The following is a 60,948-nucleotide window of genomic DNA, read 5'->3' as shown; positions in this document are numbered from 1 at the left end:
TTCTCAATTCTTTTTAAAGATCAAGAGTGCTTGTTCTGAAATTTCTCTTTTCGATTTGGAAGAACCCATTTCGGAGGCTCGAATGAAGTGGCACATCATTCGTGGTTTAAAGAGGGAGTACATTCCTTATATTATTTCTATTCAAGGGTGGGCTAGGTACTTGGTAGAGTTTGAGAATCTTCTTACTTAACAAGAATCGTTAAACCGCCAAATGGCCAAATTTCCAATTTCGGGAAATGATGGAGATAATCATGTATGTGTGGTCTCCTTTCTAGAAAATCAATTTAAGAGGGAGTATTAAAATTTTTAAAGTGTATTTTCTAGAAACCATAGTAGTTTTTATGTTATTTTATAATGAGTGATGTAGTGAGATTATAATTTGTAGTTTTGTGTAATAAGAAGTTATGAAACTACTAGGTAGTTTTAGTAGTTATTGTTGTGAGAAATTAGGTCCATGTTTTAACGTTAATCTTGGGTGTCAAGATTATAATGCCTTTGTAAACCTCATTTTCATCTTTGAATAAAAGATAAGTTTTTCTTCCACTTTGTCTTAGTTCTTCTTCTTCTCTCTATTTGCTTATGTGTCTTGGGCTAGGTGACATTGTCACACTGATTGAGAAGCAGATTGTTTCGATGTTGTGGAATCCGTCTCTCTCTACATCAGTTCCACTTGCACATTTTGCCAATTATGAGACCTTGTTACCTCAGCACATGTTCTTTCTTGCTACTATTAATTTATTCTAAACCCCAAACTTACAATGAAGCTACAAGTCAATTTGTGTGGAAACATGCAACACAACATGAGTTAAATCCTCTAAATCAAATACATCCTTGGGATCTTGTCCCTCTATCAAAAGGGAATCTAACTCTTGGATGCCAATGGATATATATAATCAAAACCAAAGCAAATGGCAATATTGAACGCTATAAAGCTCATTGTGCTCAAACCTTTACACCATTAACCCATATAACTATTCTCTGGACATTTGTGACATCTATCAAACAATGGCCTTTTGTATTAGTTAGATGTTAAAAATCAATTTCCCAATGGTGACCTTGATGAGAAAGTATAAGTGAAGTTACCTCTAGGAGTTATAGATCCTCAAAACAAGGTGTGTGAACTTCGAGAAGCTTTATATGGACTCAAACAAGCACCTCGTGCTTGGTTTGAGAAATTTCACAGCGTATTTGTACCTATAGGATTTCAACAATGCCATCACGATCCAATGGTCAGTGTCTGAAACTCCTAAGGGACAAGCTCTTTTGTTACTTCATGAGCATGATATGATAATAGCTGGTCATGATATGGCACTATACGTAAGATCACACAAAAACTCAATCAAATATTTGAAATGAAAGACTTGGGATTCTTACGTTATTTTTTTGGATTAGAAGTTGTTTATTCCCCTCATGGCTATCTGCTATCTCCGCTCAAGTATGCTTCAAAAATTATTTCACAAGCTCGACTAATAGATGATACTAAGAAGGTTGATACCCCTACTGAGTTGAATGTTAAACTTCGGGCTACATATGGTGAAACCTTTTATAGACAAATGGTTGGAAAGCTAATATATCTCATAATTTCACGAACAAATATTGCAAGTGCAATGTATCTAGTTAGTCAATTTCTAAGTGCTCCTCGATTTGTCTTACATATAATCCGTCATGTTAAGAATACTCTTCATTTTTCTCACTTGAGCTTCGGGCACATGCATACTCAAATTTTGCAAAGAATCTAAGTGATTGAAAATCTATTATAAGGTTCTATATTTTTTTAGATGATTCTCTTCTATCTTGGAAAAGCGAGAAAAAAAAATATTGCCAATTCTATAACTGAAGTTGAATATATGGCCAGACACAAACCAGCACTAAAGTTGTTTGGTTTTATTAGTTACTCACATACATGAGTGTCACATTGCCATTCCCACGCCACTCTATTGTGATAACAAGAGTGTCATTTATATTTCAAAGAATTCAAATTTTTATGAACGCACGAAACATATTGAAGTTAATTGCCACTTTGTACGACAAGCATACCTGGTAGACACAATTTCTCTTCCCTATATACCCTCTTCTGCAAAAATTGTTGGCTTCTTCACCAAAACTTATTCTTCTAATGTAATGAGATCTGAGAAATACAGTACAGTCAAGTTTCTCTCTCATAAAGCTTTATTGTTGATTTCTTTTTGTGGTTTCCTTATTCCATCTTCACTTTTCTCCCAATTTTATAGAACATCATTGCTTTCCTTATTCCATCTTCACTGTTCTCCTAATTTTATAGGACACCATTACGTATTCTTCTTGAGTTATCCGTGGGGTTTGAGTGTGCAACATATATTCTACACCTTAATTCTCTAAGTTTATGTCAATATATATTTTTCTTAGAATTTATTTCATTGGCCTATCTCTATCTAGTTTAACATATATATATATATATATATACTTATTATTTTATGGAGGGAAAATACACTTGCATATCTTATATTGTATACTCAAATCCTATTTTTTTAGATTACAAGATGAATTTTAAAATTATTTTCATTTTATATATTAATTTAGGCTCAAATTCAGGGCATTCATACTTCTCTCTCGCATTTGTAAGAAATACCAAAAATATTTTTAAATAAATAAAATGACTAACATACCTCTAACATTTTAAAATTTGTAAGGTTAGTTTAGTCATACTTATTTAGATTAATTAAATTTTTAATATTTTTACAAGGTACGTCATGATGAGAAGTATGGATGCCCAAAATTTGAGCCTAATAGGATATATAGAAAAAAGAATAAAATTAAATATAATATTCATTATACAAAAGGAAAAAGTTTACATAAGGATGCAACCTTATAATGTAGAACTACGGATGCACCTCAAAAATTCATCGGAAAAGGTAGTTTTATGTTGAAAAACCTTTTGATTGATCATCTCGACATTGAGATGTATGACCATGAAAAATAAAAACATTTTAAGTCTCAGAAATAGTGCATTTTACAACATATTATCTACACCGTCCATTTTTAAGATTTTCATATGTGTATAGATATACTTGATTTTAACCATTTTTTAAATTTAAAATTTTATAGTTAGATATAAAAATAGATTTTGAGATAATCCTAAAAACATCTTACATCAATATTATATGCCATGATAAAATTTGAAGGTGCACCTTACCTCTACAGCTACGGATGCATCCGCATGCCAATTGCACCCTTATTAAAAATAAAAAATAAAAAGGTAAGATTTATGTGTAAAATATAAAAGATATAGGACTATTATTAACCATATATAGAAAAAAAAAAGTGAGACTTACGTGTAAAATATAAAAGATATAGGACTATTTTTAACCATATATAGAAAGGTTTTTTTGCTTTTTTAATTCGCCTTTTATACATAACGATAAGTCATACCAAAAAAGTCATATTTATCTTCACTTGAAAATCTCGTACTTTTTTTCTTCAAATCCAAGTTTTGAACATATAAACTAAAGAGAAAAAAGAACGTAACCAATAAAGTCGAAACTTAAAAAGGGCGTTAAATTAAAGAATCTTTTTTAACATATGGACTAGATAGAAAACTAACTGGGCACGCAAATAAAATGGAAACTAAAAAAACGGTGTGGTTTCTATAAGGCCGAGGATCTAAACCATCAAAGTAGGGCATGCCTTCAAATTATGTCACAAGAAGTTTCAATATTGGAAATCTTTGTGATGACTTGAAAATTTATTTTCATATCTAATTATAAAATTTAAAAATTTAAAAATAGCATAGATTAAGCAGATTTATGGATATTCGAAAATCTTTATTTACCCAAAAAAACCACTTGAAAATTGACGGTCCAAAATACATTACATGATTCATCATTTCCAAGACTTGAAATCCATTTTTTTTGTTATATCCGTACATCTTGAGGTTGAGATGATCAATTTGAAGAATTTTGGGCATTGAAACAACCTCTTCTAATAAATTTTCGAGGTGCATCCTAATTTTATTGTTTACAGCCTCACACTTACATAAACTTTTTACTGTCTTAAATACACACTAACAAATAAATAGGAGTGTCCTCAAAACTTAAAAGGAAAAAGATTATATAAGGTTGGAACATTAAAATGTAGAATTAAAGGTGCACCTCAAAAATCCATCATAAAAGGTTGTTTGGATATTGGAAGACCATCGAATTGATCATCTCAACATCGAGAAATATGAATATGAAAAGAAAAAAATATTTCGAGTCTACGAAATAGTGTATCTTGCAACACATTATCTACACTGTTCATTTTCAAGATTTTCTTGTGTTTTTAGATCTAGTTGATTTGAACCATTTTTAAAGTTTAAGATTTTATAATTAAAATAAAAATAGATTCTCAAGCCATTCTAAGAAATTTTTATACCAAACTTACATTTATGAAAAAATTTAAAGATGAACCTTAATTGGATTGTTTAAAGCTACAACATTACGTAATCTACACCCAATATATATATATATATATATATATATATATATATATATATATATATATATATATATATATATATATATAACACTACGCACCGCTTATAAACGAAAATGAACAATGATTTCTCTTACCCCCATCACCGACCAAAGTTCATCACGCAGCCACAATTGTCTGGTAGTGTTTCATTTTTCATTTTTTTTCTACAAATCAGACTGACCTGAAATTTAGAACGTGTATTCATAAAAAATAAAGGAATCTTCAAAAATTATAAAAAAAATATTTTACATGAAAAAATTAATCAAAATACCCCTAAAAAGTTTCGAGAGTATTTTGGTCAATTTATTTTTCGCCGATAATTTTTTATATATATTTATTAAATACACCTCAGTAAGATGTACATACCTTCCAAATTTTAAGTCATTCTGATTTGTAAAAAAAAAATAAAAAATAAAACACTAACGAACAATCGTGACCACGCAATGAAATTTAAACGGTAGTAAAGGTAGACGAAAACATTATTTATTTTCACCTAGTTGGAAAGACTTTTTTTCTATATATATATATAAAAGTAAAAAAAGTTGGTTGCATTAAATAGTCAGCCAACGTAGTCATGAATCCTAATGAATCCTAGAAGTAAATGGAATATAACTTGAATGATAATGATGATAGATATATGGTCAGTTCAGAACTTGAGGTTTGACCCATGTGTCTGGAACTTCAAGTCCCTAACCATATAAATAACCAAGTAAAGATCCAGGCCTTATGGTAGGGAGCACACTATGCACCTGTGGGAGCGAATTGTAAACTTAAGCCTTCAAAATGACATACTTAAAGCATATAATTTCCAAAATAATCATCCAGAAGTGTAAAGGGGATCTCAAGCTTTCTTGAAAAAAAAAAAAAGGTCAAAAGAACAAACGTTTTACCTGCAGGAAGAAATAAACAATGTGCACATGAAAGAGCACACTTTAATGGGAAAAGTTATCCAAAAAACAGAAGACAAGGTCATCATTTAATGGAAATGCTAAACCCTCTTGTTTTAATATTTTTTTCATGCAGCACAAAAAGGAATATTCAAGTTGATTTCTTTTCCTCGTTTTTAGATTTAGGATTTTAAATTATTTAAACTGTTACAAATTCTATCACTCTAAAATTTGAATAAGTTATTCTTTTTGGAATTCACATTTCCCTTCGATAATGTCATTCATTAATATCGGCCGATGCCTCAACATAACGTCCCACCCTCCATTCACACCGTTAACATATCACCAAACAAAAAAGGTAAATGACATTTCTGTGTTCCTCTCCAAAGATTCGAGAGGGGTCATACAAGTCCGCAAGGTTCGAAACCATACAAGCATCACTGAGCACCATAGGATAGTCATTGCTGCAAATTCTTATTGATACACTCATGCGCAGTACAGCTCCACATAAAGCATCGTCCAGCATGAATTAAGCATAGTTTCTCAAAAGCAATCCATGTACTGAAAGCAAATCAAGCCACACAGAACTACTTAACTATAAATAATAATTGAAAAGATAAGAGAAACCAGATTGGCCTTCTCTTGTCCCCAAAGCTAAACGGGACGCAAAGCTGGATCCCTATATTTGGTTTTTCTTGATATGCAAATAAACTAGGGATATCTTCCAGATCCAGATCCAGACCTCCATGAATTTGCTGCCATAGTTCACCGCATGTTCAGTAGCAAAATTGCTTTGTGGCCAGCTTCACAAGGGCTTTATTCGATGCCAAAGTCAGCAGACCAAAACAGCAGGTCCCCAATTAATTCAACACGAAATTTGTAACCGATGGCAAGCGTTTATCTACAATGGTAACAACACCAACACTTCAGCCAAAAGAAAATGTGCAATCCAAAAGTTTAGCTTAAAATACAATGCACTGTGCTCCTATAGTAACACATGCCAGCCGGCATGTGATATATGGTACGCAACCAGGGCATCTACTGACCATTCTCAATGATAAGAGGGTGGAGATTAATTATAAATTTAATCACCTATGTCCACTCTAGATAATGATTTATGGATGACACTTGCAGCAAATTATTAATGATTTATCAAAAACCAGAACCAAAAATAATAAGTCATGAAAACCCCGGTAGTTTCTCAGTTGGTGATTACAGTAAAAGAAGGATTTACTAGGAAATTTGATTTCCTAAGAGAAAGGGAGCCATTATGTCATTTGCTTTTGGTAGGCCTACTGATACTAATAATCATCTCTTTGGAGTCGCAAGAAGATCGTTAGATCAGGAAGGTTGGTAATGAACTTCTTTAAAGATCAGCATTTTTCTTTTTTGAGAGTTATTTTCTAAGTTAGCCATCCAGTACACAAGCCAAAGAGATCTAGCAAAATCTCTTAAAGGCAGCTGCCCACATTTACTTGTACAACTTCCAACTTGTATGGTACCGAATGCCCCCCAAAGGAGTATGGGGTATATATAGCTCCGTGTAGGCCTCACACAGGTGACCAATCAGGCACCCACTACAGCTACAACCTGCACGTTCTCACAGCCACATAGCCTGACACATGCCAAATCAAGCATGCGCACTAAAGGCGTATGTCACAGGAATATTCTAGACATTAAAAGGAGTTTCTAACATGTCAGGTCCACTACCAAGGCACTAATGCCTCATGCATGGTTGCCCAAAGCCCGTTTCGTCATAGACGAGCATTATACGTGATTCTGGCCACACCAGGCCAATAGCTTGGTCTTGCCATGTGGGGCTATTACCATCGCACAGGAATGTTATAAATCAATGCCACACGAGGCCGAGCCGTGGGCCCAACATCTAAGCATCCAACCCCACATAAGTACCAAAGTAAAACTCTGATGGCTATGGAGGAGGCAGGTTGAGACGGTTATGGCACAAGGCACCCCTGCGCTAGATGATGTAGCAACCACAGGATAAGGCCCATGGATTATTACCTAATAACGACCTTGAGTGGCCAGATAATAGTAATCAACCTGTGATCTGCCATTTTAAATCACCACTAGGATGGTGCATTCTAGAATATCGTGTGCACGCGCACATGCACACTTATCTATTATACACATTAAGCGAGAAGGTGACCCCCTTTATTCTTGCCACATGTATCTTTTCTATTCCCAATTTTCCCTTCTTGATATTTACAATATACCAATTTCACCCACTACAAAGTTAAATAATCATATCATATCCTTTATAGAAGTTCATATGGTAGATTGTATCAATCCCAATCTTTATATGATTAAATCATACCCTACATATCACAATCCTCATCATGCGGTTCTCATTCTATTTTAATTTTGCGCTTTTCCTACTTTCTAAGAAATTTTGTTTTGATATTCTACTATTTTTTAGGAAACAAGCACACAAACGTTTTTGACATAGTTGAGGGTTATATGGCATTTATAACGGAAGACATGATAGAGTCCCCAGATATTCTTAGAGATGAAAATTAGATTCACGGTTCTTATCCCAAATCTTGATGGTGAAATTTCTTGAGGCATGCCTCTCTTGCTCCCTCCAAGTTTCTTGAGGGTCTCTCTCTCTCTCTCTCTCTCTCTCTCTCTCTCTCTCTCTCAAATCTATATTACTCGACAATGAATTTTGATATAATCACAAATTTCTCCTCCTATCTAGGAGAACGAGACACACGTATGGTTACTAATACTTTTTCGCTTTCCTTAAATCTCTCTCCTAAAATATCTCTACCTCTCCTTATTTTCATCTCCATAGTTCTAGGAGGACCCCACCTACACAGCCATCTCTCTCTCTCTCTCTCTCTCTCTCTCTCTCTCTCTCTCTCTCTCTCTCTCTCTAAATCTATATTACTAAGTAAGAATAAATTTCAATTTTGGGTGTTGTTCTGAGCTTCTTACTATGCTTTTTTCTTTTATGCGTTCTTTTCTTTCATCTTTCTTTGAATTTTTATAGGATTGTTCAATAGGCTCATACCAGGCAGTAGTACTGCACGCATTGAGGACACAGAAATTATTCTTATGTATTTAATATAAAAAACATGGGGCTGGGAAACAAGATAGTGAGGAAATAGACTGGACATGTTCTGATTCAAAGCCACTATATAAAGACAGTGCTCAAAAGATTTGATCATTTTGAATGTAAGCCAATTTTGACCCCTTATGATGCTCATATTAAACTCAGAAAAACTGTGAAGCGAGAATGTATATCATATGTAATGTCATGTACTAGACCAAATATTGCCTCTGTTATGAGTAAGCTTAGTAGATACACCAACAACCAGAATAAAAGCATTGGAATGCAGTCAATAGGGTCTCGAGGTATCTCAAATGACTCATACACTATGGCCTACATTACATTGGCAAGCCCACGGTATTGGAAGTATGCAATAATACAAACAGGATTACAGATTATGATAAATTGATGTCTACCAGTAGATGGATCTTTACTTATGGTGAGAGTGCTATTTCTTGGGGTTTCAAGAAGCAAACCTGCATCCTTTGATCCAACTTCCAAGATGGAATCAGAGTTAATTGCCTCGTAAGCCTCTAGTAAAGAAGCTCAGTGGCAAACAAATTAGTGCATGAAGTACCACTTGTTCAAGGGCCCGTGCCTATAGTCTCAATACATTAAATGGGAAGCCACAACACACCGAGCAAAGTGTGGGATTTATTTTGGAAAATTGAGACATCTTCAATTGGGGCACAAGCAATTGAGACTATTGCTTGAAGATGGACTGCTATCAGTATTTCACATCCGAGCCAGCCTTAATACGGTGGATCTATTAACAAAACGCTTTGCGAGGTACCATGTCTGGAAGACAGCTAGAAGGATGGGATTAAAGCCCACTTGAGACTTATGCCACAAAGTGACAAGAACCCCACCTAAGGACAAGGAAATCCCAAGTCATAGGTTCAACGGGAAAAACAAGTCACTTATGTGATATTTGATGTATGTATCTACCATGATATCATTTACAATGAATTTTTGTGCATTCTTGCCCAATCACGGGCTATGTAGTACATGACAGCTAGAGGGATGGGATTAAAACCCACTTGAGATTTATGCCACAAAGTGAAAGGAGTGTAAGGACAAGGAAATCCCAAGTCATTGGTTAAAAGGGAAAAACAAGTCACTTATATGATGTCTGATGTATGTATCTACCACGATATCATTACAATAAATTTGTGAATTTTTGCCCAATCACAGGCTATGTGGTACAGTTTACTGCAATGAATAAAAATGCTGAGTTATGCTCTTAATATGTCCATTTGCCTAGATAATGTAAATCCTAGGCTACAGTGACGCTTTTCAGGGCATCCTCCACGGATTCATCTATATGGGTATGAAAGTAGAGGCCGCGTCCTATGAGAATTGACATTCTCTAGGGCACTGGTGAAAACCAGGAATGAGTGCAAGGCCATTAATGTGGAAGCCTTCTAGAAAATCACAGCTATTTGAAGGGTAATGTACAGTATGTGGGAGGCTTGTCAACAATGGACATAGTTCAAGGTCTGTCCAACCACTATCATGGTACGCATTTCATGTAACATGGTGGTTCAAATCTAAGAGAGAGCTTCATTTATGCAGTATCTTTCCCTATTGTTGGAGAGAGAGAAAGTTGTTACGGTATTTGAAAAGGCGGTAGCTTGGCTGCCTAGGAAGCTAAGCAACCTTACGGCACTAAACCCCCCTAAGCATGGTGCCTAGGTACTTGAGGGCCCACCTAGACGGCACCTCGTGGCCTTTGGCACGAGGGCTTAAAATTGCCCTCTGTCGAGGATAGTAACATAATTTTTCCTTTTCCTGAGGGATTTTCGGGGCATTCCAACCCCCCAAAAACCATTTTATTCATTTGGAGTGAGAAAACAAATTCAAAATTTGAAGTTTTTTTTATTTTTTTGGTTTTTTGGATTGAATTTTTTTCCCAAACTATTCAATTTCATTCAACGTTCACCGATCCAACAAGATCTATAGCATTTTGAAAGGTTGTATATTTAAATTTTTTCGTTTGGGGTTTGTTGATTTATATGAATGTTAGATTTGTGGCCTCCATATTCAAGAGTGGGTTTTGCTTCGTGTTTAATGCCAATTTGTAAAGATCTCAATGAACTTATTCTCTCAAAAACAAATCTCAATGAACTTATCCCAAATAGATTTTTTCTAGTTTATTGGTGTTAAATTTTTCTCTTGATTGAAAAGGAAAAATAATGTGATTTTTCTTTCTTGTTTGGTTTTTGTTCTTGTAATTTCTTTTTTCAAGTTTAAGGTTGGATTTTCGGCTCATATTCAAGAGTGGATTTTGGTTTGTGTTTAATGGCATTTTGTTAAGATTGAGTAACCCCTATCTAAGGAAAATCTTATTAAACACATTGAGGGTCTGCTTTTGATAGCATTCCCTCACTCGATGGTCGCCTCCACATATGAAACAGTCTGAGAAGGCCTTCCTAGGTGCCCCTTTCTCTTAGACTACCCCCTTCTCAGGTCTAGTTCCATATCCGCGCACCACCCTCTCGCTATTTGCCCATGATGGCACACCCTCGTGGTTTGAGTCCACAGCCCCACGAAGGTCAAGGTCTGCTAGGCCCTCAGCTGTCGCCATAGCAGTGGGCAAGCCCTGCACGCCTTGCTCCTCAACTCAGCCTACGCCCAACCTTGTAGCCCAGACACGAAGTTGAACAATCGATCGTCCTCGTTCATGGCTCGTATGTCCAGCATCGGCAATGCAAACCTATTCACATAGTCGCGCACCGAACCTGTTTGGCGAAGCTTGCTCAAAGCCTCGCAACCCACCCAAGCCGCATTTCCTAGCAAGAACTGCTCCCTCAGTTCTTGTTTCAGGGCCTCCCAAGTATTCACCTTGGGCCTTGAAGTATCCGCAACCCTCATCACCTGCTAGAGATTCGCATCTTCGGCGAGGTACATGGCACAAATACCAACTCTATCCTTCTCATGGGCATGAGCAGCCTCGAAATACTACTCCATGTCCCATAAGAAGTTCTCCAACACCTTGGAGTCCTGCTGGCCTTCGAACACACGTGGCTCTAGCACCCTCACAGCTCGAGAGTCCAGTCAGCCAGTGATGCTACCCAAGGCCCTCTTGACAAGTGCCATGTCATCTTGTATGGGTCATGAGGTTCGCCTTGAAGGTTTCAGTGAAGGCCCTAAGGTCGCCCATGAGTCCCTATACGAGTAACATAGGTGCCACAGTGCCCCTCCACTCCTCCAAAGCACCAAACTGGGCCAAGGTTCTCCCCTATCCTGCCATACTGGGCACCTTGGGTGAGTTGTTCCAACTGCATCTCAAGGTGTACCACACAATCACGCAGACCAGCCATACCATCAGCCATGGTCGCACGGTGCCGACCTTAAGCTCTGATACCAACTGTCATGGGGGTAGATCTCTCACTACACCCATGTGTTGCGCCAAGCCTCAGTCCTCGCTCAACTAATGCCAGGCCAGCCTTCCCACACCATGCACAAGAAAGAGTTCGTGTCAATCACACATACAAGGGAACACAGAAAGCAACGAATAGCCAAGGGCCATAGCCCAACATGTTCCACTATACAATTGCTAGTGTCTACAGCCACGATCCCTCACTCTGGGTGGGTAACGGGTACTTATAGCCCCCAAGGTGACATTTGAATTTCAAATGCTACACTGCACATAAAAGTCACGCCACCACCATGACCTGCTGCATGGAGGCCACCTAGCCACCACACACTCTGGATCAGCCAGTTGGCTGCACACCACTTGGATCGGTTACACCCGAACTTCCCATATCCCACGTTTTGTGCTAGCAAAGCGTAAGTGCCCTCATGGTGGCCATTACGCCCATCTTCCCCATTCCTTCAATCCATGCCCTTTGGTTCTTCAGTGAAGGGGGGCGGTTACGCCTAGTCATCCCACTACAATAGGGATTGACTAGCCATGTACCCGCATGGAACGATTGTAGGGGTCCATACACACACATGCACTACGACTCACACATGAGGCTTATGGCAATTACATAAGCCCATGTCTAGGCAATTACACAGTTTGAACACATATAGCCATCGTCATTACACACCTGCCCAACCAGGTGTATGGCTTCCCTCTTACACACAGTCCTCTTAACCGTGTCATATCAGGTCAAGCCATCTTCTTAGCCATCAACCCACATTGTCCTTAGCCCAAGGCCTCCCACCAACGGTCTTTAGCCACCAACAGTTTGTGCGTGCACCATGCTCCTAATGCTGCACACCATGGCCTCTCGCACGGGTTAAGGGAGAGGGACACACACCCTACTCAACTATGGTTGTAGGCATAAAGAACTAGACCTTCGTAAGTTGTAGCTCTGCTCTGCCAAAGTGGCATATGTGCTGCATGATGCACCAAGGGATTACTTGACCCTTAGCCATCAAGGCACAACACGCACCACTTGGCCTACACCACATGCATCATGTTGTTAGCCGGCTTGCTCCACGTACTAGTCGCACCATCTAGCTGCATCACATTCATCAAGCTACCTACGCCAATCGCACTAGGTTGCCTTACACCGCACGCACTAGCTGCCCACACATCAGGCACCAGGCTGCATGTGGCTTAGGGAAAAGGAGCCTAACAGTAAGCTTATTGATTTTTAGGCTGACAAGTGGCTCTCAGAGAGATCTATATGGGAGCAATATGGTATGAACATACACAAAGACCAAGGGCCAAATATAAAGTGTCTGATTATCTAGAAGGTTCACTCCAAAGTTAGACCCTACCACCCCACTTCTAGTCCCCTTATTCACGCATGGGAGGAGCTGCAGTCCCATGTGCTCCCCATTTGCCCCATTACGGATCAGCTAGTCTGAATACATTTTATCGATGGTGCTTTCGCAGTTGGGAGTGTGTGGGATCAGATTCGTGGATCTGCCCCTATACAATCAGCTTTTAAAGTCCTTTAGTCAACACTGTCAATACCCAGAGCAAAGAGGTTCACCTAGCGTTCTGTTTATTCCCAATTACCTACCACTACGTTGCTCCAATCACGAGGCCTGCCCATGGAGTCTAGATGCCCTTTTTGCCTCCAAGAGGAGACTACTAACCATATTATTATGCAATGTTCTTTTTTGCAAGTTCTTTGGCGGTTTGATCTTTGGAGATTTGGCAAAAATATTATGATCAAGCAGTCAACAGCTATGATGTTCCCAAATGGATCAAGTTCCGCTTTAAACTCCTGGTATGAAAAATGTTTGGATATCTATTTTCTCCATCACTATCTGGTGTCTTTGACAGAATGCAACTTTCGCAAGCATGGAGGAAAGACATCCAAGGAAAATCCATTGAGGCAAATAATCCATTTCGTTGGCTCGCTTGCTAAAGGGGAAGGGCCGGGCCTTTCATGATTCGGAGCGCTGCATTACCAACAACCTCAAGTTACGTTGGCAGGCTAGGCCTTCTCCCAGTATACAAGTGGCGTGGACGTTCCCCCCAATTGGCCACTTCAAGCTTAACATAGATGGTTCTTCCTTCCATAATCCTGGAGCTACTGGTTGCAGGGGTATCATTATGAATGATAAAGGTGGTTTCATAGCTGCCTTTGCAGTTTCCCTGGGTCTCAATTCAAAAGATGATGCTGAATTCCATGCTTTGAAACTAGGTGTCTCTCTTGTGGAATCCTTGAGACAAAAATGTAAGCCCCCATGGAAGTTGTGTGTTGTCTCAGCTAACTGCAGCACGAGTCTTTTCACCTTTGCAAATCACCAGTGGCATATTATTCATATATAAGGAGGCCAATATTGTTGCTGACTATCTAGCAAAGAGGGCAGTATCCATGACAAAAGCAACAGTGTGGTGTGCTCACCCACCAGATATCCTCTATTATTATATGATGTTGCTAATATCCCCCTTCCATGGGGTCTAAAATGACTTGTAAATGTGTTTACCTTTCATTGTTTCATCAATAAACCGGTAGGGGACCGTCATCCCCACTAATTCACCCCCAAAAAACAAATCACACATGAATTAGCACAACAGAGTGAACCACCGTTGAGAACACAACGATAATTATCACAAAGATAAACATAGAATAAATTAACAGTAAGGATATCTGATTATGATGGCAAAAATAAAGAAATCTACAATAAAAAGCCCTAAAAATTTTTGAAGTTCCTTTCGCATCTATGATGTTTCGAAATTTTGTGTTAATTCTTAACTTTTTCCTACATAGCAAAAGTTGATAGTTCTTGATTTCTTTTCTAGCTCCAAATATTTACAACTTTGTTCACCATTAGAACTTAGACAATTCCATTTGGGCAAAAACGCAAATACATCAAACCAACATTTTGCAACTCTGCAAGTCCAACTCAGACTAGTGAGTAACTTAGTCTCAGTAGAGTGCCGAGCCTGGAACATCCCCTCCACACACAATGCCAAAATTTCCCCTCAACAAAAATAAATAAAATAAATAAAAACATAAAAAATCAGGGGCATAGATAATTGAATTATTACTAATTATACTCGATTTATAAATGATTTAAACCTTGACCAAATCAATTATGAATTTATGATCGACTTGTAATAAGTTTTTATATATCTTTTATTGTTTTATAGTTTTTAATATTTCTCCTATTTTTCTCATTTTTCTGAGAAAATGATTTTTAACCAGTTCTCTAATTCTTTATTCTTTCAAAACTTTTTTCTCATCTTTTATATACCTTTTTTTTATTGTTTATCTTCTTTCCCCCCCTATTTTACCAATTTTCCCCTTTTTTTGGCTCTATGGGTGGCTCAGCACAGACTGGGGCAAGTCAACTCAGACTCACCAGAGTAACTCGGCCAGGGTAGGAGGCGTGTTCCTCCACCTAGCGAATTATAAAAGCATTACATGAAACAAGACCCATGTATCACTATGCATAACTCAAGGAAATATTGCTATTAAAAGAAATAGCACCCATCTTACAAAAAAAACCATTGGCAGCGAAACGTATTTGATACAATAATAATATGAACAATGATCATGATCTATAAAGCAAAACCATCAAAAGATAAAAATCACTGACAGCAGTTTTATGGACTAGCAATAGCTGGAAGAAAATAAACATGTTCAATCTAAACCTTAGCTACATGCTCAACAAATACCATCATTTGATTAGTAGCTCATTAGAATAAAAATTCAATTGGGCAGATAGAAAAACCCAAAAAAAAAAAAAAGTACTGTAAACACAAATGGGCCTTTATATTACCGTTTCTGGCTCATTGGAGTACTTGAAGCCATAGGCATTACTAGAAATGGAAGACTGCTGCAGCTCTTAACTTCAAAGACATGTTGGAAAATTACATGGTTCTTCAGAAGATGCACCCATAGCCAACTGAAAGACAAAGCAAAATGATTAGAATTTTGCAGCCTAAATGTTAAACTGCACATGCGAATCAACGGGAATTTCATATAGCTCCATAGGTTGGAAGAATGCCTAACTGTCTTGACGGATATCTGCCATCCGTGATGGTAATAAATCCATTCGAAGCTAAAAACTGGCCTCAAACTAGAACTTTCTGTTAAAAGAAATATGTACAATATTAGTAATCATGCTTATGATTGCAGCTATCAAGTAAGCCAGTGATTGAAAAATAGGACTTGGGCATGGAACTGCACAAGACCAGAGCCCAAGTCAGCCTGTCTGAGTCAACTGAGTCTCAACAAGACTCAGACGAGTCAATGAAATATTAATACAACAACCTTGGGGACCAGTAAAACAAGGCCGGTTCCCAAGGTTTTCTAACAGGACCTGGCACTCTGCCAGGTTGGAATTAACTTGGGCAAGTACGAGAAGGCCTCGCTGAGTTTTCAAAAACTGGAGTAAGCAAATACATTATCAAGAAACATAATTCAAAACATTAAGAACCCTGCTACAAACTTGACATGTTAATCAACTCATATGTTCAATAAAATCCAATAGCAGCAGTCCACATTTTTCAAAAGGGGACTCCTAACCAGTAGAATCATTTCTAAATGAGTATCATTAACAAAAGATCACAACAATTCACATGAAATTGTGGTGAAATTCCATGAAATAAGAGGATATATAGTCTTTATGTGTCTCAAGAGATATGTTTCTTCTTTTCCATTTTATATTTTTAATGCAATTTATATGAAAAAGTAGAAAGAACTAAAATAAAGTGTGTTGGGTATCAAGGAGATATTAAAGTGACAACACAACAATGCTAAAAAATAGAACTGGGCCCTCTTTGTCATTGTCCCCAGTTCAGTGGGGTTCCAATTCCAATTCTCCAAGTCCAACTCGGAAATCCCCAAGTGGGAACCACAACTACAAAGAAATTAAAAAGAAAAATTAGAAACCGGAAATTGAGCAATTCTAGCGATTTTCCTTCCAGAATCATCCACCATCAAGTTCTGGTCCAACACGGTAAATTCCGAGCTGGGTCACCAATTTTTCAATCACTGGTAATTAGGAAATTCCCAGTGGATATGTTTCTTCATGTGACAAATACAAACAGGTATTGGCTTGTCCAGCCAAGAGCATGTTCACTTCCTGAACACCAAGGCTCATCTACCACGTGCCCCGTAGAATTGAATCCCATACAAAATCTGCTCCCTAGAGGTACAGTACAACAGCATAGAGACCATCAGAAGTCCAGGAAAAATATCAGTCAGTAATTTTAAACATATGAGAAGGAAAACCTACCCATATAAACAGCAATACCCTTACTGCAACAGAGCCTCAAATCACCTGGAGTCCCCTAGCACTAGCAGTACCCTAGGCATCTAGTTGCCCTGTTCAAAATACCTCCAAAGTGCTTACCCAGAGAGCCAGCTCTGTTGCTTTAAAAAATGAAAACTTCGTTCCAAAAAAACTTTATACATCTCAGATGGGCATCATCATGTCTAAGGCATTCAGAACCCTAGATTTCAGAAAAGTCAAATTCAATGGAACGACCATGTTGGCAAACACTCTATCTGTTAATAACTTCATTTTTTTAAGATAGTTGGTCAGCTGTCAGCATGGGATTCAAACCTTGGACATCTGATTGAAACCGTCAACATTGAAACAAATTAGGTCGATGAAAAGCCAATAAATGAGCATCACAGGTAAATGAGTGAACTTCAAGACCTTCATCCTTTATAAGCATTACAAATATATGAAAATACTGGAAGTCGTATCCTCTTCCATTCTGGCCTAAAATACCAATATGCCCCTTGCTTTCACATTAGTCAATGTTCCCAGCCCCAATGGGTACCATTTAACACTTATCATGACTTCTCCAATCAATCCAAAGACATGCCAAAGTCCTCCTTTGTCCATTCCATTGTTTCTCCATCCCATTTGGAAATCAAATCTAATTGAAGATTCCTACCCACTCCACAATTTGGCTCCAGTCATTCAAGCAAAAATGGGCTTCTGTCCGGTAAACCTCCCGCAACAGACAACAATTTGCTTTAGCCCATTAAGTTTTTTATTTCTAAGAAATTATTCAGTTATTTTATTGGCATGCCTAACATAATCTACAATCTCTACTTCTAATAAATGAAGCTTAGAGAAGTATTTCTTGTAGAAATATTCTGAACTGCATCTGTTTCATGGCATTCTCATCAATCACAATCACTTTTTTTTTGACAAGGTTACATAGGAATGGAACTTAAGACGTTGTGCTTTGAAACCTAGCCTCTACCGTCTTGACCCAAGCCTGATTCCTACAGTAATTCCAATGTGTTGCAATGGCATCAGTAAAACGGAAGTGCAAAGGAGAAGGTACGTGCATACAAAGCTTAGAGATTTGTTTCTTCTAGAAATTTTCTGAACTGCATCTGTTTCATGGCATTCTCCTCATTCACAATCATAACTAACAGTATACTTAGCACATCTATCATTGGACATTGTAGACTGTCTTAAATAAATTCCAAAGCAAGGAATTCTATATTTAAGTTATTCCAATCATTGTTATAATGGCATTAGCTAATGAAGCGCAGAGGAGAAGGTAAGTAAATACATAGCTGATAATCAATCTTACCACCATTGAAGACAATGCCACGTTAACTTCAAGGAACAGAATAGGCAAAAATGCTACCTGCATCGTGAACATACAATGAGGACCTAATATCCATTAGAAAAAGACGATGTGCTATAATCTTCCAAAAAAATAAAAGATTTATGTGCTAGAAAGGAAAAAGAAAATGGAGAACCAAGTGTTCCTTCTCGAGGAAAACAATGCCCTGGAAAGATGATGATATCTAAGAGTAAATAAAACATAACTCCTGGCAGTTTATCCAAAATAGAAAACAAAATTCTTGGGTTCAAGCAAGAAATCATGAAACAAGCATTGCAACTATGATCCTCCATTACAATTCTACAAGGCTACATAACATAGGATCCACCTTGGCCAAGAACCAGTGTTGCATTTCCAGTGAGAGGAACAATCTCCTGAACTTTTTCACTCGTGAATATTGCCTGAATAGCTATCAATGAAAACATGTCAGAAAATCTACTAAGCAAAGCTTCTTGCAACAGACTAATACATCTTCTAGAGTGCTAAAACATCTTCTAGAGTACTAAACATAAACAGAACTTCAGAAAAACACATGTGAGCATATAAGCATATAATTCCATCTGATTTGGTGTCTCCAATGGATACAGTAATTGCATGAAGCAAACCATAGATGTCTTGACTGCAGCATATTTTTTACTACTGGTAGATAGAAAAGATAAAACTTCATAGAACGTAAATCCAAATATGAAACATAAGTTTAGGCAAAACAAGAAAAGAAACTGGCAAAATCACATGCTAGTGCGACAACTTAGTCCAGGAAGTTCTATAATTTCAGTCAGCGCACTTTGACATCTGCTATAATTAAATGATTTCATTCTTTGTTCATGTTTACCTGACAGGTTCCAAGCACAGCAAGCTAGTTTACTTGCAGGCATTCTTATAACCAATGGAGTACCTTATATGGTGCTCCAAAGGGACTCCACAATTTGCTAATGATGGATAATGGAGAATAAATGCGTTTGGAACCCATCAGGAAGGACATTCACCTACGTACAGCTAGCATCCAACATGCATCACATGAACAGATTGTGGTTGGCTAGAGTGACGTACTGTATAACATGCTCCATTAGATTGTGGTACATTTTCCCTACAAATAAAGCATATTAAAAGATCTGATGCCAAATGTCCCAAATACAGAAGAACAGAATGATCCTGACTCTATAAAGCAGGCATCAGTCACAAGATATTCTACCTGAATCTTCTCAGAAACAGTCCTAGCAACCTTTTTAAGTGCTTCCAAGGAAGCAGGGAGGTTCCATGTAACTATGCTATCATCTTCTTGTCTGATCATTACCTGAGAGCTGAAAAATATTCTCCTTGCTAGCAACTTCCCCAAGCTCAGTACTAGAGGCCTCAATCTCATTCTCAATTAATGCCATCACGTGCAATGAGTGGCATCCATCTGATATCCAGATTGTCCGAGGTCCTGCAAAGAAAAGGGGAGTTAAGAAAACCGAACCATGCAAATTTGGCGGAAGGCAAAGTAAACTACCAACTGATGGACTAAGGAAAACTGCAAACCACCATCCAATGAAAGGAACGATGGTAATTGAGAGAGAGAGAAGGATCCACCAGAGCAGGAAATGAGCTCAGTAGTGGGTCTGACTCTCTCTCTCTCGCTTTCCATCACCATTCACCATTTCATTTGATCGTGATGACCAAATATTGTTATCCATCATCAATTGGATTGTGTAGACTTTCCCCTGGCAGAAATCCAATTCCAAGATAGGTAAAACATACTAGCAGAGACATCAGAAAAAGCTCCAAACATCTGCACATTCATAGAACAGTCCATGCGCTTCATAAAACTCTGGTTAGAAGCAACGTCAATGGTTTCTGACCCAGAGGGATTGCCATGTAGGTTCAAAAGGTGCAAATCTCCAAAGGAGTCGAGGATCAGAAATCTTTTATGTGCCAAAGCATGGATCGAAATGACCCTTAGAGATGCCGATGAAGGGTTGTTGCATTTTGAACCATGGCAATCAGAACCCTTGAAACTCACAAAATAGGAACCATGCTCGCCCGAGTCCTGCCTTAATTTCAATGTTGTCCTGATTTCCACTGCATTAAAAAAGAAGAGAAATAATCCAGGTCAACTCCAGATGCCACTACCAATTTGGTCAGTCATCAATGAAATTTCAGACGCAAAGAGAAGAAAGAAATAATTGGTATACTGGACCTTCTTTTTTAAAAAAATTTCTTCTTTTTGACACATAATGATATATGGAATATAGTTTCTTCTTTTTGACTCGTAATGGTATATGGAATATAGCTCAAAGTTGCTGGAATCTTTTGTCTCAATTGCAACAAAGCCATGACAACATGCATACTTATTTCAAATAAATTTTCACGATTTAAAACATTTCAGGCTTGCAACAACCCTCCTGGAGCAGGTGCTATGGTAAGCAAGTTTCATTCACCTCTTACCGTACAAAGATTTACATAAAGAATTATCAAGAAGCAGGAAAGACAGAAAAAGAAAGTCATTATTAAAGTCATAAATGTCAACTTGAACCTAGTTAACAGTTTGATCTAATGAAAAAAACAATCAAATAACTAAAATGAACTTCCTCTTTTTGATGTAAAGCCAGCACATATGTTTTCAGAGCCTGAAACCGAAAGTTTGAGCATATTTGTTTGCTGAAGATATTTGGACCGTTAGTTTCCATCGTTTTTAGATGGAACACCTACTTGCATACATCTTTAAGATGGATGCTTTACACTCTTTGGACCACATATGTAGTCATGCGGTCCAGCCTCCATGAAACAATTTTCCATAAAAGAGAAGCCAATTTTCCAGGATAGGATTAGCATGAGGAAGGGGGGAGGAGGAGAGCTCGCCTGAACAATTCTAGTAAGAAAATATTTGGACCGTTAGTTTCCATTGTCATCTTAAAGATGGATGCATCTTTTCCGGTATGAAGTTACAAATACGAATCATTATAAAACAATGTGAACTTAAGCTCAAACCACGCACTCCACTAGTGTTTTTAGTAAAGTCTTGAAGTGTATGGTGACCTCTAAAAAGTGAACATACACCAGGACTATTTGTTGACACGCCTTTCTAAAGGTTTTTAGTAAAGCTTTGAGGCCATCATCAGATTGAGCTTTTAGCAAGTCCTTCAATGTCCCTTTATTCTGAACATGTTGGAACTTCTCCTTGAACCACATGAGTGAGTTTGGTGGCCTATCCCTTGGAAGAGGTTTACCCAATGACTTTTCAACTTATATACAAGCTTCCCAAGGTTCAAGTCATAACAAGTGTGAAATTTGACTGTTTTTGCAGGTTACCATTTGTACTTTCAGCAATATGATTTTACTTTCAGCAATATGATTTTAAGCAAAAATCGTTTTCATAGTATTCAACAAACGGGGTGATGCAGAAGCAAGCACTCCAAGGGAGAGAGAGAGAGAAGAGTTGTGGATTTTTTCTTTTTTTTCTTTTCTTTGGGGGTTGGGGGAGTTGAGGGGTCTGGGTCGTGGGGTGTTTAAAAATAAAATGGTTTAATCAATATACGAAGAATTTATAGAACTTCACCGAGAAGAAATAGTAACCTACAAACTTTCTCAAAAAAAAAAAAAGACATGGTAACCTACTATTAAAGGGCGCATATAGCATGCTCCCGAAAGAGCATCCTATACACGTATTCCCTGAAAATGACCATCGTTGGAGAATTTTTTTTTAATGAAAATTTGGGATTCATTTTAGAATCTAGATGAGTATTTTCAAGGAAAAAAAATTTAGATTTTGAGTTTTTGAACGCTTAGATCTGAATATCCAAAAAAATGCAGAGTCATTGTTCAGAACCAGGACATCATCTCTTTTTTAGTACGAATTGGGTGCATATGGATTTTTTGGTTGACGTGGCTGTGCGGTTGTGAAGGTTACATTCCAAAAAAATTTGGTCCTAAAAGTACTCCTACATGTGGTTTTATCCGAGGGAGTGCATTAACAATAAACATATAATCATTAGGTGTTATAATTCTAAGGTGTCCAATATTTAAAGAAATTTAAAAATTATATTATATATTGGAATAATCCAACCTTAACAAATTTTCAAAACACAAAGGCTAAGGTTATTAGTTGTGATAGGTGGATTTACCAAACAGGTGGTTTCTTACAAAAAGTTGTTTATTATGGTGACTTGGTTATTAAGTACTGGTATAGGTGTAATTGTCACTAAAAGAAAATTGGTACTTTTGTGATCTTTATAAAGGAACAGCTGAAAATCTCACTAAAGGACAAGGATATTTTACTAATAAAGTTACAAGACACTTCTAAATGCCATTGTGCTTTTGTGAAACCAAATATATCCTTTGTGATTAAGTTACCTACAAAGAATTACTTTTTGTTAAAAATGATGAATTTTTTAGTAAAAATACCCATCCGAAACTATTCTAACTTTTTAACCTTTGTATTTTGACGGGTTATAAACACACAAACACACGTGTGTGGGGAGAGAGAGAGAGAGAGAGAGAGAGAGAGAGAGAGAGGATTATTTTCATTTGCCTTATTTTGATTGTTATCATAGGCTCTATAAGATTGGCGAGAGAGAGAGAGATCACCAATTGGATATTGAATGACAGAGAATTTAGAAGAAGAGCAAATTTTTGCAAATTGGTCACAAACAAAAGGTTACTTAAGGAGATAGAGTAAGATATCTAACTAAAAAGAGTAGATCTACATATTCTTAGTGGATGCTATGTAAAATTGCAAATGGCAAGGTTGTATTAGGATTCTCCATTACCACAAATAGGAATAGAACTTGGTGCTTTCTTTAAAAGTTAACATGTGTAAAAACCCTGCAGATGGATACATATCCTTAAGAGACTTATTACAATAACTTAGTGCACTAGGAATAAAGAGTAGATAGAACTAGACTACCAGTTCTAAAACATCTTGTTTAAATACTAAGAGATTTATGTCGTGTGCTTTCAGATATATTTAACAACTTGTTCCCATACTGGCGTACAAAAGTAAATTTCCCTTTGGTCCATGGAGATGCGGTTCTCCCATTAGCCACTGCCACACCTAGAGCCTTCAATTTTCCCTAGGTTCCTCTCGCTACACACGGATAAGAACCCAATGTTGCAGTTGCAAGCACAATGGATATATGTTTCAAAATCAGCAGAAAACCTTCAAATTGAACAACATGATCACATCCTACAACAATAAAACCTTCTCGATAAGGGTCCTTCTAAAGCTGGCCGCCATTGTCCCAATATTGTTTTCTTTTTCTAGACATGTTAAGGGAAAGGATTGGAAATCTTGATGTCACAATTTGCTGCACTACCCTAACAAACATGCCACTCCCCCAATCATTGTTTAAAAGGCAAACCACCCAACGCCTAGGCGGTCCAAAGGGCCTGAGTGAAGGCGGCCAAAGTAAGCGATCTGCCCCTAGGCGGTAGGGCACCTGCCTAGGCAGGCGCTTAGTGCCTAGCCCTGGGTGGCCCCCAAGGCCTGCGCCCCGCTCAGAGGCGGAAATTACCCTTCTTCAAGGGCATTTTTGGGTTTTCTTTTTTAAGAAAAAAGATTTAGAGATGGGTTTTAAATTCATTTGAAACCCAAACCCCATTAAAGTCCATTTTAGAGAGAGAGAAACCTCAAAAAACTAGATTTTATGATTTTTATAGGATCAAAAGGTTTATCAAAGTTACAAAAAATGGATCCAAACATCATCCATTGAGATTAGATTTAGTTTTGGAGTTTTTTTATTAGAGGGTGTTTTTTAAGATTCTAGCACTAAAAAACATCTCAAAGGTGGAAGTTTGGAGATCGAGCAATCAAAGTAAGTTCAATATTTTATTTTTTAGATTGCTTGTATTATTTTGAGATGTCTTCTTCAAGATTTAGTCGAAGTGGTAATCTGGATTGGAAATATGGCTATAACCCAAATCTTTTGGATAAAATTGCATAAGATGCAATTATTGTGAAAATGATACAAAATGGGATATAAACCGGTTTAAGAAAATCTTGCCGATAGTAAGGGGATGTTGTCCTTTGTAAAATGTTCCTGAAGCTATCAGAGAGGAGATTAAGCAATATATGAGTCTAAGTAAAACACAAACAGGAACAAAATCCTTGTCATTTGGGTCTATATCTGGTTTTGCTAGAAGAGGTGATCCGGGTTGGAAGTATGGTTATAACCCGAAACCAAACGCTAAAAATTGTATGATCTCAAAAAAAAAACGATAAAAATTGTATTATGTATAATTTTTATGAAAAAAATACAAATAAGGGGTATTAAGCGATTCAAGAAACACCTAACCGATATTAAAGAGAATGTTGCTTCTTGTAAAAAGGTTCCTGAAGCTATTACGGATGAGATTGGATAATATTTGAATTTAGTCGAACCAGAAAATGAGGAAAATGAATCTTGTTTAATAGAAACATCTTCTCCAGGTTCTTCTAGAAGGGGTGATCGGGGTTGGAAGTATGGTCATAACCCGAATCCGAATGACAAAAATCGTATTAGGTGTAATTATTGTGGAAAGGATACCTATGGGGGTATTTACTGGTTCAAGAAACACCTTGCCGGTATTAAGAAGGATTATGCTCTGTGCAAAAATGTTCTTAAGGCTACCAGGGTGGAGATTATACAATATTTGAGTTCAGTGAAGCACAAAAAGCAAGAAAATGGTGAAGAGGCACCAGGTAGAGCAGTCAAGACTCCTTGGCCTCATATGCTCAGAGTAAGAGGGAGGGTAGAAGAAGATGAGGACGAGGCAGATTCATAAGAAACATAGGAAGATAAGCGTTATACTGAAGAGGGAGATGACTCTGATGATGAGAGCCTCGAATCTGATGCATATGACGAGGACTACCCTACTCCTTCTGATGATGATGATGACTGAAGAATGAAGACGCTTGACACTTGGTGTTGATTCTTAGATTCTATATTTTTTTTTTCTAGTTTCTATTATCTAACTCTTGTGTGTATGCTTTTATGGTTCTAGCATTGCATGGAAATATGGATTATGGACTATATATGTTCTCCACATTCACTTATCCACTTATTTTCTTATTTTTCTACCGCCTAGTCCTAGGAGCTGACCGGCCAGGCCCCCCACCGTTGCCTAGACACCGCCTGGAGTTATTGGGAACACTATATTGAAAAAAAGGGAGATCACCCTTAATTACTAGACACATTAATAACATAGAAATCTCCATAGTTATTTGGATTTTTCCAAAAATAAGCTCATATTCTCCGCTTCTGTAGAGTTCTATATGTTGTCTTCCTTCACCATCCTCTAAGATCCTAGATTGAATTGCTTCCACCAAATGATAGGTGACACACATCTCGCATTTTGAAAATGTAACCTTAAGAGGCAAAGATAAGATTGTCACTGAAATTTGTCTATGCATTTAGGTTTCTTCTAGCATTCTTCCTCCCATTGTTTATCAATGTCACTCTTACATTCCATCTGGTGATCTAAAAAGCAGCCCACCTAGGCGGGCCCAACAGCTGCCCAAGGGTGAAAATGCCCCTCATGGAGGGAAATCTTGGGGGTTTTTTTTTTAGGTTGTAAAAAAGGGGGGGTATTTAGGTTTTTATGCAACCTAAACCCAATTTGAACTGTTTTAGATACAGGAAAACTTCAAAAAGTTGCGATTTTGTGATTTCCATAAGATCGAAGGATTTCTCAAAGTTTCGAGAAATCGTTCCAAACATCTCCATGTGAGTGTGGATTTAATTTTGGAGATTTTTTAGGCCAAATAGAGGGTTTTCTAGAATATTTTGAGATTGGAAAATATTTCAAAGGTAGAAGTTTGAAGATCAAGCAATCAAGGTTACTAAAAAAAATTTGTTTTTCAGATTGCTTAGATTAATTTGAGACGTCTTCTTCAGATTCTAATAGAAGTGGTGATCCGCGTTGAAAATACAGCTACAACCCGAATCCTTTAGATAAAAAATTGCATAAGATGCAATTGTTGCGAGAAGGATACAAATGGGGGCATAAACCGGTTCAAGAAACATTTTGCCGGTATCAAGGGGGATGTTGCCCCTCATAAAAAAAGTTCCTAATGCAATTAGGGAGGAGATAAAAAAAAAATATGAATATAGTAAAAAAAGGCGGAAAGAGAGGCATGCATTGCAAAGCTAAGGTCTGAGGTTTGTGTTATTCATGATGATGATGATAGTGATGAGGAGGGGTATGATGAGTTGGAGCAACTTGCTATTTCCCAAACTAGGGGGAAAGGAAAGAGAGTTGCAATTGGTTTTAGGGGTAGAGAGCCTAAGAGGTCTCGAGGTAGGGCGGCTATGGATTCTTTTTTGCCCTCACCTGACCCTGAGATTGCAGGTGAGAAAATAAAGAAACAAATAACCATTGAAAACATAATCAAGAAAGGAGAGAAAGAGAGAAAGAGAGAGAGAGAGAGAACTGCTTAGTACATTGCTCGATGGTTTTATGAGGCAGGCATTCCTTCAATGCCGCTCACCTAAGCAGCTTCTAGATCATGGTAGAGGCAATGGGCCAATTTGGGCCTAAGTTGAAGCCCAAAACCCCAAATGGGCTTTCAAAACCTCTTTTGAAAAAAAGAGGTGAATGTCACGAGGGAGATTGTGGAGTCACGTGAGGATGCATGGGCTCAATATGGGGATTCTATTATGACTAATACTTGGAATGACAAGAAAAGAAAGAATTTGTTGGTGAATTGTCCTTTGGAGATTGTTTTTCTGAGGTTTATTGATGTCTCTAATGATAGCCATGGTGCCCAATACATATTTAAAAGTGATGGAGAAGAGCATCTAGGAGGTTGGGGAGCAGCATGTAGTACATGTTGTCACAAGTAATGTTGTTCCTAATGTTGCTACTGCTAATTTGTTGTGCATAGCCTCCCTCATATCTTTTGAACACCATGCACAGCACACTATATAGACCTCATGCTTGAGGCTATTGGAGGATTCGACGAGATTGCAAGTGCAGTTTAAAAGGCTAGGTCAGTTACAGCTTTCATTTATAGCCACACCCTCACGCTCAGCATGATACGCAAATTTACAAAGAAGAATGAGATAGTGAGGTCAGGGATCACGAGATTTGTTCCCTGGTACTTATGTCTACATAGCATACAGTTGAGGCAGATGTTCACCTCTGCTGATTGAAGAGTATGGAAGTGGGTCAAGGATCAAAAAGGGAAGAAGGTGAGAGATATTATGCTATACAAGGCTTTTTGGCGGCGGTGAAGGAAGCCCTTAAGGTATTTTTTCCTCTTGTCAAAGTCCTTCACATGGTTGACAATGACAAGTCCTCCATGGGACTACATATATGAGGCAATGGAAAGTTGCAAGAGAGAGATAGCCCACAATTTGGATAATGATGTGAGCCGCTATGAGCCAGCTTAGAAGATTATTGATGAGAAGTGGGATAAGCAGCTGGTTATTATTTGAACCTAGCTTTCCATTATGTTGATAAGGATATACACACAAATGACACATTTACGACTAGATTTAATAAGTGTTTGGATGTGCTAGTCCATAATCAAGATATCCAAAATATTATATGCATTGATGAGCTAATAACTTACAAATGCGCATTGAAGTTTTTTGGGAGTCCAATGGTCTTGAGACAAAGGACCAAAATTGATCCAGGTAATAATATATTTAACCCAATCCTCAATTTCAAGTTTTATGTTTGTTGTTTGTTTTCTATATTTCATATATAATTGTAATTTATAATCAACTTGCAACCAATTGGTGGAGCCAACATGGGTGTAGTGCTCCAAACTTACAAAAGTTGCCCATTCGGATCTTGAGCCTAACCAATACCCCGTCCGGCTGTGAGCAGAATTGGAGTATTTTTTAGATGATAATTACTTGTATTAGTTTACAGTTTATTAGTTTGTACTAGTAATTATTAATTATCTATGTCAATTGCAAATTTGTAATATTAATTAGTTGCATTTGAGTTTATTAGAAATGCATACAAAGAAAAGAAACAAGCTTGAATCAAAGAGGCTCAATGATTTAGTTTATGTGAAGTTTAATCGATACTTGAAGGACAGATTTGTTCAAAGAGATAAGAGAGACCCCCTTAGATCAAAAAACACGGATAATGCCATGGAGTGGTTGGTTAATGATGATGAGGTCAAGGGGTATGAAGGATAGATACGGGATATGGTCATGAAGGTCTCAAGGACAGCAGCCGACCCTCCTAGGGCCATTAGAACTTTTTTTTACAGAGGACGAGGATGGCGGAGGAAGCAGAAGCAGATTCAGAAGAGACAAAGGAGAAAAACCATTATGTTGAGGAGGGAGATGATTCCGATGATAATGGGCTCGACTCCGATGCATATGATGCAGCTGACCCTACCTTTTCTGATGATGAGTGATGACTCTATATTTCTTTTATTTTTCTTTTCCTCCTCTTATGTGTATGTATGGACTATGGCTATGGAGTATGGAGGAGTGTGTGCGGATTGTGGAGTATGGACATTTTGATATGTCATATGTGTTATCTCTTTCCTTTTTGCGATGATGAATTGATGACTGAATTCGAAAACTTTGAATGTTAGATTATATTTTCTTATTTTTACTATGTGTATGGAGTCTATGGAGTATAGACTGAAATATATGGTTATAAAGTAATGGACTATGATGGACTATATATATTCTTTATGTGTTATATGCCTCAATATGCATTTTTTTAGTTTTTACACAAAACCTGGCCCTAAAACAGTTGGATTAGACACCCTCCTATGCTTCATATTCTACCTGGACCCCCCCTTTGCCACCTAGGTGCCACCCGGTGTTTTGTGGAACACTAATTCCATCCAATATACTATAAGTTCACATATTAGCTAGTAATTAAATTTCCATGTAATTTCCAAATATAAAATAAGTTCCTTAGATACTAATAGAAGATGATAGAGGTAAAGTCCTCTTGGAGCAGTTGGAATGTTACTTGCAAGAAGAAACCATCATGGTGGTCTCGGTGCACAAGTCTTTAATTATTCAAGAGTTATTCTTGTTTTTCTTCATTAGCTCCAAAATGAGCAATTGCCCCCCTTTTTCTTTATGCAAAGACTGAGACGACGCATATGAATTGAAATTAGTACTACGTAAACAAAAAGATTTATAATACATGTGAAGCCATTGAAAGTAACACTATAAAAGTACCACATACACAAGCACATCCCATCATGCAGACCTTTCTTATTTCACATCTAGGTCAATTAATTTCCAATCACATTATTACAAAGGCATATTAGGACTTTAGATCTTGACGAATTCTAGAGACTCCACGTATCTAAGACAAACTGTTCCAATGATCTTGGCATCACCACTGCAACTGAATAAGAGTTCGAAACAAACACTCAAACCAAGAGGGGGAAAAAAGCTAAAAGCATACCAGGAACTGGGTCTGGTTCAGATGACACCTTCATTCCCTGATTAGAAGTAGGCAAAAAATTGTCCATGGATATGAAGGAAGCTCCTCCTCTTTTCAGCAAATTCTTGCTTTCACAAACAAACTGGCCATCAGAAACACCATAATTTGAAACTCGGATGAACCCATTATCCTCTGATACAGGCCCAGTAGGACCAATAAGCTTGCCATTATAGCTAGTAGCATTTGGATGCCGATATCTATCTGTATCTCGGATACCTTCATTGTCATCTAATCCCTTGATTAGCCCATTCCTCAAATTTCTCTTTGACCCTACGTTTCCACTGCAATCCTTCAACGAATCATCCCCAAATTTCATGGTAAAACTCTCAGAAATAGCACCCCCATCTTTCTGACCATTTTCAAATATCCCATTACTTAAATTTCTGCAACTTCTATGAGGCCCATCATTGGAAACCCTAACCTTATCAGAGACAACCTTCTTCACGACTTTGCCTTTTACGAGATTCTTCAATGTAAAAACCCTAACCCCATCTTCCTCGCCCAAGAGCAAATATTGCACAAAAACCCTAATTGAATAGACTGGACTGTTGCAGTCTATAACAGCACACTTAACTACATTCATGCGCTCTGTTTCAGCCACAGGTTTGGATGCCATGACCCAAATTTTTGCGGAAGAAGGAGAATGAAGAGAGAAGACATTGACAGAACCAGAAAGCTGAACACCAAATCCGTGGGGCAAATCAAGCGAGATCCCCGAGTTAGAACGGGTATCCTTGAAGCAGAGATGAGCTCGAGTAAAGGTCGAGTTTTCTTTAAGAATCCAGGCTCTAAGAAGGGTTCGAGATCCTGATTTTGCAGGAGAAGTGCAGAGAAAGAGAACTCGAGGGTTTCGGCCATGGCCATGGATGCGGATAAAGCAGGCTGAAGAACAAGGAGGAGGAATGGAAACACAAGAAGGAGCAGATAAAGAAGGAAGAGAAGAAGAGAGAGAATGGGAATTGGTGGAGAGAGAAGGAAGAGAGAGAGGGAGAAGGGGGAAAAGAAGGATTGAAGAATCAGAAGACATGACAGCAAAAGAGCGAGAAGTGGGTTCAAAGAAGAGAGAAGAGGCCACCAAAGAAGGGTGGTGGGGGAAAGGAGGGAGGTTGAGCGTGCAAGACTGCATAACCACCTGCTTCTCTCTCTGCTGCCGTTTCCTCCTCTCATGGCTTCAACGCCATGACCCTCTCCCTCTGCCTCTGCCTCTGCCTCTGCCGAGACCCGAAATAGCAGATTTCACATCACCGTTTACCCAACGGGTGAGATTTATATTGAATGCCCGCCTTAGATTGTGCAAGCCGCATCTCTAATTTTTGTCGAGGATGAAGTGAAAGTCAAAACCTTTAGATTTGAAAATACATGTTCAACCCTACTCATGGAATGTAAAATTTTAAATACGATAAAGATCAAGCAGATATATAAGAATTTTAAAATCTTGAAAATAGCTAGTCTAGGTTATTTGTTACAATATGCATTGCTTTTAGGATTTAAAAAAAAAAATTTCTTTATATCCATGCATTTTGAGATCGAAATTAACAATTAGAAAGTCTTCTAAATATTTGAAGTAAACATTACGTCTATTGTATAAGATTTGAACCTTATATAAACTTTTTCCTTACCAAAAAACCTACGAAAATGCCACAATTATTTCTAGCGGCTAGTGGAGCCAGCATGGGTCTTTTAGGGCCAGATTGGGCTGAAGGGGCCAATCCCAGGCTCGATACGGGCCTAATACAAAAGGAATTAAAAAATAAAAAATAAAAAACAAGCATTGATCATGCTGGACCGGTTTTGTCGTAGCCAATGCCCAGGTCTGAGTCAACCCCAGCCTTGCTCTAAAGTCATATTTTGTGACCCAAAATCGGCTCAATCTTTGCCCAACTCTCAAGCAACATTTTGTGGTCCAGGTTCTAGTTTTTTAGAGTTGGGCCAATCGATCCATCCTAAGGCATCCTTAGGCACCTTGTTAATTACATTCAATATATCTAATTGGGTGGGGGGGGGGGGGGGGAGGGAATAGAAAAAAAATTACAGTATTTCTCCTTCATCAGTCCTCTCAGAGAACTGCTTGCTAAGTTTCATGTGGCAAAATAATCTTTAAAAGCTAAATCCAATTATCTAAATAAGAAAATTGAACATATGAAAAGGTCGTAGGGTTAGTCAAATTACATTTCAAAAAGACTTTGATGTCGAAAGATCAACCCTCTCAAATAGCAGCCTGATGAGTTTCATGTGGAAAAAATAATCTTCAAAAGCTAAATCTAATTATCTAAACTAGAATATTAAACATAGAAAAATAAATAATTAACTAAAACTAAAAGAGAAGAAGAACATACCTAGAAAACTTGGAACATAGAGTTTAAGGCTCAGATCATATATCTCTTTCTTGCGCACCTCCTTCTTGTTGGGAGATTTTTTTATTACTTTTCATTTGAATAATTTTGACTAAGGACTTTGAATTCCTAAGTTTAGGGTTCCTATAGATTCTAAGGCTTCCATGTTTCTAGGGTTCTAATATGTATAGGGCTATAGGGTTTCTTATCTTCAAGGGGAAAATTAGGATTCCTAATTCCTAAAGGATTTTTACTTTTTTTCTAGGATTTTTGGATATTTTAGATCTAATTTCTAAGGCTTGAAGGCTTAACCTATGGCTAAATGATTTCTTTAAAGGCTTAAAGGACTAGGTTATGGCTAAGAGATCTCCAAGGGATATTTGGTTATTTTTCTGTGATTTTTTATGTTGTAAATTGTGGAAGGCTAGAGGAGTTTTGATGCAGATAAAAAATGAGTTTTAATTTTTTTTATTTTTATATTTTCTAGAACTTAGAAAATATGTTATTTGAATTTTTAGCTTTCCTTAAAGATATTTTTGCCTTTTTTAGTCGTAGAGATCTAAGTGATGGAATTGAAAATTTAGTCTTTTTTAAAATATATATATATATATATATATATATATATATATATATATATATATATATATATATATGGATAGGGATTAGCATGTTTGAATTGGTTAGAATATGATAAGGGATAGATCAAGATTAGTTTTCTGTTTTTATTTTATTTTTGTTTATAATTCATTTTAGTTTGTATTTAAAAGGAAGATGACCATTCTTTATAGAGGTTATTGGAGAATAAAAAAAGAGTTTGACACTGTAAAAAGATGTTGGAGTGGACTCCCTTGTAGACCCATAGAGATGATATAATCTCTCAATTTTTTATTTTTATTTTTGTTTTTTGATATATTAATTTTCCCTGCATTAGTTGGTATTAGAGCCTTGAGATCAAAGATTCATACACCATATGGAGCATTTGGATTGATTTGATCAAATATTTGAGAAATTGGATCAACAATTTTATAGAAACATAGAAGACCTTCGCAGATCAATACAACTGTATCTACAAGATCGACTTAGTATATTGCAATAATAGGAATAAGAATATGAAGAACTATATCTCTATGCAAAAGACAATGTCGATATCCAAACGTGCTATAAATTTTAAAAATCAATTTTGAAGAAGAAGATATGTGATGCAGCATTTGAAATCCAACCATATGAGTTTGAAAAAGAAATTAATATTAAACTTGAGATCCCACTATTCTACTTCATATTGCACATAAATTATTTGACGGATTGGTTTATTGAAGACAAAATACCAAGAAGAATGTTGAAATGACATCAACAACTTTTGAGAAGCCATCTGAAAGATTTAAATTCAACAAGCTTGAGGTCGAGCTTATTCCAATCATGGAAGAATGATGCAAATAAAAAAATAAATTTTTATATTTTTAATTATTATATTTTTTTAGGACTTTAGAAACACGTTATTTAGATTTTTAGTTTTTTTTAAGGTTATTCTTGTCATTTTTAGTTATAGATATTTTAGGGGTAGAATTTGAATTCTAACTTTTTAAAAAAAGATGGATATAATTAGCATGGTTGAATTGGTTTGGATATATTAGACTTGTTTTTAAGAGATAAGGGAGAGATATAGTTTAATTTTCTATTTTTATTTTATTTTAATTGATTATTTCTTTTAGTTTATATTTAAAGGAAAAAGTTTCGTTCTTTGTAGAGGTTATTGGAGAATAACAAAAGAGTAATACTGTGAAAAGACCTTGGGGTGGACTCTCTTGCAGACGCAGGGTACAATCTCTCAACCTTTTAAAATTTATTTTTTATTTTGTTTATTATTTTTCTCGTTGCATCAGCTTTATACAGGTTTTAGAATTGAGTATATTCCCATTGGGGTTCTTAGTTAACTTAGGATTAGGATTTCTTAGGTTAATCCCAATAAAAAATCCATTCAAAGCTTATCATAAGATAGTCAAACCGGCCCTCAAAACTTCTAGAAATTTTTGAAAATTTTAAGAAAGTGGAAGAGGGTCGTGTTGCTGGCCTGGCCTTACCCCAACGGATACAGAGAAGCTTGTTATGTCTAATAATGGTGATCCAATCCAGTTCTGACATATCTTGAGGCTTGCAGTCTAAGTTTGTCTGATGTTTCTATTTGATTTGGTAATTCTGATTGGATTCGAGTAGATCTCGTGGTTTTCTGGGATTGTGGACTACATGTATGTGTGTAGTTTGGCTCACTAGACAAATGTGGTCCCCATGGCACAAACTTACAGGTTTCTAGGAACTTTTTTTAGCCAAAATTTAAAGGGGTGGTCGACAGTTTCCATGTGTGAAATTAGTCAAAACACATCTCAATAATATTGCCTTGTTGGTGGCCATGTATCTTCCAATTGGGTTGAGTGGGGTTACTACAAGAATTGAGTACTTCCAATTAAGAACATGATCCTTATCCTTATGTGATTAAGGCTTAAATGTACAGTGGAAAGATATTTTAGTATCTATCCTTCCTATGGAAGTGACTTATTTGTGCAGGAGGAGGATAGTTTGAACTTGCCCTTTCTGTAAATCATTTTCTAGTTTCATGTGCACTGGAGTTCATCAAGGGAATACCGGACTAAGATAGTAAAGTGAATACGAAGCAAGTTAAGTTCCGATGCAAATTGATTTTAGAAAAAAAAAAAGAGTTTATTTGAAATTATATTTTATTTTATTCTTTTAGAGCTATGGGTGTAATTTTCGATGACTAAGACACGAGGGTAGAAGGGATATTTAATTTAGAATTTAGGGCAGTAAGTTACTTGCCCTAATTTAGAATTTAGGGCACTAACGAGACGTTAGGATATGGCAATAAGAATTTATTGAAGAGATAGATGACAAGAAGAGTGGGACGTCCCTATAGACGGACTGCTTGTTATTTTGGTAGAGTTTTTTTTATGAATGGGAGGGAGAGTTTTCTTCTTCTCTTTTGGACTGATTTACAATCGACGGCTTCCCATGAAACGTCGTGTTTAAATAGTTTCATAAAGTTCTCCATTTTCACTTTTACGGAAAAAATCTTACTCTTCCCAACAACAATGAGTTGTGTTTACGAGCCTAATAGGAAAAGAAGTGAAACGGGTGGCACGCAACGAGTAAAGTAAGTGGTTGCCAAGTGAGGTCAAAGCCCTCTAAAACATATTACTTATTCGAAAGAAAGAAGGATATATTTAATTTCTGAGCTCCTTTCCCTTCAAGTTCACCGAAGTGTTCCATGAATATGTTAAAAGGAAGGATCACCAATGATAAAGGCTACGTGACACAAATTATACGCAGAACCCTTGGACCATAAAATGTCCTGCTATTGAGTAGCAAATTAGAAGCTCAATACCTAGTCTAAATATTGCTACTTGTTTCACCTTGAGTGTGCATTAAAATTAGGATTAGTTTTTCTCATAAGTATACTGCGGCAAAGTTTAGGCAGTGTCAGAAAACCACATAACATTCCTATGTCAAGACCCCCACCATATAACTGAGGAGCAATGTATCCAAAGCCGAGATCAAAACCCCATGGGATTTGGGCTCTATATTGGGGGGGACCTTTCACCATCTTTGGTACTTCTAGTAGTTTTTCTGCACATATGATATCAAATTCCTGTTGCAGCAAACGATCCTCCATCTCTAGCTAACAACTAATGCATTTCACTTATTGAACATGGTAGATGATCGATCTGCGCCCAGAGTTGGGTATTGGAGTTGCCATTCCATGATAATTCTTTGTCACTGTGGAAGTGAATCAGAATGCTGCGCTTGCTAGAATTTATTGCAATGGGATCTAAAAGTCAAAATACCATGAGTTGTGCGGTATGTTCGGAGGGCCTTATTTATAATCGAGAAGTTTGAGGGTCTCCTTTAGTCAGGGTTAGTATGAGTATGCCTCATGTGTGTGTTAGCCAGGGCATAAGAAATAGGATCGGAGAATCCGATATGTTAGGCCAAATGTGTGAGATGAAGTCCTGTGTGAGAATACTAGGCTTTATGAGGAAATGAGCCTAAATCCCTAGCATCAAGGCTTCTCGCAACATGTGAATAGGACATTCATAAATGGGAAGCCGCTCTAATAAGTTGATCCGCTTGATGAGAGCTATGCACATGCGCTTGAGAGAGAACCCCTACATCCACAAAATTGCATGTCTTTAGGAATGCAAATGTCATTTACTTAACATCCAGAACCAAGGCCATCTATTGGATCAGCTATAAACCGAGCGTATACCCCTGCTTAAGATTGTAAGATATGGAATTGTTGAGTTAACTTAAGAAAATAGCCAAAAGATTCCAAAGTTAGCCCAGTAGAGTAGCATACAACTCAACCTCCTGAAGGATTCTAATTTTCTTTTTTTTCTTTTTTATTTGATGCCAAACTGAGTAAATTTGATGGAAAATGATTTAAAAAAATTATAATAATTTTTTAAAATTTTTTGAAACTTTATTTTAAGTAGATATGACTTCAAAAATTTGTTGCACAAAATTTCACCCAAGGACACCACACATGTGGAGTGTAGCATACAAATGGTCATGATATAAAGTGCGACATCACTTCCACGTGCATATCACGTGGACAGTTTTAGTGGGCATGAGGCCCTTGTTTGGAGAGTCCACTTATTGTAGATAAGTCTACTGTGCTAAATTAGGGTTTCTTGTAACCTGCGTGTGTACATTTGTGTATGCGGAAATTATTTACATTATGGAAATTTCAACCAATGGTTTTTGAGAGTCAAAAAGGTTCAATGTGCGTGTTGGATTTTCTATTGGCTTAATAAAAAGGTTTGTGCCAACCGATGACATAATGTGTAAGAAACTTGTCTCCAAGTGAAATGACACTTCCTTAAGAATGAGAATTTGAATTTTTGAAAGAGTTTTAGAGTGAGAAAGAAGTGGGCATCCCACTCATGGAGATTTTAAAATGAATGGATATGATCAAGTTTTAAGAGATGAGTGGTGATAAGGTGAGCATCCAAAATTAGGGTTTTTCAACAAAAAGCAAAGCACATAGGAAATTTGGAGGGCATTTTGAGATTTGGTGATAATAGTAATTAAATCTCACCCATCCTATAATAATAGCTATTTATGGTGATGACCAGGGTTAGATCAAGCTTCTTTCAAGCCTTGGATAATTCATTTGATGGCTAAGATTAGTTTAAATCCGCACTTGTATAAGCTCAGTAACTCTAACCCCTCTTTCATTCACTTGGAACATTTTTTGTAAAGAGCTAGAGAGAGCTCTAAAGGTGGTATGCACCACCCATTGCTTTCCCTCCTTACCGCCTCCATATAATGAGAGTGTATTCAAAGAAAACAAATAATATTCCTAGTCCTTTGCTTGATTCATTTCTTGAGTTTCCCTTCATATTCTTAAAGCTAGGTGTACAAGGTTGCATGCATTGTACTTTTGAGGTAGTTTTCAGTGCGTCATATTCAATTTCCTATTAGTGTTTCTTTGATGGAGTTTCAGAGTATACTGCTTAAAATATTGAGCATTACAATCTTTTATTACTCCATTATAGTATCCTTTGATGCCTTTATCATTATATGTAACTTGGAACACCTATGGCTAGGTTTCCTCACATTCATACCTACATTTTTCACTCTTTATATCCTATATTGTTCATTATTTTCTATAAGTGGTTCATTTTAAGGCTCTCTTCTTATTTATATCTATATTTTATTATATATAAAGCGCGAGGAGGCCCTCTTCTATTTTATTAACACGTGTCCTTACTTTTCTAGTTGTGTCCTACTAATTTGTAATTTTTTTTCATTTTGCTCTTCTATTTTTTAGAACTGTCCAACTCTCAATATTAATGGCTATATCTTAATCTTTCTCCATAATGACTCACGTATTAAATAGGAAAAATTACAAAAAGACCCTGCAACAAAACTTTCTATGCAACTTATCCCCAACCAAACTTTTTCTCTTACCCTTTTCCCTCAAAATGCACTTTCTATGCAAATAACTCCCAACCAAAAATAAAATAAAAGAATGCTTAAACTACCCTCCCTTACTTTTACCTTACCCACGCCTCTTTCTCCTCTATCCCACCAAAATAGGAGCTCCGGCACTGTGTAGGTGCGGTCTGACAGCAAGGCTCCAGCACTGTGTAACATACAGTCCGACAGTAAGGCTTCGGCACTGTGTAAAGTGCGGTCCGGTGGTAGGGCTCTGGCACTGTGTAAAGTTCAATCCAACAGTTGCAAAGGGCAATCCAGCCATTGCAAAGAGTAGTCCGGCAGTAGATGTTACTAAATTCTAAGACTCCAGTACTATATAAAGGGCGATCCGATAGTACTCAGTTTCGGTTCGGTAGTTGTCTTAGGGCGGTCTGGCACTTGTGTGCTCCAGCAATGTGACGATACGCTCCGGCAATGTACTACTAGGGTCCAAAGTCAACATCAAATCTAGCCAAAATGATTTTTGTGTATAAGAAGGGCATTTCTGTGAAAAAATAAACTTTTTCTCTTGGGGATATTTGCATAGAAAGCTTGTCTTGGGGAAAAAGGTGAGAGAGAAAGTTTGGTTGGGGCTAAGTTGCATATAAAGTGTAGTTTTGAGACTTTTTTATAATTTTCCTATTAAATATGGCCAAAATTTGAAACTTCTAACATCACCACGTACTTCAAAGCTCTTTATTTCTCTCTCAACCCTTATATATGGTCTCTTTCCATTCTCTATACCATATGTTCTCTCTCACCCTTCTCTTTCTCTCTCCTATACTAATCGTTTGAAATTATTTTTATATTAATTGTCTATTATCTTTTAAATTTGATAGCACATCTATTAATTATCTCATCTTTATCTCTCATATATTCAATAAACATTTGCTCTCTCACTCTCATTTTCGCATGCACACCCTCTATTTTTTATATTGTAATTTATCAATAATTTTTTAAATTCTCATAACTAATTGATTTTATTATACTAATTAAAAGTAATCGTAATTATTATAATTGAAATATAATACCGAAAATATAGTTGAAATAAATTAAAAAAATATTTAGAATCTTAATTAAATATTATGAATATCTCATCATCATATATGTATAATTATGTAGTTATTTATTAATAGTAAACAAATTCTAAACTTATCTATATAATTTATTATTTTATATTAATTAGTTTAGTTTGTAATTAATAAATTTATTTGTAATTGCATTATGCCTATAATCTTATCTTCTCTAAGTACTAAGATGTTTATTTTTATCCCTTTGATTTTTTTGGCATGTATACCAACATTGTTATTAGTTTTAGTTGTAATGGACATCTAACTACTATGGGATGTTTATTAAACATATCATGTAATATAATTTTTATATTTTAAATTTTTAAATTTTTTAGAATAACATTTACTTAGAAGTAAATAATTCGTTTGCAGATATTATTTTAAATTAATTTTATTTATTTTATAAATAGTATAATTGAATATAAGAAAAAGGAAAAGATAAAACACAAAAGGAATTAGCCAAAAAAATAAAAAAAATAAAAAGATAATTATTTTTATATGTTTTTGCATTTTTATTTTCTTAATTCTCTAGAATAATATTTACTTATAAATAAATAACAAATTTACTAATATGATTAATAATATAGAGTATTAAGAATATAGAGTATTAAGCATCCTTTAGTATGATATGATTTCATTAAGGTGCATGTTTCCCCTTTGATTGAATCAAAGCCTCATTATCTTCTGTTATCAAGAGAGTTATAACAAGGTATGTGTGTTTAAGTTCGTGAGAGTTATCCTGGCAAGTTGAAAAAAATCCATCGGCTTTCTATGCCATTAGACTAGTTACATATATTGCTTTTTTATATTGAGTTCATACAAGTATTTGCATTCTAAATGTTTGTCTCATTTCATGAATAATGTGTATGTGAATGAATTATGATCAAGGGATGATGTATTGTGTTTTTTTTATTCTTTATCAATGTTGTCATATTCACTTCGGAGCCTGTTTCGGTTTGGTCTAAAAAGTGAAGCAATTCAGTGTTTCGATTGATTCAGAAGAAGACTTCGGGTCTTATTTATTTATTTTAAAATAAAGAAAAATTTATTTTTTAAATATTATAAACAATTAAAAATAAAAATTAATAATATATAACTTTATCACTACACTTAATAATAAATATATTGGTTAAAATAGAGCAATGACCCAATGCAACGATTGTATCATAGTATAATGTAACCACACTTTTAGAAAACCATGTCTGTGGTATTTGTATGACCCCAAATTTTGCACACACACTCTCTTCATTTCAATAATCAATCCCCCCAAAAAAGGTTCAATTTGAATCCTAGATATGGTCAAAATGAGTCCCCTCCAAAAAAGAATCTGGACCTTTCATTTCGTGAATTTCAAGATCTTAGCCTTTATAAACTCAAAATCATTTTTCCCTTTTTACCATTGTTCATCTAATGATAATAAAGCCATCCAAAAAAATTAGAAATGAAAAAATCCTTCTAAGACCTAGATCTAAGCATCTCACCAAAATGAACATCTTATGTTAATTGGGCTAAAAAAATTCTTTCTAGGTTGTGTTTTCAATTTTTTCTTTTTTTTGTGATTGTTTATTAGAATGAAAAGAGTGTACATTTCAATTTGGATCACAAATGGCCATAAGATAGTTTTTTAAGGTCATTGCATCATATTACTATACAACAGTTGCATGAAATCATTGCTAGTTAAAATATTATTTTAATACTACTATTTTTAAATTTGCTTTTTTAATGCCCTTAAAATTAGGAGCATAGTAATGAAAAGTACTTGATTTTCTTCAAAATTTCAAAACTAATACTTTTAACTTTTGTTTGAGCCCCATCAAAGTCGGTAAAGGGGTATTACGGTAATACAATTACTTTTTTTTTTGGTATATCTTTATACATGTTAAAGAGTGAGGTGACGTTTTCTTTTTTATATTTCTTATACATGGCATTAATTAGTTACGTACCCTTTTGCTAGCTTATTTGCAAAATGAGAAGAATACTCTTTCGGTATTCGATTCACTTGGCTCTTGAGGGAAAACTTGAAGATTTCGAGTGCTTCGCCTGAAATGAAGCGAAGATAACTACAGAGTTCTTTATAGTATTCCTTTCCACTTAAGCACCTTTTAGTATGATATGATTTCATTAAGGTGTATGTTTCTATTTTGATTGAATCTAAGCCACATTATCTCCTGTTATCAATAGAGTTATAACAAGGTTTGTGTTTAAGTCCGTGGGGATTATCCCGACAATTCGAAAAAAATTCAACGTCATCCCATGTCATTAAACTAGTTACACATATTTGCCTTTTTATATAGAGTTTGTGCAAGTATTTGCATTCCAAATGTTTGTGTTCATGAATAATGTGTATGTGAATGAATTATGATTAAGGGATAATGTATTATGTTTCCTTGGTTCTTTATAGTATTCCTTTGAGTAGAAATTGTAGTAGGGACTAATTGAAATGAAAATTGTATTAGGTACTAATTGAAGTGAACCTTGTAATTTTTTAAAGAGTGCATGTTAGGACTAAGGGGTCATTTTTTAATACCTAGAAATATATTGTTTGTGGAAGATATTACTGGCGTAATACATTACTGCATAATACATTACTTGCAAATGGATTGTTACTGTTTTGGTAGTATTTAGATTTAACCTGGGAAATACATTGCTACTGTTTGGCTATGTCTTGAAGAAATATGATAAATGCATTACCAACATTTTACCAGCAATTGCTTATAAACTATCATTTCTTTCTTTTTTATTACCAAAATCCACTGAAATGCAAAATTAAAGTCATCATCACATAATTTCAAAAGATTTTCTAATAATAACATCATCACCATTCTAGAGAGAGAGAGAGAGAGAGAGAGAGAGAGAGAGAGAGAGAGAGAAATAAATGTATTAATAGTCATCATTCCAAAGATAGAAAGAGTGCAAAGTATTGGTCTCAATCGTCACCATTTTAAAGAGAGGATGAGAATGTGAAATAAAATTATCATTGTTCCAACAAGATTTACTAATGTTATAATAGATATAAAAACTGATAGAGAAGTTCATTATCATCCACCAACAGAGAGTGACATAATGTATGTGTATGTGTGTTAGAGGTAAGTATAGCAATTCGATAATAAAAATTCCCAAGTCTAAAAACCATCTCGGTCAAATAAAGAGGGAGATGAGCCTAAATAAAAAAAATGTGGATTTCGCTCCACTTTACATGTCACCACCTTCTTGAAAATACTTCGAGTTAGTAAAAAACACTCGGTCTTCTTCAGTCATTTCTAAGAATTCATCATTAATATTTATGTTTGCCATCATTTCATTATATGCTCACATGAAGACAGGTCGATTCAGGCCGTGGACCTATTTAAGAGCTAGGTAGACCTCTCATATATATGGGTTTGTTGCTAGTTTCCTCAACTCTACAATTGCAACACCAATTTCTTTCACGGCTATACCTATTGACTCCACAGTATCAACCATCGTTTTTTTTCTCTTCCAATGGCATAACCGATGTTGATTTCTCGAATATATTGGTGGTCATTCCATTCATCCTTGATTGGACCGGTGTCTCTAGGAAGTCGTCATCATGATCTATTTCCTCAACACCATCATCATCATCTAAGCCTACAATCGTCTCTCGAACATCCTCAACATCATCATCAATGTCCCTCTCTAGTTGTCCTGATCCTGACACAATACCCTCGGCAAAATCTTGCAGGCCACCGTCTTCATAATCTTCCAGGCCACCGTCTTCATAATCTTCCAGGTCCGTCTTCACTTATAATGAAATTGTGTAAAATACCGCATGCCACTATCTTAACTTGTGTTTTAATTGGATAAGTAGTAGCCACTTTCAAGATAGGAAAACATGTCTTCAAAACTCCAAAAGCATGTTCAATGGCATTTCTGAACGAGGAATGTCATTTATTAAATAACTCTTTGTAGTTATGTGGTCTTTATCTACTACGACCATAGTCATTCAAATAATAATGAGTCAAATCCTTGGATATTAGGGTACTCAAGATCTACATGGTAGTATTTTTCTACAAAATGAATATTTGATTGAGATTAAAATCAATTAGTAAAATATTGTTATGTGAACAGATATAGTATCAAAGATAGAGTCGAAATACCATTGGGAACGACAAGAGGATCATCACAAGAGAGTGATGATTGCAAAACATGAGAATCAATAGTAGAGTCCTCCCATCCAACAAGAATGTATTGGAATTGAAGGTTAAATGAACAAACACACATCACATTTTGTGATGTAAAACCCTTTCTATTACAATTTTTTTTTTGGACACTAGTCCGAACAATTGCCGGGATATGAGTCCCATTAATAGCTCCAACATGATCGTATTATTGAGAAGCAATTAAAATATTACCGAATACCACATTAATCAAGTAAAAAACAATAAGTATGACCAAATATGCATTACTTTAAAATAAGGAACCAATTTCCCTTTCTTACGAGCAATTTCTGGTGGTATGTTCGACTCTAGCGGTTTGAAGAATTCTCTGTGAAGTCCTATGACTACATTCAACACTCGGTTAAAGTGTCGACTGACAATTTCTCCTGAGTGACCGAACTCATGACCAATCTTTCGGTTCTTCAGGTTGTGGCTTATAATGTGCATGAACATTACAAGTTGTTCATCAAAAGAAACCCCCATTGTATCACTGATATTTTCTCTCTCTAAAAGAATATTCCTCAAGATAAAGTAAGCTCTTTTATTCATTCTAATATGGTTTCGACAGTCCACCTCAATGAAGTTAATTATAGTTTTATGGTATTTTGTACCAATTGAATTACACTTTGGTGCAGATGATTTATGCACATAGGTCGCTAGAATAGTACCTAATATAGCTAGAGTATAACTGTAGCAAGTGATCCGGCTATTTTCATGTTTACTTCATGCTTGAGGTTTTGATTGTTACTCACTATAAGAAAAGATTGATCACTTTATAAGACCTAAAAAATCCCAATAGCAATCACAAAACAGATACATAAATACAAACTAGTCACCTTCCAGATGCATTATTTCAAAAACTTGAGGTGGGCTCTGCATTGATTGTTTAGAGACTCAGCTCTATGTTAACTTTTTCCTAAAATAATATATGACAAAAAATTAACCATTATTCGAACTCATGCTCCATTCCATTAAATTTGTAGAACATCACCACTTTCTGAAGATTGCCATGAGTATCAAGTTGAAAGAAAATATGTACTATTATTGAATTCCAGTCATAAAAGCAAATAACCCACAATTCTAATTTTAAAATTCTAGACATCAAAACCCATCAAACAAAATAGAATTGACTCAATTACATAAGCCGACTCAATTACATAAGCCACCATCACCTAGAAACAAAGCATGGTAACGAGACCTCAAAATTCCACTAGAAAAAAGCAAAGACAAGTGTCTTGAAATTTGAACAAAGAATCAAGAGACTCTATTACTGTATAGAAGCAACAAAGAGCATATTTTATAGATAATCAATTATCTTACAGAGCTTGGATGAACTTCGATCCTTTGAATGCGCAGTCTCGTAGGGTCTCAAGTAAATATGAAACAAAAATAGGACCATCACTCTACAAACCCCCATGTTACCCTAAAAAGACTCCAATACAAACAAGGATCCCATGGAACATGCATCAGCCCTAAAGTCTAAAATAGAAGAGGCCAAAAGATTGTTGCATAAAAAGAAGAATCTTATAAAACAACGAGAAACAAAGAAACCAAAACAAATAAGAACATACAAAAAATCACAGAAATTACAGTTCCCTCCTAAAAGAAGGCTGAATTTTTATTTTTATCGTTGCCATAAACAATATAAACTTTTATAGCGAAACCATTGAGTATAAAGAAGGGATTGAAAGCATGCAGCACACCGCATGTTGTGGACATGGCTTGGTACTTCTGTGTCATGAAATTGGAGATCCCAGAGTCAAGAAACATATTCCTAGTTATAAAAAGAATGAACATCCTTGCTAAGTGGGTTTCTAATGTAATAAAAGATCCAAGGAACAACCATCTACAAGGTCACCATGGAGTGTGAATAGTTATCTGATAATTTCAGTAGCATGTATCATACTTTGTTTAGTGACAAATAAATTATGTTGCCAATAAGCTACCTATACTTAGTAAGATTACAGCTCACCTTGATTATAAAAAGAATGCACCGAAATTCATATTAGAGAGTATCAAAATAATTCACTGTTGTTCATATCGATATAACCTAAACTCCAAAGAAATTTCCTAAATTGTAGAGAGAAAGAGTCCATATCAGGATTCGAAAAAAGACCTCGAAAAACTCAAGAGAGAAACTCATAGATGACTGAATAAATTGCATTCCCTTTGATTCCCCAGCCCAATTCCATCGAATAAATAAATGATAATAAGAACTAGAGCTCAATCAAGTAGTTTTAATAAAGGAATGAAATATACAAACCATGTTCTTTTATCCAACAAAAACAAATAGTGGCACTACAAAAAATAAAACAGAGAGACAACTTTATCTATGACACAAGGATTCATATAGCATGGAGAGTAAAAGATCCTATATAGCATGGAGAGTAAAAGATCCTTTCCACTAAGCAAGAGACACAAGCAACTTCCGATGATTTTAACATTCTGATGAAAAGGCCAATGAATAAGTCTATTACAACAACTAGTCATAAACTGGTTTGAGAACCACATAATAAGTATGTAAAATTCTCAATCGTAACTCCACATACTGGTTTGATCTCTTGAATTCAGTACACATTTACATCAAACCACATAATTAATATGTAAAATTCTCAATTGTATTAAACAATTTGGTTGCAAAAATTCTAGAAAGAAAAGGATAAACGGGGTTCATCATTTACAGGGAGATATTTACTAGAAAGGAATCCTAAGCATTTTTCCAACTTAATGTGATAGTCTCATCACACTGATCAGAAATCACCTAATATACCAAGTTGCCTCCACCCTAGAGTACTACTACAAAACATTTTATTACTTCATATTGTTCAAAAACCTAGCTCCATGAAATCAACTGCCCAAGTAAAAATAGACAAGGATCCATAAACAATCACGAATACATCAAAAACTTTTTCCTGTAATAAATGGATATTATCATCGAATTTTTCAAATAACAGGATCAAAATTAAACTGAATGTGATATCTGATCAGTACATGTGCTCTTGAATGAAGCATGTGAATATCTAATTGAATATCTTCCATAACATCATGAAAGGCACTGTGATGCTACTGAGGATGCCCTAGATCTCTTATAAAGGCGTTTAAAGTTGTTACATGTGATTGCAAGCAAAAAATAGCCAGAGATATAGCCAATATCAGAAAACCATAATCATTGATCGTCATTGTTCCAGCTGATAGAAGATTAATTTGCATAAATTGATTTATTTAGAGAGAGAAATCATTCATATCTATGAAAAGGGAGAGTGAATTCCTTCCTCAGATAAAATCAAAAGAGAGAGAGAAGGGTTTGGGTTACTAAGAAAGATAGATAGAGAGAGAGAGAGAAAGGTTAGGGCTTACCAGGAAAGATAGAGACAGAATGGTTAGGGCTTACAAGGAAAGATAGATTGTAAAGATGCTCTGCTAAGGTTTGAGACAAGCTTGAGAAGGAGAAGAGGATGCTCAACTAGTTTTGAGGCGAGCTTAAGAGGGAGAAGTGGAGGTGAGCGGCTCGTATTTTCGGGGTAATGAGATGGGTTTTTTAGGTGGGTGACGTGCGTAATCTATTACCCGTCAAGCGCGTAATGTGTATCCTAGCACTTACCACTGGCAATGGATTTCACATTTTTTTAGGAAATCTTACATATTTTATTTCCATTTTCTTATTACTCAAGGTACCCAAACGCGGTAAATGTTCTGTTTCCTTGTAATCTATTTCCCTGTAATAGTTTTGTGTACCCTAACGGCCCCTAACTGTCTTAATGCCATCTATACAACTGCAAATCATATAACCAATTATAATATGAGTTGTAGTCAATTGGTTTTCTGATACACTCGTCCTCTATAAACTCTAACATCGGGAACCATCATCTACCCTACATTTTTTCAAAGGTTTGTTGGGTAGGATGAGACTCAAATCTCCACCCGTAGGTTTTAAGCCTGTTGTCCAGTATGGGTTGCCTTAATATGATTTAGTCATGTACTCCAAATCAAACGGAAATGGTTGTGGGTGCTCTGATGCAAAAAAAAACCGCAAATAATCATCTTGTGGGGAATCTTTGACAAATTCTTGGTGGCAAATTAGGGTGAAATGGAGAAGTGATACAATAGATCTCCATTAAGGTGGAGGATATTAGTCTCCCCTTGTATATCCCAGTTATATGAGTCTTGTATGGAGTATGAGCTTGCCTCTTCACCAACTAATGGCCTTGGGAATGGGCTCTCTCTCCCTCTCTCTTTACAAAGGTTATGGCATTGAGTGAGGTTTGGACTTGCTATCCAAGGGATTGGAGACATGGATTAGAACTTTTTCTCTATGGTTAAAGAAACTCAAGGCCTAAGCTAGGATATTTCTCTCCATTTAGGTCTTATCTCTCTAGATGATACTTTTTGTAAAACTCTCCAGCTTGAGCCTCATATATAAGTGAATTGAAATGTGTTTCCCCAGAAATGTGCGTAAAGGACGATTGTTTATGTGAATATGACTCCAATGGCACAAACATGAACCAAAGCAAAGCATATATTTAAGAACAAATTCGCCTAAATTAATTTCATTATCATGAAACTACAAAATGGGGTTTTACATATACGATGGGTTCGTGAGGAACTCCAAGAAATTTAAATCCCTGTTGTAATTTACCTCAAACTGGTACGAGTCCAAAAACATTTGATTCAAGCCTTGAATAGACTACAAACTTAAAACAAGAATAGGTCATACAGAAAAGAGAAGGACAAAAAACCAGTGCCATGGGCGCATCATGCCCATATACTTGTTTACAGGGGTACAGTTCTTCACCTTTATGGTCTTCTTCGAGTTGGATTGCCTTCACACGATCTGAGATAAGAGGTAGTGCTGGTGGGTCATTGTCTCAGCTTGCAAGGATATATATGAAAAATATCAAGTGGAAGCTCTCTCTCTCTCTCTCTCTCTCTCTCTCTCTCTCTCCTATAAATTTCTCCCTAATATAAGTAACTTCATTAATGTAGGAGTTACTCTGTACGTCTCTCAAACTTCCTTATTTTTTCTCCCGTATCCACAAATGTAGACAAACATACCCTCAATTTCTTCCAAACGTTTTATACCAAATCCATCAAAATGGAATCCCCTCAATGTTGGCAACCGACGCTATCTTGATTATCCCTTGTTGGCAAATCGGGATAATCCAAATCCCTACTTAATGTAGTGAGCACCTCACACCAATGAATCCAACACCCAAATAAAATATCCAAGATTAACAATGTGTGTGCAATATATTTATGAAAAACATAGAAATAAGAAAAATAAGTAGAATGAGAAGTCACCAAACCACAACACAAATAAGAGTAGAAGAAACACACATACTTACGTGGTTCACCCAAGATGGGCTATGTCCACGGGCAAGAGGGCAATGATGCATTCACTATCCAATGAAGAAATTTACAAATTTGGGGCTTTGTAGCGATTATCTCATACAATAACAAGGAAAACTCAAATAGAAATTTTCTACTACAATACCACGATCAATCGAATCATTGCTTTGTCTCCATCAACTAAAACTGTCGCCGTGAAAAAATCCTGATCAAATTCGGCCCAATACAAGTCTCGGTGCTAGGGTTTATACAAAAAACCCCCAATCTTTACCTCTCAAAACTTCTCTACACTCTTTTTTTTCCTTTCCTTGTGTTTTCTCTCTCCAAAAATGTTTTTTATGAGCCTCCATAAATGCCTATTTTCTATGATGAAAATACCATTTAACATAAGAGAAAATACAAAATGATAGTGATTTGCATTACCATCCCAACATTAAAAAAACCCATCTTTCCAAAAGCTATTTTTATGGAGCTCTATATATATTATCCATCAAGAAAGGGAAAAGTTTATATAGTGCTGAGGCTCTAAACAATCAAATTTGAGCCTACCTCAAAAAGTACACTAGAAGAGGTTGTTTTTTATGATCATCTCGACATCAAGATGCATGAACATAAGAAAAAAAATGGATTTCAAGTATTGGAAATAGTGTAGTTTGTAATGCTTTTTGGGACTGTCAATTTTCAAGATTTTCAAGTTTTCATAGATCTGTCTATCTACACTATTTATGGAGCTTTAAACTTTATAAATAAATATGAAAATATATTTTAAAGCTATTACAAAGATTTCCAGTATTGAAACCACATTTCTCGACAGTATATGAATGTAGGCTCTAATTTGATTGTTTAGAGCCTAGGCTCTACACAAATCACACCCTTAAGAAAATTGTAACAACCCAACAAAAGCCCCACACCAATCTTTATAGATTACTAGTGCTTACCTTTGCCCACAATAATAAGCAACATTCATTTTTAACCGCATGTCCTAATTCCTAAATATTAACCCAATAAAAATAAAATCTACCCTTGCTGTTGAAAATTAATTTTTAAAAATAAAATAAATAAAAATTAATCAATCTAAAATTTGAAGTTCTTGGATGCGATTTACATATGAGAGAGAGAGGAGATGAGAGAGGTTATGAGTAGGGGCATGAAAGAGAGAAATTTGAGAATAAAGACCTTCCTACATCGTAAATATTAATTTTTGAAATTTTTTTATCAATATATGTTAGGAGTAAATTTGTACTAATGCTTTATGCTTATGCAAGTGTTCTCTCTCTTATGTGAAGTGTGATAAGATTTAGATTGATTTTAAATATATACTACTTTATAAATTTTTTATTTGCTTTCAATCGTGTATGTAGTTGAAACTTCTCTTAATTGATCCCAATTTGTATTTTTTATTTCTTTTTTTTTCAATAATATTTATATATATTATAGGTTTGATTTTCACATGCTTCTTTCCTCTTCGTCTTTTCTTTATTTTTTATATCATGTAGGTTAGGGACTTAGATATTTGAGTAATTGGGGGCGATCTCTCATTCTTTCCAAAGCAAATTTTTAAATAAAATGTACTATATTCTTATCCATCCTTTTAATTTTTTTGTATAATTTTTTATTTTTAAAATTTTCATGGTAAAAAGCCAATGGATTTGATTTCTTTTTTATATATGTTCAAATTTATGGTGAAACCTTTATGCATGTAATTCAAACTATTTTTTTTTTATGTTGTCAAAATTAATAGATTGAATAAATAACATTTTCTATTTCTCTTTGTGATTTAATTTAATTTTATTTGTATTTTCATCATTGTAATACTTATTGGTTAATATTTTAATGATCATTGATTAATTATTTATTACCACCATCCAATGTTTGAAAAGTTATGCTTTAACCCAAATTAAATAAGAAACTAGCTTTATTTCTTTCTTTTTGAAACAATTATAGATCATAGTGTAAAGTTTTATGCTTCAAAAGTTATTGTATACATAAACTTTTTATTTTCTAAATCGGAAATTTTTACATTTTAATTTTGACAAATTTTACCTTTTCCAGCATTTTGAAAATCTTTTAATTATAATTTTAAAACATGAATTAGTTTAAAAACCTTTTATGTTTTAAATTATGTATTTAAATGTTTCTAAATTCCATTAGTAACTTACTAATCCATTTTCTCGTGACCATTTTATATAAGGATGCGGTTTGTACAATGCTGAGGCTCTAAACGATCAAAGTAAAGCGCATATTCATATAGTGTCGAGAAATGCAGTTTCAATACTGGAAATTTTTTTTGATAGCCGTAAAATATATTTTCATCTCTAATTATAAAATTTAAAGCTTAAAAAATAGTGTAGATTGAGCAGATCTATGAAAGCTTGAAAATTTTGAAAATTAATGGTCCAAGATACATTACAAAATGCACTATTTCCAAAACTTGAAATCTATTTTTTTATCATGTCTATGCATCTTGATGTCGAGATGATCAATTTGACGATATTTGGGCATCAAAACAACCTCCTCTAGTGAAATTTTTGTTTAGAGCCTTGCACTCGCATAAACTTTTTCTTTTATATAATTACCAATGATTTTCCTTTGAAATGATCAAACTTGAAATCAAAAAAATTAGGTCTCAAATTTGAGAAAAAAAACTCCAACTTTTGGTCCCTTTTACTTTTGCAAAAATGGGGCATTGATTCACATAATAAAGGTATAAATCTTGCAAATTTATATTAAAAAAAAATGATTGGAATCAATCTTTTGAGAGAAAAATGGATTAAATGGAGTAGATTTTTTGCGACAAAAAGGGACCTCAAATATTTAGTTGCAAAAAATTAGGTGATCCAGAATAAATCTGTCAATCCCCAAATTTAGGAGGAAAATTGCTTGGTTCACCACAAAAATTAGTTGTTTTTGTACAAACCTCTCAAGCCACCAATTCATAATCGTTTGGAACCAATGACCCTCCGACCAGGAAAAGGCCATCCTAATCCAGCACAATGATTTTTCTATCACTAGATTGAAATAGGATAGAGAAGATGGGATTACTCAGAGCACAAGATTTTGTGCAAGAGATGCAAGAAGGTAGAAGATGAAAAATAAGTGCGTAACAAAGTTGCCTGGTATTTACAATATAAAAAGGTTGAAGTCCAAAATTAGAACTCAAGGTCCATGTAGTTCCATAATCAATGATAGGGGGGTGGGGTTACCTCTCACCAAACCCAGTTTATGCTAACTCAGGGTGGCAATGGATCTAACCAAACCCGGGACCCAATGGGTAGACCCGACTTCGGGTCCGGGTTTGGATCCAAATTTTGGACCCAAACGGTCAGGTTCGGGTCCACCCGGACCTGACCTAAATAATAATGTCCGGTTATTACGTAAAATAGTAAGGAGTGTGGGTATTCATAAATATTATTCAATATTGTAAACGTTACCAATAATATGGGTATATAATGGTGGTAAAAAAAGGGCAAAAAAAAAAAAAATGAAGCTCATAGTCATAGTCCATGTGTCTCACATAAACAGTAGGTTGGCAATAGACCCAACCAGACCCAGGACCCGACGAGTAGACCCAAGACCTCGGGTCTGAATATGGGTCTAAATTTTGTACTGGAGAGGCCGGGTCCGGGTCAAAAGCCTGGACCTGAATACTATTTGGATCTGGGTCCTGGTTCAACCGGACCTGACCCGTTGCCACCCCTAATGCTGCCACATCATCTTGTCATGAGGCTTCTCACACAATTGTTACATCACCTCAACTATGATGTCAAGGATTCCTTATTTGTTATAGGAATAGAACTGGATTTTGAGCAGTGGAAGAATTTCATTGCAATTAACCCCTTTTTTTTTAGATAAATCCGCGGGGAAAAGATGCCTTGTCCATGGTAAGAATGGAATTTAAGACGTCATATTGTGCCACTCACTGCCCCTGACCACTTATGCCTTTAGGGCGTTCTTATAATTAATGTTTAGAAAAAAGAAAGCATTTATAATTATAGTACAATGGGCCCGTAATAATAGGCTAATTTGGACAAAAGCACATATTTGCGCAGGCTAAGAAAGAGGATGAGAGCCAAGCAGGCATGAGGATTGTTGTTTGATGATTAACGTACATGCTCATTGTTTATCACAAGAACACTAGCCATGGAACACAGATTGTGAGATAAGATAAATAATGCAAATTCACATTAAATTATGAGAAAGATAGTCACACTAAGTGGGTGATGGTATGTAGAGATGGAAAAGGAGAAAATAACCATGAAATAAGAGGAAAATTAGTAATTTGTTGGGAGTTTAATTGAAAATTGAAGACTCCCTCCAAAAATAGTCAAAGTAGAAGGGACCTTGGGTTGGCATTCAAAAAGAAGGGACCTTTGATTGCCATCAAGTATGAAGGCTCTATGTTACATTTGAATGGAGTTGTTTTGTTTCTACTAATTTTATTGGTGATATGGACCAGGGTTATTGGTTATTTAACCCGTCAAAATTGATCTTTGAATGGCTTTGATCAATTCAGCAGATAATTTTTTATCAATTGAACCAACTAAACAAGATTTGATAATTTTTTTAAAATATATATCAAGTTATTGTTCTTGTGTTTTTTTTATCTTAAAAATTTCAGTTCAATCAGTTAGACCAGCAATCAAACCAACTTGACTAAACCAAATCCCTAACATGTTGGTGAGAAGTCCAATTATGATACCGATCTAGTCTAGTTGTTCACTATGAATCTTAATATTGCATGAAATAGTCGCATAGTCTTAATGGCTATAGTCCTCGTACGTCCTCTAAGTTAAAAAGTAATCAGCCTACACGAGCGTTTGGTTTAATGACAAGGCTACAAAACAAAGAAAGTATACAATAAGACCATCTACATTTGATATATGGAGGTTACAATTAATGTTGACTATTGGATGTGAAATTGGGTGACTGCATTTATTTCATTGAGTAAGTTCAAGGTTCAAAAGAAATTTTTTTGAACTTTTGTACACATTCAAGCTGTTAGATTTCATTTCGGAATGTTATAGTTGATTGTGGCCTCCTTTGTCATAGTGTACAAACCCCCTAGAACAACCACTTACTCACATTAACGGGCATATAATATTAAGGAGCCGTTTGGTACGTGAAAATCTATCACGTGACAATAGATTACAAAGAAATATGATATTTACACTATTTGGGTACACTTCAATAGTAAAAAATGAAAAGAAATTAAGCGAGATTACCCGAGATTTCCCCAAAAATCACTAAATCCATTATGCGCGATGAGGGGAGAAAAATCTATTACGAAATTGATGGGTAATCTTTAGAAATCTTTCGCGTGCATCTCTCCCCAGTTTAAAAAACATTTTCCTCTCTCAAGTATACGATGTATAGTATAATTATCGCTTAAAAAACATTTTCCTCTCTCAAGTATACGATGTATAGTATAATTATTAAAGTAAGTAGAAAATGAAAGTAGGGGATATGAAAGGGGAATCTAAATTGATTTGAACAGATGTACGAGGACAATTTTCTGCTGCAATCATAATAAAAAAATTTCTATATCCTTTTATCCCCAAATTTGGTTGTAGCCCTCATCTCACTCTCATATAAAACAAATTTTTTTAATAATTGGTAAGTGAAAGTAAGGGAAAATTTACATTGATTTGAACCGTTGTAGAACTTGATGAGGGATAATTTTCTATTACAATCATAATAAGAAAATTTCTACTTCACTCTATCCCCAATTTGGGTTGTAGCACACCATCAGCTCTCATATAAAAATAAAAATAATAATTGGTAATCAATGAGAAATTACACAATGCAAGCATAATAAAAAGATTTACACAACATAATCCTCATAAGATATTAGTAAAAGCTAAATTGAAATAAGATATCTCTTTAGTCTCTTCTAATGCTTCAAAATTTTCTACTGCAATTACCAAACCTTCTAGTTTACTAATCAAACGTTTTCTCATTTTTTAACTTGTACTATAAAGATTTTGATTTTGGTACCATAAATTTATTGCTTATTTGAAATTATATATAGAGACATTTGAAAGACTTCTATAAAAAATAAATAAAAATAAAGCTTATCACAATAAAGTCATGTTACTCTAATCATATTATTCCAATGACTTATCATGTTGAAACCAAAGTCTAATCATGTTAGCCAAACATAACCATATTTTTTATATTTGGATGGTAATGCATTTCTCATATTTCTTCCAGACATAGCCAAACAGAATGTAATTCCCAAGTTGTATCTAAATACTACCCAAACAGTGACAATCTATTTGCAGATAATGTATTACGCTCGTAATATATTTTACAAACAATATATTTCCAGATATCGAAACGACCCTTAAAGGGGATACATATGCATTAGTTTTTTTATGGGGCTTCAGCCATTTGCCTTCTTTGGGTCTTTCTTATTTGAGTTGAGATGAGGGGTTCTTATAAAGGCTATCTTTTGAGTGACCTGACTTAGAATGAAGAATAAATAAAAGTACGCCTTTATTAAGGCTTAATGATATCATCAAAACTCTAGGCCCCATGGGAGAGAAATCATATCATCCATCCATCTCCCTCGAAATCAATCCCAATTCAACTGTTTGATGACTCTAGTGGGGCACAAACCAAAACTGCAATTGAGAGGCAATGCTTTGAGTTGAAAACAAACATTTCAACTTGCAAGCATTGAAAGAGGCTTAAAAAAAAAAACCCCAAAAAATTTCCAACTCGCGCAGGATTATAATATCTATCTACTCCCTCGGGCAGAACTCACACTAGGAATATTTTTTAGATCTCAAATTTTGGGGATATGATCTCTAGAACCCAACAAACAACCTCAAGGAATTTTTTTTTTTTTTTTTTGACTTTGACTCTCTATGTGCCAAAAAAATAAAACAAATCAGACATATGTTTGTGAACTCCAAATAAATATATATATTTTTTTGAAAATAATCATCTAGTTATAATTAGATAGATCCCAAAATTTCAAATAAAAAATAATTTCCCAAGTTAGTGTTTTGCCTGATTGAGTAATGTATACTATGCTCCTGAGGGAACATAGCATACGCATTCTAAAAAGAATGACATGATTAGACCCAAGGTGGGTTTTATTGCACTCAAATGCCCACCTAAACTAATGAATGCTCCCCTCAACTTTCTCCTTGCTTTCTTTCTCCAAGGGTTTTCATATCATCTTCACGATGACATATGAAACCAAATTAAATATGTTTAAGCAGCCATGGACAAAGACCAGTTGGATAATATTTGCAAATGACTATTAAGAAATGGGGAGTTGGTATGGAAAGAGAAGGAACGTGGGTGACAAGATGGTTTATGTTCATGTATCTCACTCTTCAATATAAAACTATCATTTTCTTGTGGTGTTAAATTGTGTTCATGGAAACCTAACTCTAAAGCAGAGTGGCCAAATTCCATATTATTATTCCTGATGGTCCAACACTAGTGCCGTTTGTCAAACATGGACTAATGGACCATTTATTGCATAACACATATGACATGTACAAAGTGAGGTATTCCATTGTGCAAGGGGTATGAAGATAGACTTTGAGGCCTTGTTTGGTAATTAAGAATACAGGAGAAAAGAACTTGTTTTCTCAGTTACAACATTTTCCCTGTTTTTGGGTAAGATACCTTTTCCTAAACTTTTTGGAAAGCAGCAATGCACCCATTTGGATGCATTGCTGATTTCATAGGAAGACGGGAGAAACACGAGATCCCCTCGTCTCCCTTTTATTTGTTTAACTTCATCATTTCTCTCCTCTCTCGATCCCTTTTTGCCCAAGCTCTAGCCGGAGCTTTCTCCGGTTTTCACAAACAGGTTATCAAACAAGGGTTCTCAGTTTCCAGCCACGAGTTTTGTTCTTTTTACTTTTTTCTCAATCTTCCAGTTTCTCAAAGAATCTCTAGGAAAGTTTGGAAGCCACCACTTCCATGTATCACCATGGAAGCGACGTGGTAGCCTCCAAAAAGGTATATCAATAGCATGGTTTTTAAGGCCGCATTAAGCAGTAGCTTCCAAATAGTAGCTTCCGCTTCCATATAATAAACATGGGAGTGCTACAATTTGTGGAGGCTGTGTCCTTCCTGTAACAAACGAGCCCCAAGTTAGAGTGAGGCAGTGAAGGGCATTTTGGTAATATATATTGCGTGATTTTGGTGAGTCCACTGGAATTATGTGTATGCGCGCCAGTTTTTTAGGGTTTTAGGGTCCGAAATGCTTCCTAAATCACCACAAATCTATTCATGTTTCAAATCGATGAATTTCGAGCTCAACAAACCACGAGATCTTTAAAGAAATTGAAATAAGTGGCTAGAAAAAGTACAAGATGGATCATTTTTAAGGCTCAATCTTTCTAGGAAAATTTGTGAGCGCACCGTAAAACTTTTCTAGAATTACATATTGGTTCATAATTTAATAAACTTTTACATAGAGGTCTCTCTTTTTTGCAAATTTTTTCACTTCAATTTTTCCATGTTTCCAAGACGGTATGTTCTTTTATTTATTTTTACTATTTTGTAGTTTTTGAGGCAATCTAATGCTTCAAATATCTAAGCTATTTCTAGGTTGATCTGATGTTAGAAAAATAGATTGCCCCATACTTGACTTTTTTCTTTTTGAAGTATACCAGTATGATAACATCAAACTATATATTGAAGTAAAAAAAATACAAGTTAGGCCAGTCTGATTTTAATCAACGTTATAACCTTTGTTGCTCGATTTCATATCTCATGATCAGTAATAATTGCAACCATCTTCGAGAGATTATTGTTCTGGTTATTAAATTTGGGGGAAGAGAGAGAGGCCTTTTTGAACAACAAGATTTTGAGGAACCAAAACCTCAATGGCAGTAATTTATCAAATAAATATAAGGAAGACACTACAAAATGCCTATAGGCGAAAATGAACAGTGATTTCGTCTACTCTCATCACCATCCAAAGTTTATTGCGTAATCACGATTGTCTGATAATGTTTTATTTTTCATTTTTTTTTTACAAATCAGAATGATATGAAATTTGGAGTATGTGTTCAAAAAAATAAGCGAATCTACGAAAAATATAAAAAAAAAAATTACATACAATACATTGATCAAAATATACTTGAAAAGTTTCGGGGGTATTTTGGTTATTTTTATGAATTATTTTTTTTTATATTTTATTTAAGTGCGCCTCACTAAGATGTACACATGCTTTAAATTTCATATCATTCCGATTTGTATAAAAAAAATTAAAAATGAAATACTACCGGACAATTATGACCGTGCGATGAACTTTGGACGTTGATGAAGGTAATCGAAATCACTGTTCATTTTCACCTATAGACATCAAAAAGATTTTTTTTAAATATAAATTTTTTTTGTTAACCACTTATTTATATATATATATATATATATATATATATATATATATATATATATATATATATATATATATATATATATATATATATATATATATATATATATATATATATATATATATGGCACGGCAAGATTTGAGGACCCAAAACATTAGAAAATTTTGAAATGGAAGGCCCCACTTAGCGAAATGTAAGGCATGTTAGTTTGTTGCGGAAAAATCCTATATTTATTTATTTTTTCGCCTTGAGGAGAGAGAAATATTTGTGGCCTTGATGACCAAAATACCCCTCGTTTAAGACTATAGGACACGAGAGTGGCCAAAAGCCATTATTGCCATTGGAACATTCTGCCTATTTACTCCTCTGGGTCGCACTTCATCTAAGAGTATTGTTAAGTCTGTAAAGTATAAATATCTTCAATCTAACAATTCTGTCGTGGCTAGTCTCAAACTGGTCCCACCGGTTCTAAGCCCAAATGAAAAAGGAGGGATTGAGATTATAGCTTTTGATAAAGCATAATGATGTAATAAGATTTGTGTAGTAGATATTAAATAATTAATATAAGATGTAATAAGATTTGTGTAGTAGATATTAAATAATCAATATAAGGTTGTAATGATGAGGATGATTAATCTCTTTAATATAATATATTAATTCAAATAAAATCTTAAATCTCATTTTGTATGTGCCATAAATAATGATGCTTTAGGTTTGAACAAAAACCGTCAAATTTTTGGAACGAGATATAAGTGTTGAAGTACTCAAATTTTTTTTCTTTTTTTCTTTTCAAAATAGTTATTTGGTGAGTTTTAAGTGATCCTAAAACTTTAGATTGAAAAATCCTCCCAAGAAAGGTTTTTCACCTGATAGAATAAGTATAGATAGTGCTCCCATGGGAGTATAATAGGGAACTCGACAGACCTGGCCAGCCTTGTCCCTCGCCCAGCCCTTGTCTCCAAGCCTTGTTAGGGCTATGACCGACTAAAACAAAATAAAAATAAAAATAATAAAAAGAAGAATAGTGAGTTGGGTTGGGCTGAACCGGGCCGGCACTGGCCCTAGCCTAGCCTTTGGGTAGGAGTGGCAACGGGTCGGGTCGGGGTCGACATGAAAATATATTATGGGAACTGGACCCAGACCCGACCATATCTAAAGTCCCAAGATCCATATCCGAATTGATTATGGGGGACTTAGACCCAACCTGAAATTTAATTTTTACAACAAAAAAAAAAAAAAGATGCATTTCAAGTAAAAAACAAATAGAGGGACTGCTGCCTACGCGGACTCAAAGGGAGTCTGGGCCGAGCCACAATTTATGGTACCAACCTTTCTTTTTTTAGGACCGGGCCGAGCCAACTGGCCCGTTACAAGCCCAGTAATAGAGGAGAGAGAAAATGGCACCACACATGTGAGAGGAGAGAGAAGTGGCGTCAAATTGAGAGAGAGAGAGAGAGTGAGAAGGAGAAATGGTAGTATAGCATTGCTGGGAGAGGGGTGGGTATGTAGGAGGGGCGGAGCACGTTGGCTTGCGGATTGGACCAAGGGCTTTACCCCATTTCAAACTCCTTTCTGATACAAATGAGGAGAGAGAAAGCAATGAAAATGAAGAGAGAAAGAGAGTAATAGAAAATGGCAATGACAACTACTCTCTCACATGCCCGAGAGCGACATCCCAACTCGTAGTCCGGTTTCTCGGTCTCCCCATCCCCTACTTTTTACTGTAACACCACCCCGCAGAACGGCAAGAGAGAGAAAGTGAGAGATGGGTTCTATTCTATTGGTTGGATAGAGAGAGATGGGTTCCATTGCCTTTGTTGGATAGAGAGAGAGGCGCTCGAGAGAGAGATGGGTTCTAATGTGTTTGTTGGGTGGAGAGAGAGAGAGAGAGAGAGAGGCTTTTAGAGAGAGGGAGAGAGAGGAGATGGGTAATGGGTAGTGGTGGTGATGGTTGTTAGTTACTACTTCATTTTCAATTAACGTGTACCCCACAACCAGAAGAGAGAGAGAGAGAGAGAGAGAGAGAGCTTTGGGTAGCAGCAAAAGGGGATGGGAAGCAGGAGTTGGTGGGGATGAGAGCGATGCTCTCTCACAACAAACATCCCAACACACCTCATCATCACTCCCCGCACACACACAACACACACACATACACATTTCTCATTTCCGTTTGCTTTTTTCCATTTCTTTTCTCATCCATCATTCTCACTCCTCTCCTCCCCCTTCAAGGCATTACCAGAGGCTCATTCTCTCTCTACACTCAGGTATTCTCTCTCTCTTATCTGGTTTTGTTTCAATTTAGAATAATGCATCCATTTTGGTTTTTCTTTTTTGCTCATATGAAATTGATCCAATCAGAGAGACTTCAATGTTCTATTTTTTTTTTTTTTTTTTTCATTTTTTTTAATACATGTTTGAGATGTTGGTTAGTGTGTTCTGATGTTTTTGCCTGTTTTCTTGTCATTTGTTCTTCATCCATTGTCTCAGCATTGTTGGGAAATCACATTATGGGCTCTTGTGTTATGTACAGATCTGTTTGAGAATTGTTTTTTTTTTCTCCTATTTTTTGATCTGGTAGAAAGCTCATGCTTTTTGATATTATAGGAGACTGATGTTTCTTTATCAAGTCTGATTACACACAACTGTTAATGGCTCATTGCGGATAATGTGTATGCTTGTCATGATATTAAGACACCTCTCTCTCTCTCTCTCTCTCACTCTTGTGTTTCTTCATGAATTTTGATTTATCATGCAACGTATAATGGCTTAATTGTGGATAATGTATGTGCTAGGATGTGTTGC

The 60,948-nt window shown here is 35.7% G+C and overlaps 1 protein-coding gene across 15 annotated transcripts; it reads right to left on the bottom strand.

The window, feature by feature from the left end:
• Positions 1-5,720: 5,720 nt before the first annotated feature.
• Positions 5,721-31,103, bottom strand: LOC18433644 (uncharacterized). 15 transcript variants are annotated; one of them, XM_088852753.1, is made up of 9 exons: positions 29,825-31,103; positions 20,210-20,530; positions 19,662-19,895; positions 19,520-19,556; positions 18,798-18,878; positions 18,434-18,490; positions 15,877-15,958; positions 15,649-15,774; positions 5,721-6,279 (listed from the first exon to the last, which is right to left on the bottom strand). In XM_088852753.1, the coding sequence occupies exons 1-3, from the start codon at positions 30,987-30,989 to the stop codon at positions 19,741-19,743; spliced, it is 1,641 nt and encodes a 546-aa protein (XP_088708879.1). In that variant the 5' UTR covers positions 30,990-31,103; the 3' UTR covers positions 5,721-6,279; positions 15,649-15,774; positions 15,877-15,958; positions 18,434-18,490; positions 18,798-18,878; positions 19,520-19,556; positions 19,662-19,740. The 15 variants fall into 15 exon arrangements, with proteins under 15 accessions (XP_088708879.1, XP_088708872.1, XP_088708877.1 ...); XM_088852746.1 differs by having other exon boundaries at positions 15,882-15,958; XM_088852751.1 differs by having other exon boundaries at positions 15,882-15,958; positions 18,798-18,870.
• Positions 31,104-60,948: the final 29,845 nt, after the last annotated feature.

The sequence above is a fragment of the Amborella trichopoda genome, chromosome 12, assembly GCF_054954075.1.
Source record: "Amborella trichopoda isolate Santa Cruz 75 chromosome 12, AtrichopodaSantaCruz75HAP2 v2.0, whole genome shotgun sequence".
In the NCBI taxonomy this organism is placed as follows: Eukaryota; Viridiplantae; Streptophyta; class Magnoliopsida; order Amborellales; family Amborellaceae; genus Amborella; species Amborella trichopoda.
Note: the sequence above shows the minus strand (reverse complement) of the source record. Positions and strands in the feature narration are given on the sequence as shown.

Excerpts from the sequence above, each read along its gene's own strand:
- LOC18433644 (XM_020666700.2), bottom strand. The coding sequence starts at position 30,989 with ATGCAGTCTTGCACGCTCAACCTCCCTCCTTTCCCCCACCACCCTTCT. Across the intron at positions 19,557-19,763 it reads GAATATTTTTCAGCTCTCAG|GGAAAATGTACCACAATCTA; the intron begins GTAATGATCAGA and ends CTTTATTTGTAG. Across the intron at positions 18,871-19,519 it reads CTAATGGAGCATGTTATACA|GCAATATTCACGAGTGAAAA; the intron begins GTACGTCACTCT and ends ATAGCTATTCAG.